Here is a 69,814-nt window from a genome sequence, read left to right as displayed (position 1 = left end):
TCTAAGGGGACAGTCTGCTGTGGTGCAGCTGTCATTGAGAAAGGTTTCAGCAAGGTAGGGGCACAAGGCCCAACTCAGGAGGACACATTTACAGCTGCTTTCATGCCTATAGCATATCCTTTACCCCGCCATGAATTCAGCCCTGTGGAATTTCAGGGTTTTCCTTATCCTGAGGTGAAGCTGATTATTCCACAGAAGCTGTCTGACTCTGCTGCTGTCGCAGCCACGCTTGTATCAGATTAACATTCCCTGTAAGCACCACGGAATGGAAGGCTGTGAACCCAGCCTGGTGTGAGTGATTGTACATTGGTGTTACCTAATTCTTACAGTATTAAGGTAATTAGGAAACATGAGACTTCACAAAAATAGAAAGCTCGTTGTACTGAGAGCATCAAAGGCGTTTCTACTCCCATGTCAATTTGAACAGTGCTCTTGGCTACTCCATTACAGTAATCAGCTTAGTGAAATTTGTTTTGCATGTCTGATGTTAATGAATGCCTGGTTTCTATTCTTTTAGGTTGAAATCCCCTGCATCTGCATAATTAGGGAAGTTAGCAGCCTGACTCCAGAAGTTGTGACGTAGAGGAGGAGCAAGGATTTGAAATCCTCAGAGTGTGGGGCTGCCAGGGAGCACACCAGTGAGTGTCACTTTGGGATAGTGCAGGAGCTGCATGTCTACCGCATCCAGGTCTGAAGATTTGCCCCAATGTGGATTATGGCCTCATGAAACCTTTGAAAATGTTCCTTTCAGTTCTGGGTAAATGCTGGAGATATAATGGAGGTATTATGGTGTCCAATCATTCTTCTCCCCTTTCTCTCTGCTCCAGGACGGGTCTTCTGTGTGTAGGACTTCTGCTGTCACCACTTCTGGGTCTTTTCCAAATGTGGTAAAAGGAAGAAACAATGGAAAAGTGAAGTCTCTGGTTAGAAACCCACTTCATCTGGATTGTGACTGTTCATACAAGATGGAACTGTAGGCAGGCCTTTTTTTCAGATGCTTTTCTAGTTGATCCAATTTATAATCTGTCCCTGCAAACATGCCATTTCTAATGGGTTCCATATGCCTCTAAGCCTTCCTGTTATTTCCTACTTCAAGGATTGCTCTGTTCAGCAAGAAGTCTGCCACTCTGCATCTTGTCTAAGGGTGTGTTTTTTTTTTTTTAAACCCAAACAAAAACTGGAAGTGGGCCTAGGGTTGGATGCCACGCTTGCAGACATTCTTCACAGCTACCCTTGACCTTTGTTCTGATGCTGCTGATGGCAACAGAGTCTGTTTAAGACACATATGCTAGTGCAAACAAGGGAGTTTGAGGTGTTTTGGCAGTCAAAAGTAGCCACAGTAACAGAGACAGTACAAGAAGTTCAAGGTGCCTACTTGCTGGTACTACTATACTGCTTATAATTTTCCTCATCTATAATTAATTTTTTTTCCTTACACAGAGTCTCTAAACTGCTGTCATACTGAATTATTTCACCCTGGTTCCAGAGAATGGTTCTGTAAATACTCCTTTCAGCCACTTTTTATGGTTTATGGGCATGGGAAGGCTTTGAAAGCTCATTGCTACTTTACTGCCCACATATTTCCTCATCTATTCCCTATTTTGCTGCTGCCTCCTCCTCCCTATATTAATTCTCCATTAGCATCATAAGGCACTGATGAAGGATGCCAAGGTCACTCCTGTGCCAGTAAGCTTTTGCAGCTACAGATAGCCACATTTTAATGTTAACTTAGATGCCAGTTTTGGTTTTCCTTAAGAGGAGATTACCATGAAAAAAATCAAATCATTGGCAGCTGAGTTCCTGGAATCCCTATAAACTACTGAAATGAGAGAATTCTGTAAAGCCAAACACCCTGGCCAAGACTAAAGTCCTCTCCCTTCTGTGACATTTTCAGTGTCTAACAAAAAGTCTTTCTCTAGCGAACAAGCTGCTGAACTCCATATTAATGCAACTAGAGTTATATGTAGCTTAATAAGATAGGAGAAGTGGAAGCTGAACTGCCTCCAGTAACATCTTTCTATCTTATGTGATCTTATTTCTTTCACCTGATACAGTTTAAAAGAAACACCTCTACTTAAGGCACCTATGTACTTATAATGGGAAAAAATCCGTATGTTGACATACGAATTACTATTTTAAATTTGTATTAAATGAGCTGTTACAGCTTTTAAAGTGCCATGCTAGGCATTTTACAAATTGCAAAAGGGAGTCCCTGCCAACGTAGAGTTTATGACCCAGACAGACAAGATAGACCAAACACAAAAGAAGGTAAAAGTCACCTCTACTTTTTGTCTGTGGAAATTGAAACCCTGAGAAAAAGTTTCTTCAAGGTCAAATGCAGCCTCAGGGAGAGCTGCATGGGTTGAATCCCCATCTCCTGAGTATTGGGACAGTCAGTATCTAGTTAATTAGACAAGCAACTCTCTTAAAATATTCTGAGTTGCTCAAATTTCCCACAGCAAGTAGAAGTTTGAAGAGGAGTTGACTTTTTTTTGAGTGACTTGCAAACTAAGAGCAGGAGACCTACTAAAGAGCTGTTAAGACAATTAAGTTAGTCTCCTGAGGAGAAGAGTTTTTAGTCAACATAGGAAAATCTTGATTGGTTTCTGTGGGCCCAATTCTTTACTGTATTTGCAGTTTGTACATTCTGAGATAACCAGGTTGTACAGGATTATTGCTGTCTAGAGCTGGGTAGACTTGCTCTCCATGAAATTCCAATGTCTAGCAGCTGGGACACTAATAAAAAATGCAAGAGATACAATTTTGCCCTTTTAAAGAAAGAATCCTTTCCCCTGCAAGCACAAGAATATTAGCATAAGATGTGATTTCATTTGGCTGAAACATGGCAAAGGGGAATCTAAGCTTCCATGAGCTACCTGCCAAAGCACTTATTCCCAAGCACATAGAATATGAGCCTGTCACTTTTCTTTGACTGATTTGTACTCAAAGGGGACAGTAAAAGGACTTAATTCTATATTTTGCTGCATTAACAGCAGTTAGCTTGTCCAGACCACAGAATTATCCAGCTGCTGTGAATCAGGTGGGAGGGGAACAATTCTTGTAAGAGGTCTCCAGAGATTCATATTGATAAATTCCCTCTAAAAGATACTTTATATCAGCAAGAATAGGTCAGGATCAACAAATGACAAATTAGTACTCGAATATAACATGTTAAATCTTGCGTAGCCATCACTGACTAATGAGGACTGACCTTTGCAGCAATATATACAGTCAGTTTATTAAAGCAGGGACAGAGCAATCTCTAGGCCTTTGGTCAATCTAGGTTGCTTGGGGCTGAGGAATTTCCATTTAAAATATCTCTTCAGGTGATAAAGACTGATTCAATAGAGATGGGCTAATAAAGAAAGTGCTGGAAGCTACTATTAAATTCTAGCTTCTGTCAGCTTAACAGTGAAAACTTTTAATGAGGAAACCATTAAAGTTGACCTAATGAATCAGAAATGCTTTTCCTTGCTGGCTAATTATAGAGTGCCTAGAATATCTTTTGACATATGTAATTTAGAAAATACAGATCTATTGAGTCCCCCTGCTCTCAAAGAAAACCTGTTGCATAGCAAAAACCTGGAAAATGCTCATCGGGGAGGAGGCAGGGCTTGACCTGGATTCACTGAGGAGATCTCTGGGGTCAGATGGGCTGGATGCAGAGGACATTATATTAAATTAGTAGTTGATATGTAAAAATATTGCTTTGTATAAAGCACTGTGGTCGTAGAGGAACACAATGGGACAAATGATGGATAAGAATTATTGCTGCATCCATCTGGTCTGTAAAAGAGCATTATGATAATGTCCTAGTCAGTAAAGTAGAAAATAAAAAAAGTTACTGTGTTTACAAGTACAATGTGATGTGAAACATCAAATGATGTCACTGGAAATGGTGTTTGCTGTTGGCTTAAAGGTTTTCTTCTATCAGCAATATTTTCTGGTCGCAGCATGATCTTTTTTTGGTGCCCTAGGGAAAATACATCAGAATTAGAGTAACATTCAGCAGTCCAAGCCTGGATGAGACTGGGCATTAAGAACCCAACTGAGAAACAGTTTCCACTTCTCAGCTTCCTTTCCTCAAAATCATTACATGTAAATAGGTTGGATAGATCAAAGAAAGGTTTAATTTTTGTTTGGCAGACATGAAGCAGAGAGAAATCAAATAATTTATCAAAAGTTGCAATGGAAATTTGCATTGAGCTAGGAACAGAGCTCATATTTTTTATGTCTTAATTTGGAAATTGAACTGCTGACAGAGCCTGCATGTGGTGGGTGATTTATCTATTTTTGTAATCCATTTTCATGTATAACTTTCTGCATTACTAGGTCCAGTCTGGGTTTTCCCCTCCAGTTCCTACTTTACAGAGCTCTGACACATATAAAACATATTTCTTTCCTGGATATTCAAGGTCTCAAAGAACCTTGATAGATAAACGTAAAATGTGGTTCATGGTAAAATCACAATCCAGTTTACAGAAGTTGGCAGTTTTAGAGAATACCCAGATGTGCAATATACTGTAAATAAAGACCCCTGTGTCTGTGACTCTCATAATCTAACTTTTTCCATCTGTGATTAGGAAGCAAAACCTTAGGTTAAAAAGTGAAAGGTGCAGAGGCTGGGGATATTAAATAAGTGAGATGAGGTGGAAAGGGCACTGTGGTTTTAAACTGTAGTTAAATACACAAACAGTTTGGAACAAAAGCTTCCTGTTTCCAAGGCATTGACATATTTGGATTTGAAGGGTTTGAAGCCTTTATTTAAGACAATAAAATATAAAGTAACTTCTTGCTTGGTTCCTCCTATCAAGCCAGCTAAACTGAGCAATGCTGCCATATGTTCCAATGAGTTTCTGAGGTGGTGACTGTGTCGGGGTGAGGGCTTAAGACTGGTGAGTTCTTTAGGGTAACCACATCTTCAGCAGGAGTGGTATCATACCATGCACTGATTGACTGCTGGCTGTACCAGGTTCGCTGGGGGCCTGCTGGCTTCCAGGCAGTGAACATTTGTGCATCTTTAGCCAGGCCCTGGCTGTCTTTGCAGGGCTGGCATTTCTATGCCAGATCCTCTTTCATAAGCCCAGCCTGCAAACACTTGGACTTGTTGCTGTTGATGCTAAACTGCCACAAGGGAGATGATGAACCTCATTAAGACCAGACCTTTTTTAAAGATATGCGTAAAGCCAGCAGCACTGCAGCCTCTCTCCCGCTCTGGCAGATGCTCAGATCCTAGGAACTCCAACTGACGTCATTTCTTGATATCTGTGGCCACCAGACTAGCGTGGCAGGCTGCTCTTCTGTGCAGGGCACACATGGAATATGGCCCAGGCTGCCAGAAGGGGTGGGAAGTGGGGCTGTCTGTCTGTCTTGCTTCCTGTATGCAAGACTTGAGAGGCCAGGCTCCATGCCAGCCTCCTGGAGACCCCTTGGCCAGCGCAGTCCAAGGGAGCACGATGCAGGGTGAAGAGGTTGTATCTTTATATTAAAGTAGGAGCCAGTGTCCACTCACTAAGGTGGCTGTTGTGTCTTTCACTTTTTGTCATTGCAGTGCTAAAGATCCATCTGTCCCTAATTTCTAAATGCTTTCTTCATGTTTAAAAATGCCACGTATCCCATACAAATACATTTCCTTTATCCACTTTAGAATTTGAATGATTCAGGCTTGGGACATTCTTCTTTTGTTGTCTGCATTTTGAATGTCGAGGATTATGTGTGCCCTGAGTTTCTTAAGAACTTTCCTAATTGCATAACTCTGTATTATTAGCTCTAAATGTCACAAGGATTCACAGTAGTTTCCCGGAATTTTTCATGTGGGGTTACACTCTGAGGCCAACCTGCAGTGCACTGTCTTGAAGCAACTTCTCCCTAGTCTTTCTGTGTGCTAGAATTTCTAGTGAATACATAATAGCACATAGAACTATTAGAAAGATTTATGTTTCTATGTATTTAACATCCCAGAATTTTGCACTGGGCCTTCTGGTACTGTTTATTTACTTAGGGCTGGTTTTAGGCTATAGGCATTAATAATTTTATGACTGAGTGTTCCTAACAGATGGCTTTATGGGCTGTAACAGCCACCAAAGAGCAGTGCCAGGGAGCAAAATGAAACCATATATAATACAAACAGTTGTGTGCAGGCTTGCTGTAGGTCACAGAAATCCCCCATTTATTCCGTATCTTTCTGTAAAGGAGGGTTAGAAACACCAGCTAAGAATAGAGCCAAAGGGACTCCCTCTGGATAATATTAGTGGCAGATTATTGTGACTTGGAGAAGTGTGTAACTGGTACCAGTCAGAGACCCTCTTTCCTGCCCTCCTCCCTTTTTGAATGTCTCACTAGAAAAGCCTGTAGAGTTATGGCTTGTTACAAGTTCCTGCGTGTGTTTGAGGACAATATATGGTTTGTCACTCCTGAAAACAGAGTCTGTTGTTGACTTTCTGGGGCCCGTGCAAAGAGGAATGGAGGATGTGCTGTGGAGAGAGGTCTGACCTATTCGTTGTGGAGTCACTGGGGAGAGTGGTACCAGCCTGTTGCTCTGTGAATCTGCAGGTCCTGCATTGGTACCTGGGAGGTAGTTATTCCTCATATCTGTTCCTTGCTAATACTCATCTGGATGCAGGGAAGGAATCCAAGTCTGTAGGCCAGTGAAGGCTGAGTGAGACATGGATTCACCAACCCCTTTGGATAATTATTTTAAAAGAAATCTCATGCATGTTGACATGAAAGAAATTTATGTATATCAGCATGAAAGAGGCACATTATAGACTTGTAATCTAGAAGCCCTTTTGGGTGCATGCCCAACTTCTCTGGTGGAACTCAAGGGTCTTGTGACTCATTGCCAGCCTCTGATACTCCACATCAGGGATTATCACTGATCTCACAGAAGTAGTGCCAAGGCTTACCTTATCTTGACAAGACTGCATTACATTCAGCTGCATCTCAATAACTTACAGAAACTACCAATGGCTCTCGCATAAATGGAGATGTAACAACTTGTAGCATGACTATGGGATCTCAGACTATAGCCCACCCTTTTAATTACTGCAGAGACCACAGGAGGAAGAAAAAAGAAACCACTGGGTCTCCTAGATACCTTTACTGGCTTAGTAATCTTGGAAGGAATTCATTATCTATTTGTGCTCCTCAAAATATAGGCAATACCACAGAGAGGAAGAGAAAGAAAGCAGAGAAAGAAAGCGTTGTGTGACTCCTTAAAGTTTTCCTTTTCTGAGTTGGTCTGTAAGCAATACAATGAAGATGAATTGCAGTAAAAGTGCACCAGCATCTTCATGACTTGTTGCATGATTAAGAAAAAAAATAAAGGCTGATTATGCCAATATTTTTGTGAAAAGGAATTCTTCTAATAAAACTGGTGGTAACATTTACAGTTTTCCAGCTATACAGCCTTTGAAAGAAAGAAATCATGGTTCTTTTTTAATCATTTGGGAACACCTTGGTCCAAAGGAGAGTCAGCTCACTGAGTAGTTCTTATGGGCCAGAGCACCTGTGTAAATTCGCTGAAAGTGAGTAAATTCACTCCCTTTCTTTCATATATGTGGCATGAGAGGGATAGAGAAGTCTGATGGTGTAGTTCAAAATGCTATATGTTTGTAATAACTTGACATGTTCTTATACTGTATGAGCAAATATTTGAAGAATAAAGGGAAAAATTCTTTCTTTTTTTTTTTTTTTTTTTTTTTTTTTTTTTTTTAAGGGCAGTAAAATAAATCTGAGCACTGAGATTAAGCCTTAGTAGTATATGTCACTATGTATATGAATGTACAAGTAAGAAAACCCTTCATAATCCGCCATCAATACAGGGGCTAAATTTAGCTTTTCTTTATTTCACTGTAAGCCATACTGGCACTGGGGTCTGATAGTTCTTCCTTTATCTGTCTCGACCTCTTCTGAACCATTATACCTCTCCTCTGCATTAACATGGTTTAAAAATGTCAGTCATTATATAGAATTGGGTTCAAAAATATTCCTGGATGGCAGATCTTCAGTGTTACCTCTGAAATGTTAAGGGATGGCAACATCAGAAGGCTGGAGAGTGATTTCTACGCAGATGTCAGCAGGAGCCCAGCCATAGCTGTTTGAAAGGCTGGTACACTTTACATCATCTGTTTTTATGCTTGCTCAGGACTAGAAGAATTGTTAGCAGTTCTGTTTTGTCTGTGCAAGTCATACTCTGCCCATATGTGGTCCCAGAGAAATAAATCCTCAAAATACTTATTTGGAGATCCTGAATGCAGAAAATGTAAGGAGATTCTTTATGGAGGTACGTAGGCACATGCAAGTTTGCAATGTGTAGAACAAATCTGTGGAAACCTGTATGTGGGAGTGTTATTGGTCCCTTGGGCTGACAAGGGAGGCCCATTACTGGTAAATCTATGCAGCAGTTTCTCCTAAAAAACATCCTCTGAGTGGTAGCCATCATGTGATCTTTGTGCAGAGTGGGATCCTGCACAGGCTGTTAGCAGATGATTCACCCCAAGAAGCAGAAAATCCTATGTCCTTCCCTTCATGTTAAATGAGCTGATGGGAGGACAACAGGCTCAGGTCTGCCTTTTTTTCCAGGAGCCCCCCAGTACTCTGGGGGTGTCCTAAAAATCCAGCTATTCCTTGAGAGGCTTCAGCATGTCCTGAAAGCAAACCATGGCAGTAGCAAGCTCTTAGTTTTAGGGTTGAAGTTTTCAGTGCTCTTCAGGGAAAACATTTAACATTTATAAATTAGGTACCTGTTAATTTGTAGAAGCTAATTTATAGTTGAACACTACTTGCTTTTGAATCCTCTCTGTTTTTTCTCTTGATAGCAAGTGATAAGAGAGTTGCTGAAGAAAGAACATTAGCAATCTTGATGTGTCAGCTTTTGTAGATGTTTTTTATCAAATAATGCTGTGATCATTTGGGATTAAAGCTAATAGGACCGCTTTCTCTGGGGGTCATTTCCACATTGCCTATTAGTTTCTGCAGATTCTGATGGACTCTGTCTGGGTCTCTGTGTTGTTTATCCTCCTTCCCTCCTGCCCTGTCTCTAATCCACATCTATCAAGGGCCTTTTCTTGCAGCTATTTGTGGTAGGTAATTTACTGCCTGATGTGGGTGTTGGATTATTGGATTATAAGGTTTTGTTTGTCTTCTCCCTAGGCTGGATACCCAGAAAGCCTTTTTATCTTTTTTTCAACCTGCTGCTGTGTGGTCCTTTGAATAACTTTATGTATGAATTAAAAAGAGGGAGGGAGGGAGAGGGGTATGCTTACAAGAAGGAAACGTTTTGCTGACATTTGCAGGATAGCTGTAAACACGAACAGTGCTGCTATGTGAACACCTTTCTAGTACAAACAGCTCAACTTGCTTTATGACAGTTAGCATGAATATAAAATATTCATACCCTATTCATATATGCAATGATGAGCTCAAAGAACACCACTCTTTCATAAGCCTGTCAGTGTATTATTCATACTCTGTACAGTTCGTATCTTTAGACAGTTTTTAATGTGCACATTATATACTCAGAAATATGTCTTATTTACACCTAAATTTTGTGAGACTTGCATCTGAAATGGTGCTGATCCTCACCCTTTATGCTGTGCAGGATAATTATAAAGTCCAACCCCTTCCTTTGAGATATTTTTGTCTTGATTAAGATTAAGCATTGTTTAAGTTGCTTCTTGCTAAGGTTTTTTTGTGTGACATTTATGCCAACTCATAATGAGGCGGCATAGGTGTTATTAGTATTGTTTATTGCTCTTGTTTCCATGTTCAAAAAAATGACCTGGATTTTTTTATGTGCAAATCAGTTCAGAGCCTGAGCAAGGCTGCACAGTCCAGTGAGCTGGTATTTCTCTAAAAATTTCTGTTTGGCCACTCGGGGAAAGTAAACCAATATTTATTCAGTTTAACTGTGGAAACGAGGTGTGGGAAATCACCCTGTTAATATAAATGCATGCTGCCCAATTCTCTCATAAATGTTTGATCCTATTGTATTACTTCAACAACAACAACAAAAAACAACAGAGAATAATAGGAAGCCGCAAAGTACTGAATCCTCATGAAAATCAAGCACAGTTTTTGACCTCCAAAAGCATTAGCTCATCCTCCAACTAAGAGATGGTAAATCATTTGCTCAGTCCACTCCCTAATTGCTGGTTTCCAGCTGACCACTGGGGAGGCACACAGTGCTCGGACTTCTGGTCAGAAGCGTGTGTATACCTTGGGGCAGACTGCAACTCAAACCACCTCTTGTCTGGGGGGAATTTAAATGGAAATAAGCTTCTGGTGGTAAAATGGAGGTCATGGGGATCTCATTTTGTTACTTTAGTTAAATTAATTTTAAAAAACCCAAATAAATCAGTCAGTCATGAGGAACAAATGAATTGAAAATAAAGCATAATAAATTCCATTGCTCATGGGACTGTTATCACCATCCATTTTGCCTTTTCTGCGTCCTGACTTTATCTTGCAATGACTTCTTCCATTTTGGTCTGGAATGAGTGTAATACTGAGCAACCTGATCCAGGTTAAATCAAATGCAGACCACACACTGATTTCTAAAATGCCGTGATTCCATCACCTGTCTTTCAGAATGTTTGCACAAGGCTTCACTCAATGGGTCTCTGATTTTTGACTCAAGCTTGTGCATACATGATTAATGCACGTTGCTGTGCATTATTTTTCACTACTGTCATATGGAAAAGAATTTCAAAGGGCAGGATTTAAAGTTAACTGCTCTGACTAAATATAATTACGAGAAATGGCTTAATTTTGGGGTATGATTGGTGTCCTCATGTTGTGGTGGTGCAAGCTATAAAAACACAAAAAATACTCAGGGGCTGGAAGACTGATTTTTTTGCTGAGCTGAGATTCCTTCAAGATGGGAGTCAAATTTAGTTCATGATTTTTTCTCCCAAGACTTTGCATAATAGGCAGGCAGAAATCAATGTCTGACTTTCACTACTTTTGAAGATGTATTTTTCTTCATATTCATTCTTAGTAATCTTTTTTTATCATTGGGAAATCCTTTTTACAGTTCAGATCCAACAACAAACAATAGTTATTAATGATCTTTCACATATGAACTGGAAGAGGACGTTACCATGATAAAGAAATTGTAATGTGCAATAGTGTAATTTAAACTGCTCTTTTTTAGTATCTCAAATAGAGCTTCTGTGTAAGGTGAGTTTATTGAAAAATAATGATTAGCACAAAAGACAAATTGAGTAATCTGTTTTGGCTGTCAGATTAAAACACTACAGATAAATTTGATGCCAAAGCAACCTTTGGCCTCAAAAGAACCCATGGTCTGAGATTGGGTTAATGTGACATATCACAGCTGGATTCCTTAACACTAGAAAAGTGTAAGGTCTGGTCTTCAAGGCACCTGGTAATAAGAAAGGAAGCTCTCTCTCTGCATTTATGGAACAAGAACTGGTAACTTCTAACTCACAGAGAACACAAAGTGTAGGTAAAGGAAGCACCTATGCAGTGGAAATGTTAAGAGAGGAAAGACTTAGAGATGGTCCTGGAATTAAATGTATACTTGACATCGTTATTTCAGGCAGGGTGACAGTGCTGACCATGGGCTCAGAGACAAGGGTTGCAAAAGTGGAAATGGTATGTGTGTTGAAGGCAGTTGCAGGTGTGCCATATGCTCAAGTTTGAGGACTCAAATAATCTCCACCTCAGCCTTTGAAAGAGATAGCTTCATAAACTGGAGATTTTGCAGCAAAGATTTCTGTTGAAGACATCTAACAGAAGATAAATACCAAATCTGATACATAACCTGAAGAAATGGTGACAGTATATATATACCATACTATGGAAGGAAGGCAAAAATATTTGAATACCTGAAGGTAAGTAGGAAATGTAATAAAATTTCTCAGTGGTTTATCAAAGAAAGATTTCTTACCAGACTAAGATAATAGTGTTTGTAATGGTTTTAATTTAATAAAACCAGGCAGAAACACCAATTAATGTAGGGGTTTTAGTATTAATTTTTCTGGGAGGGAGAGATTAGGAGAAAAACAAACAAAGCAGGCTTAATCTTAAAAATGAACTAAAATAGTTTTATTAGCATATATTAAAAGACTGAGAAAAGAAAAAAAAAGTTGAGAAACAAGAAAAAAACTTAAGCTAAAACAGAATGATAACTTAAAACACACTTCTTTCCTCTTACAAACTATTAACTTTCTCATTGAACAACATAGAAAGACATAGGATTTTCAGTCAGTTTCACCACTTAAACATTACTCATTACTCTAGGAGAAGAGTCCTTCTAATATCTTTTTATGAAGACATTTGCTACAAGACAGAACAGTCCAGCACTCTCAATGTTACACATCTGCTGCCGCCCAAAGTTTTCGCAGACTGTGATGTTCTATCAGCAGAGCTTCTCAGTGTATCTGGGGTACTATTTATGAATACTTCTTCTGATCTAAAATTATCTTTATCTCAAAGGTTGAGACCTCCTTTTGACCCAGGAGCGGGGGTTTCAGAGTTCCCAAATAAATCTCTATTACATCAGTCTTTAATTTTGATTAGAATAGCATTCTACCCAAATAATACTAAGATGCCGCAAAGAACAGTTAATTTCTTCATAATTTACCTTAGAAAAGTCCGGTTAAAAATGTCCACTTCTTCAATCCTATTCCAATATTATTCTTTCACTTCTCATTTAACTGACTATCTGTGGTGTCTGTTCCATGTACCCTCTGTTTTTCCTTTCTTCTTTCTCTCAAGGAAGAATTGTGCTTTAGAAGTTCTGTGTTGCTAAGAAAGAGTTACGTCTGCCAGGGCTTGCAAAGGCCACGTGCACGCGCCGGGCTGCAGGGCTGCTGAAAAAATGCAAGGCTGTGCGGATGGAGGAAGCTGGTAAAGGTCCTTTTTTCCACCCCTCGGTCTTATCCGGGGCGGTCCAGCTCAGAGCTACTACAAAGCTGAAAAAGGGCTTCACTCAGGCTGCTCTTGTGCAGGTAGCAGCTCTCGGAGGCTCGGCCGGGCCCGGCCCAGCCGCCCACAGGGCAGAGGATCCCGACCTGATCTTCCCCCGCGCTGCATGCGGGCAGCAGCTCTCAGAGGCCTGGCTGGGCCCGGCCCAGCCGGCAACGGGGGACCCGACCTGGGCTCCCCCCGCTCTCCACGCAGGCAGCAGCTTCTGGGGGCCCGGCTGGGCCTGGCCCGGCCGCCCACGATGGGACTCATGGCTGATTCTAAAGTGAGAGAGCAAGGCGGTCCCAGCAGATTAGTTTTAAATGATCCTTCCAAAGTCACACTGACAGTTCTCATTGGTCAACTTTGCTGCCAATATCCCAGCCAGCTTTTTGATAGGTCCTTGTCCTCCCCCCCAACCCGCATCGGTCAGGGCAGGGTAAAAACATTTTACATTTCTCTGTATCTAGAAAACAAGATTGTGCCAACCCATGATATGTTTCTTGCCTAAACAGTCAGTTTCTGGATAAAAACAACACAATATTTTTTGCTGTGACATTCAGTACAATGCCATTTGGATATATGTTGGGGTAAATTATTTTGAGAATAAACACAGGGGCAGAGAAGATAAACTCAATCTGAACCAGGTGTTGGGAAGGGCCCCTAGGTTGTCGAAAGGGGGAAGAAACTTATTTTACTGAATGAACATAATTTAACCTGCTAACAGGAATCTGGGTTAGTAGATCTGTGCTCCCTACAATAACATCAGGACACAGCACCTGGAAAGAAGAAGAATATTTTTTGGATCCCTAGTGATCTCTAACAACCAAAACCAGTGTGTTTCCACATCAATCTGTTCAACAAAGTATCAAGACTTTTATCCTTTTATGATGGAGGAGAATGAGATTATTTCCATGTTTATAAGATATTTTCTCTTAGTGGAGTTGTACTGTCCTGCTTGCAGCCCAGAAGAGGCAGAGGATATGTTCCAGGACTCTTGTTCAGTCACGTCAGAATGTTCATAAGGCATTTCTTTTGGATTGTGGGATGACTTGCTTCATCATGGTAGTTTCTTGAATCTAGACTGGCTTGTAGTGTGAAGAGAAATGGAAAAATCTTTCAAAAGAATAATAAGCATGAGGTATTTTCATGAGCTGGTTTGCCATCTTGAGCCTGGGCAGGCAGGTCTAGATATTTTTAAATAATAAAACAACAGATTAAATATTGTTTCTCATTATGTGAAGCCACATTTGAAAATATTTTGTTGTTTAATTTTTTTCCAACTCTTTAAAAAAAGGCTATAAATGTTAAATGGTGTTGTTTAACTTAATACTTTTACACTCCTACACAGTGTTATGTACTGTGATGATATTTTGTGAATTTATTCTCTTGTTGATACTTCAATTGACCGGTTTTGTAAGAATATTATTATTTTTTAAAACTTAAGTACTGCTGATTCCAGTGAAATTTCAGTTTTTTTGTGATCCAGAAGGAAATTCAGCTCAGACTAGTCTGGCCACCTCAAATGAAATATATGTTGTAGTGGATAGCAACTGAATCACCCTTCTTTGCTCACCTGGATCTCATCCATGGTGACCATTTAGTAGACTTGAGAGATGGTAGAAATTTTGGTGTTATCTTGGTGTCACATAAAAGGAAAAGCTGCATGTCACTAAAGCAAAGCTGAGTAGTTGTACAATACACATCTCTGTCCAGGACACTAGGATGCATGACAGGTGTGACATATTCTGTACATGGGCCTGTTTACCAGTGATTAAAATATGAGAGTATATATTTTATTGGTGCTGTACTTGATCTGATTTACTCTATTTAATTTACTTCAAAAGGAGGGAATTTTATTTTTTCCTCCTAGTCTATGATCTATTGCTACAAACGAGATCCTTGACATACACTGAAATTTGTGGTATGCTCTCAATCAGATGGGAACGTTAGAATTATGATAAATCTGTGAGGCGTTACTATTATTTTGATTTCTGGCTCATTTTACCAGTGAAAGCGGGTAACAGAGTAAAAAAATGAACAGGGACTCCTAAATGAGATAAAAATCTGATTACAAGTGATTTCCTTTATTTTATTTTCTTATACTAATTTCCCCATTCCTCTTGGTTCTTTTGTCCTTGTGATGACACCAGTGTCCCTGCAGTACTGTCCTTCCTTTGCTGTGCTATTTCCCCCACTGAAGAAGGTCATTCCATCTTGGCACACTGGGGCTGAGTTAGGAACAGAGAAAACAGGCTTTGTTGTTTGCTGCTAGATTTGCTTTTACTGTTCCAAATTTTTCTGCATCTGGTTATTTACGACAAATTCCAGCCTTTTGAGAACTTCCTCTAACCTGTTTTACAATGGTTTTATGTCTTGTGTGAAACCTGCTTCACTTTCCCATTCCTTGGGAATACTGGAAGTATTTGGTTTTATCCTGGCTCTTACGTGACTCCTTACTTTTTGCTCTGCCACTAAACCCAGTTCTGGGATCACAAGTTTTGGTCCAAAGATATAAAATTGTCAAAGCTATCCTTGAAGAGAGAGAGTGGCCCAAAAAGTAACTTATCCTCTTCTTCCTTCTGTTAGTGATATGGATTAAAAAAAAAAAAAAAAAAAGCTTTTTGCACTGGAACTATCAGTTCTGCCTTTAGGAAGATAGTGAAAGGACAAAATCCCAGCATTCAAGGGACTGAAAGTGAATTTTGACTAAGAAGCTTGGGGCTTCATCATCAATATCAGGAGTGGGGAAAGCAGGAACACCTCCTTCCTCAGCCAGCTTTTCACTAGCATGACTAACTAGCTCAATGTCTTTGGGAGGCTACATTTAATACTGTGTCACCATCTTGTGTGGCACCTTGGGCAAGACATGTGAGAATGGTGGGAATTCACTGCTGGTATGACCTAAGCGTGGTATGTTCTTCTACCATGCTACAGGAGTTGTGTCCTGATGTGACATACCTCAGTCTTGGTAAGATAAAGCTCTCATTGCACATCCAGCAGGTATTTTGGGAAACATCAAATTCCATGTTTGGGCAAAATCTGAATATTTTTTGACTTTCTCCCTATTAAAACTTTTATTACATTTTACATCAACCAAGAAGAGTATATAGACAGAGCTTATGTAGCCTTTTAATAACATCTTTCAAAAGAATTTTTCCTCCACTAAATCTTTAGTGTTCCAAGCTTATTAAATCATTAAGTATCTTTAGTCATCCTTGAAATATACTTTGAGTTTTGGGAATGAATTCACCTTTCTTTGGGGGAAGATTGGTACATCAGAGGTGTGGAAGGAACCCATGGCTTTCATTTGATTGCTCAGAAATGATTTTTTTAAGTTGGAGACAACCTCTGTGCAGGAGCTGAGACGTGACCCTACACGTCAGCTCAGCCCAAAGAAGAATGGAGCAAAGAAACCACGCAGGAGGGCTGTCTAATCTCCTGAGAGCCCTGGAGAGATGTTATCCATTTCAAGGATGCACCTTAAAGCTGCCCAGCTGATGGGACCAGTTTTGATGGGGCTGGAGTGAAGTCTGAGAAGCAGAGGTGCAAGATCTCATGTTTTTAATTTCTGTGCTCTGAGACTGTAGCACAGTGAAATGCTTTGTGTTCAGAGGTAAAGAGCACATTTCATACGAACAGAACACATAAAGCTTTCTCTGTGTTGTGCTATTAAAACAACTCAATGCTTTTGCCTAAGAAGTAGATCTCCCATATACACACAGAATTCAGATCACTCGGGGAGATATGTCAGCCCTAAATCCCACATAGATGGACAGACATGTCTTTCTGAAGTGCTCCCTCAAAGTGAAATAAATAAGGACAATACAGCATTGAAAACCTCCTATGGTTTCAAGAAAATAGATACCCATATTCTATTTGGTAAAATACTACAGATAAGCATTACAAAGTATAGCAAAACCAACCTAATTATATTACCTTCCAATTCTAGTCTGATCTTTTTCACTAATATTGATTTCACTTTGTATTCCATTTGAGCTTACAATGGCAACTGAATTAAGCCAATGTACTTAATTTTGATGTCTATCTGTGCAGAGAAAAAAGAATATGTGCCTGGTGGAGATCATTACAGGGAAAAAATCCTCCAGTAGATTTTTCTTGCGCTATGGTGCAGCATAAGTCAACCATTGCATGTGTCTATACAATTTAGGAAAGAAAAATTAGAGATGATTTGCAATTTAAAAAAAGAGCTCAACATAGGCTATTGAAAAGCTCATTAATTTTACAGCAACATCCATATATTGATTTTACTCTCTGTAGGTAGAATTTTGATAAAGATGGTATTTTGAAATTGGTCAGAAATTACACTCTTCATTTCTCAGGATTATCTGTTACTGTTATTATTATTTTAAACAAGACCATATACATGGGTATAATCTATACACATCCACTGTAATTTGTTTAACGATCTTGTCTCCTGGCAGCAGTGTTCACTCTGCCCTAAGTGGAACAGAATAATGAGAAGTTGATTTGATAGACAGACAAAAAGAAAAAAAAAAAAAAAAAGTGTTTTGTAGGTAGTAGGAACTTTGAGAAGTTGATTTTGCTGAAACAAAAAAGAAAAGATATTGTAGTAACCATGTGAACTTGGAAGATTAAATATCATGGAGTTGAGAATCTTTTAGGATTAGAGATAGGCAAAACAGATTTCGAAGAGCAAATTCACTGAGAACAGTTTGGCAGCTCAAACTCAGGGCAAATCTAAACATATTGCTTCAGCTACAAGGAAAAAAGGAGGAGAATCACAATAGCTGGTTTCAATACTATCAAAAGGAAATATTTTGGTTCTGTTTTGAAGATGTGCTAGCATGGACTTCTTCAAGGTTAGTAAGTGAAATTTAGGGCTATATAAATTTTTTTAAAATAAGCCAAGATAAAATAAAAGGCTTAAAGTCACCTTGAAGCATTGGGCTTTTTTTTTCCCTTTAAGTTCTTGTGCTGAGCAAAAATCCATTATTCACACAGTGGCAGCAAGACTTTCAGCTGATTGGATATTTATGGGTAACAAGAACATTCAGTGTTTTAACCCTCGGGCTCCGGGACATCTTCTGTAACTTCTGGCAATGGAGATGTTAAAGGGGACTACTCCTGGGAAGGGAGTACGAGATTTCTGACTCTGAAGCTTTCAGCTCTGGTCTGAGGTAGTTACTAGATTTTGTACCACAAAGCAGGGGCCACATCTCCCTCAGACAATTCTAGTTTTCACAGGAATGTTGGACTCTGGTCCAGAGCCCTAGACATGACTGCTGCAGGTAAGCTGTGAAGGATGCTAATGAGGGCAGGATGCTGACAGGCACAAAGTGCACCTTCTTGATAAGTTCTACATAGACATTATTTGTCATCCAAAACCACAGAGATGTTGTGAAATATACTCCCTCTAGCCACCCCCCAGGCTCTAGCTAGTTCAGTTGTTCAGGGGTTTTAGGGAAATATATTTCATAGAGACAGAATAAGGATTTCAAAAGAGTGGCTCTCACCCCAGCTCCAGTCCAAGCTTTATTCTCAAAGTGATGAAGAGAGAGGAGAGAGAGCGAACAGAAAGAGACGGCGTTTATCTAGTTTTTTGGGCCAAGAAAAGATATTGGCCCTGAGCCAATAGGGTCAGGAGTAGGTGAGATAGGGAAGAAGGGTTAAACTACATGACACAGGCTTCAGGGGGACTCTGAGGGGAAAACCCATTCCTCAGAGGAACACAACACCTTTGTGCCTTTTACTTGTGGAAACCCAGGTCTATTTGTGCAGCATTGAACTGAAGGGAAAGTAAAAGAATCCACTGTGATGTTTAGAATTTGCATATTCATGAAACCTAATTAACTAATCACAGGACAGCTAAAGAATTGGTAGGCACAGCTTTTGCACAGGCCATTTTTTTATTGTTAGAAAGCAATAAACAGTAACACCCCAAGGCTTCATATTTTGCACTCACCTCTATAGAATGTAATAAAATATTGAGCATTGTAAAACAGGTGGGTGACTAATTGAGAAGAGTTGTGTGAGGGGTGGGCAGGCAACCTGGAGACCACCCAGAGTTGTTTGACTTTGCCTCTACTGTTGACAGCCACAGCTCTGACTAATTAGAGGTTACTGTCAAATGCTCAGCTTTGGTAGCATAGGTGGAGCTGTGAACATCTGTATACCCACAGTATACATGTTACATACCACCTCAGTGATATAGATTTAATCCCACCCTTTTATCTTTCTTTTTCTTTATTATTTATTCTTTTTTATTTTTAATACAGATAAGGAACACTTTGGATGCCATTGTCCTCATTTTGAATTGAGTTTGTACTTCAGTCTGATGGATTTTATTCTCTACCTTGTATCTTGCCGGCTGTGCATACACAACTTTTTTGATAGGGACCTTATCCTTTTGTGTTAATTTGATATCTGACATTCAGAAAATGACCCTACTGCAACAAAGATGATGATTGCTTTTTAGCAATTAAAATATACCCTGACATGGAGTATTAGGCCAGCTATTTATGTTAGCATTTTAAAAGTATCTGTCAGTCAATGCAAATTGTGGGACTGGAAAAGGCAGGAATTGAATAAACTGGTATGTGAATCCAGGCAATTAATTTTCAATTTTTCAGAGAGAAAATAGGCAGAGAGTCTTTGATCTTTGTCATTTTCCAAGAGGGAGACCCCGAGGAGCGTGCACTCGTTTATTTTATGGTATCCTTACCCCATGAAAGTATTAACTTGTGTAAATTAAAAAATGCACCTGGATTCCCTTAAAAATCTCTTAACTATTTTACTTCGTCTGCTCATGGGGTTCCTTAATTTCCTAATTTCACACTGCCTGTCCTTCTCTGAACATGCACCTCCTCACTCAGCGGTTGCCCTGCGTTCCTCACTGCCGCGAGCGCCGTCCCTGCGCGCAGTTGTTCCCTGGGATGCGAGCAGTACCTCGGGTGATGAATATGTAAGATGAGACACCCAGCCTTGCTGTCTGGAGCTGTCAGCTTCCTCCCTGACAGGTTTCCTATGTGGTGGTCTCAAGCTAATTTAGGCCAGTCAAGGATTACCGTTTCTGCTCACCCCAACGAGCAAGTTGAGGCTGTTACTTAGGAATTTCTGAGCATGGTGATTATATTTGGCGAGGAGCAAGTGCCTCTGCATTCCTGCCCTTTCTTATCATTACCATGACAGATAGAGATGGACACACACAATATGTTGCCCTAGAATTCGCACTGTTCCAAAGTCTCTCATGTCACTTTGAAACAAAAATCCTTCACGTGACATCTGGTATATAATAAACACTTTGAATTGTTGAGAGATGGCAGTCACAAAACCACCTGTATTATGATTTTTAAAAGTTTACTAAAGAGGGCAAAGCTTGATATCTAAGTTTTCATGTGTACCGGTGCTATCAGGTTCATGGTCTTGTATGCCTTGTGGTAGTCAATTGGACACACTTTTAGTTGGAAGCACTGGGACAGACCCTATTTTTTTTTTTTTTTTTTTTTTTTTTCCCTTCTTTCTTTCTTTTAAATGCCTAACCAGAGAAGCAAGTTGAAAACACAGAAGGTAAACTTTGCCTTCTGTCTCCATGTCACCCACCAGAATTTTTTAGTTTTGGAGAGAATATGCAGAGTCTACATCTTAACAGAGCTTCCATTAACTGAAGTCCCTTCTTCTTCCCATTGCTGGGTCAGATTATTCCTTCTTTGTGCACAGACATGACATCCTCTGGGCTTGCTGCTGGACTGCCTTTGCTTCTTTTTACATCCATTTGTGGTTCAAGAAGATTTAAGCTTTCGTAATATAGTTTCTAGACATCAGCTAAATTTCAAATTCTTGCTTTTCAGTGTTTCTTTTAATAATATATTTAATGAAAAAGGGATTATCTTTGTGATGGTCATTGTAAGTAAACGGACACTGCAATGGGTTTAATGTACTATAAATATAAAGTTAGACTAGAGTCTGTGATTAACAGGTAATATTGACAAAGGATTTTAAATAACAGTATTTTTATCCAGGATGGCACTTCTATTTTGTGGTGTTGGATTGCAATACAAATTCTAAAATGGATGATCTCTTTCTTGGAGATTACTTTCACTGGAAATGCTTTTTGCATGGACCTGTGACAGATTTGGCTCAGCCCAGTCACAAAGAGAATTTTCTGCAGGTTTCCGTGCTGGGTAGTAAGTTGGTGTTAAAGTCAAAGACATGGGAAAATACACATTAGCTTTGCTTTGTGCACCATGCTATAAATGCAAAAAAAAAAAAAAAAAAAAAAAAAAAAAAAAAAATATATATATATATATATATATATATATATATATATATATATATATATATATATATATAAACAAGGCTCTGTTAATGGCCTGCCAAACAGTACCATCACCATGAGAAAATTTCTGCAATGAGAGAAAAATGTGTAGCCCTTTGCTGGCTGAATGCCAGGAACACATAACTAAGTGGCATTTTGCAGTGAAGTGCACACATGCCACTGAGTTCCCAAAGCAGGTGAGTAGGCTTGAGTACTTGTTATCATTACGAGATTTTAATTTTTTTTTCTTTTTGAAAAGACTGGCTAGTCAAGGCAGTAGCATCTACCATCTCTTTTGAAGAGAAGGAGAGGGGAAGGACCTTGCTCCCTGAATTTATTCACCCTAGGTTCAAGAGGGATTATTTCCTCACAACAGCAATTCCTTGAGTGGGAGATATGCATATTCCAAATCCTTCACTGCGTGGTCATTATTTTTAAAATAAGTTTGTCTTCTTTATTTCTCTGCACAAGCCTCCTAGTGCTTATAGACTGCAAAATGCTTTTCAAAGGAGAAAATAATAATGAAAATATCCCTGGGATAATAATTCCATGGTAAATTCTAATCTTTCTTTAATTCCTTCAAGAAATTACGGAGAGCAAATATAAAAGCAGGTAATCAGAAGAGGAATTTACCTGTCAGTGGGATTCATAATTTGCTAATGGAAGGTTTCTTTTGACTCACTCAGCTGTGTGTTCCTCCATCAACAAAGTCCTGACTTTTTCTTGGATTGGTGGTTTTGTAGCAGTTTTTTTTAAACTTTTGATAAATGGCAGGGATATTGCTGGAATTGTTCTCTGTTATCACCATTTTGTAAGCTCCTGATTTTCTTAGCCTTGATGATTAATAGTAGATGATTTATCATATTTATATAGGTGGCAGGGGAGAACAGGCACCCTAATAGAGTTTTGTTCTTGTTACAGTGGCTACTGTAGAATTATTTGTTGAGATCCCCACATACCTCCCCCTGCAACCTGAATTCTGAGTAGATGAATCAGACAAAGAATATGATAAAAATACCATTAACCTCATTTTACATTCAAGCAGTTGAGTCAAAGAAGAAAGAAATGTTTTCTCTAAGGTCTGTGATGGAGGTGTGAACAGAAATCAAAGATCCCGGGCCCTTGACTCAGTTTATTTATTAGTATTGCAGCAAGTAGACACATGTCCCTCCAAGACCTTCCCTTCTTGATAAAGTGTATGCTTGTGCAGTAAAAATCTTCCCATTTCCTCTCCAGAGACTCTGTGGTCCACACACATTAAAATGTCTCTGCCACAAGAGCATCTCACCAAGCCTGCCTTGGGAGATGCTGCTGCCACAGTTTTATAATAAGGATGTGTGTGAACTCTCCTAATCAGAGGGGATAGTTTTATTTTGTGTGTTGGAGCAAAGGGCACAATATGGTCTCCTTTAGTGTGAGGAAATCTGCCTTACAAATCAATGGTTTATATAGAAAAAAGAGGGCATCTCCTTCTCTCCAACGACAAGGAAAGGCGTCCCCTGAAAAGAGAGCAAGCTGGAGTTTTCTGGGATTTAACCTGCCTTTTGAATGCTGCATGTTCCAGTGAAATGTGAGGAGCTCTGAAGATGTTCAGCAGCACTGTTGCAGTGGGGTCACTTGCTTGGGAACCACTTTTTGCAGAAGGTGATGTGCTTCATAAGCAGGAATGTAAATCTGAAAAACAGTTGAGAGGTGGCTATTCTGTAATTAATTTTCTCCCTCAGGCAATTAAGTGATTCTTTGATATTTATACAGCACTCTTTGTTCATTACCTTGCCTTTGAAGAGGATGGACTCCCCGGGATTGGCCAGTGCTGAGATGGACCCAATGAACGTTCAAGGTCAGGAGTGTATTGCATTAGGAGTAGCCCTGGTTGGACAGAAACATACGTTCCTCATTAAAGCAGCCATCGTAGCAAATGAAATTAGAGTCCTATAAATCTGATTGTGTCTGGGCTAGAGTGAGGTAGTGTCTCAGTGCTCAATTTCCCAGTGTACAAAATGCCATACGCCACAGGAATTCAGGAACTTTCTCTGTGCAAAGAGAAAGGAAGAGCCCAGGGCAGCAGACGTGACACTGAATGCGAAAACCGTGAATATGTTGAAGGGTGACAGAGGAATTTCTTTTGGTGACAAATCTACTTTTCTAGCCTATTTCTTTGAAAGAAATTGAACAGGGAGTGTCTGCCACCTTTTGCTGTCTATCAGCCTGACTGTAACATTAATTTAGAAGTCATCTCAGCAGCAGGTTTGGCTACGAAAGGAAATGAAAGGCTGTATCCACTCTTTATCTGCCCACGGTATCTCAGCAGTTAAAGAATTTCAGTGATGTTTCATCATCTCTCCCTTCATTAATGCATTTTTCAGAGAGACAACAAGAAGGATAGTTTAGAAAGATAAATGCAATTGATGATGTAATGAAAAAAAATCAGGAAACAATTATAAAACCTTTTTTATGAAATGTTTTATGAGCCTGTATTTGCATCTGGGGAATATTAGAGTAAATATTGTGCAGGGAAATTAGTTTTAATTTCATGCTAACGGAAAAATCAATTCAGTTCTAATTAGGTTATGATTTTTAAAATACAATCAGGCAGTCATTTCAGTGTTTTGATTAGATTGTCCTATCATTTGTTTCGGTTTTGATAAATGTTACTTCAGAAAATGCCTTTCAACACAAAAGCCTATCTGCAGCAGAATAAGTTTGATTTGGGAGAGTTATTCTAAAGGCAGTAGTGTAAAAAATCTTAAAGTGGGTCATTGGCTGCGAGCAGTGTGAGAAGAGTGAATAGAACTATGGCACTTCAGTCTACAGTACAATGTAATGCAGGTGTGGATTGGATGAGTGAGAATTGTTGTTGATTTTTTAATTTCTATCTGTTCAATAAGGTCTTGTAACTTCCCTGACAGAAAAAAAAAAAAAAAAAATATATATATATATATATATAAAATTAATTACCACTTGCAGGGAAATGAACGGAGGGCAGTACTGCTTCCCACACTTGTATGCTTAATTGTTTCTTGACCTTGCATCATGTGAGTTGGTAAGGCTTTCCGTGACTTTTTATATAAAATATACCCAGCGAGGACCAAAAAGTAAATTACAGCAGTGTATTAAGATTGTGATCTTCAGGCTGCTTTTGAAAATCTCAGTCAAGATCATCATATGAAGTTATCTCAAAACAGAAAATTGACAAATATGTGGATGGTATGTGTGTGTAATATAGACTGTATATAGTTTATACTATATAAAGTCTATACAGTGTTAAATTTACTTAATAAAACATTGCAGCTTGCTTAAATTGCTATTAATGAAAAAAACCTCCAAGACTTAAAGAAAAAGGGCTGGGGGGTCTTGTCACCACTATGGTCCTGCACAGTTATCTTCTTTTGCCTTTGTTTTTGTATGAGTACATAGACATTGTTGTTCTCTGAATGGCACTGCAGTTGTTTTGCCAGCTCAGCTCCACAGCTTGGCTTCTGTGGTGATCCATACTGGGAGATGAAATAGTGGTGCTTTCTTTTCACTTCTCTGTATTCTCTGTGTGCCTACTCCATCTTCTTGTGTGTGTTTTTCTGTCCCTTTGAGTGACAAGTGCCTTTACTCAACAGTATATTATAATCAAAATGTCTCGTGCAAGAGCTAAAACTGAAAATACTGGCATTAAAAATTAATATGGTTGTCAATCAGATGTCCACTTTTGCATGTGGCATTGCTTGAGGTGAAGTGTGGCATTACTCTTACAAGATCTATGATTTAGACTATTTCTTGAGACATGCCAAGACTTTTTTCTAGGTTAGTTGGAAGGAATATTTTATGAAATTGATAAAACAAAACAAAATAAAAAAAAGGAGAAAAAAAAGGCAGTGTACCCTTCTATCATCAATTAGGAATATTAAACCATTTTTAAAATCACCACGAAGGAGAAAAATTGGGGGAAGAGTGAGGTTATGCCATTTCCTTAAAAAATTTCTTAGTAAGAAATCTATGCAAACTTTAATGTAAAAATTAGAAATTATACACTGAATAAGCTTTGATGTTTAATAGAAAACATCAGTGATTTGCAAGAGTTTTATTTGTACTATAAACTATCTCCTGAGGCTTTTTCTGAGGGTTTTTTTTCCCCTGGATATTTGAATTTTAAAAGCTGTTTATGATGTATTTTTCATGTTGCACAATTTATACTGTGGCCAGTGATTGGAATGTGAGCTTAAATAATAAATTCAGGTTGTATCATATACTCAGAATTTTTAATTGTACTTCCTGCAACTTCTGGATTAATGGGCATAAATTCATCATGGGTTATTAATAAGATTATTAAAATCATACCAGTTAAATCCTTTTGAGACTCCAGGTTTGCAGACTTAAGCAGATCAGAATTTGTAGACCCATTTCAGATTGCTTGGAGGACTTCCAAACAGGGTGGTAAGTTAATTAATAGTGGCACACCAAGCCAGTACCAAAATGTGTGTTGGACAACAGATTGAAAAATTTTGTTTTGGACATATTTCTAAAACTATGTGGGTAATAATGGAGATTTCAGATATCCTGCGTCTGTGGAATTGACAATGTACTTGTAAAAGTCAATGTTGTCTAGGACTTCCTGTCTTAGGTTTTCTTCTATGGTCAATACAATAAAAGAGAAATGCTTATTGGAGGATTCTTTCCATAAAGAAACTCAACTACAGCCTGTAAGATTCTTCCTTGGCTTGAATAAGTGTTTTTGAATATCTGCATTGAGATCTAATTTTTCTGATCACAACAGGAAATTCTGACTTTGGTATGAATTAAGAACTTCTTTTACTCTTCAGTCTCCTGGAAGGTTGCAATGGGATATGGTGAAGTACAGCTTCCAGTAGAGGAAGACTGAGCTGAAAACCTGCTTATGAAACTTATACATTGTTTATAATCCATGACCTCCTGTTAAAATACTGTACACTTCATGATCAGCATTGTCGTTGTGCAACAAGATAGAGAAACACACAGTTCTTTGACTCCCTTGCAGGAGAAGCTATCTTTTGTGCTAATTGTGGCAAAGTGAGCCTTGTCTCATCTCAGTTGCTAAGGAAAAGATAAACTGAAAAAACATTTTGTTTTCTAGATTTATTCTCAAAGTAAAATTATAAATATATTTTGGTGGTTTTTTTTCCTTTTCTTTCTTAGGAAGAACAGAGAGTTTCTAATCTCTTTTCATTAGCTAAGAAACCTGGATATTTGTGTGATTGGCACATGTACTGGGGTGATTGGCATGGATGAAACATGTTATATGCTCAGAGTGATTGCAGGTATGCACGTATGAGAGCAGTTAGATGTGTTTAATGCCATAAGGAGGTTCACTACAGCTGAAATTTTAGCTCTGCTCATTTCTCTAACAATAAATTCAGGCTCAACATGTTCACAGCTTTCAGACTTGTATTTTGCTGGTACAAAATCTTGAGAAGCGATCTTTTTTCCCGCCATGTGATTTGTGTTTTGGGCTTTGCAAGCCAGCCCAAGGCAGGGCATTCAGCAGGTGAATGCTCTGCCCTGTCTGACCTGTACCTGGCTCTGGACTGGTGATGAATGGGTTACACAGCTCTCAAGCATCCCAGGCCAGAAAATGGCCTTGGTATAAGTTTACTTCAGGTAATTATTTTAGAGCATATACCTAAATTTTGCAGTGCTGTATCACAAAGTATCAAAGGGTAAACTCAGAGACAGGTATCTCAAGCCCTAATGAGAAAGCACATTGCTTTCTGAGCTTGTTTACTTTTCTGCTCATGGCTGTACTCAATGCTAGGTATTTCAGGCAGCCTGAATATTTCCAGGACAGAGGAATGACTAAATTTTATGTTTCAAATGAATAAAATTGTGTGGCTCTGCTTGTGCCACTCAGAGGTGAAGCATTACAAATCTGTGAGATCAATATTCTGCTGCCTTGGGATTCTTCTGGAGGAAAATTATTCAAGACAGACCTTTTTAATATTTTTTTAGAGTGGCATTAAAATTGGTGTAACTGTCTTTAATGACAAAATATTTACAGAGGTTGTTAAAATCATGAAGGAGCAAGGAAATTACCTAGGTAGGTTTCTTCAGGCTGTTCGACCCAGCTGATATTTCCTACTTATTTTTTTTGTAAGAGAACAAAGTTGAAGTGCTGTGTGAGTAGGGGCACAGCTCTGCTCCTGACTCCCCACAGGCTTGGACCTGTGGAAGGAGAACTCCACATTGTAAGGCTCTAGGTAAGATGTACGTCAGGCAGATGAGAGGGGAGGCAGAGGATCCTCTGAATTTGCTGAGCTTTGATCTTTCCAAAATAAGCATAAATGCTAGAATGTTTACAGTTCCAAAATACACTCCTTCCCTCCACACTTCAGGATTATTCTGTGCTGGTTAGATGATGCAATCAGCTTTATATAAAGATAAAAAAATAAAAGAAGTATTCTGGTGCCCTGACTTGGGCTAAATCAGGCAAATAGTAATGCATCTATTGCCTACCCCTTTATTCTGTTCAATGCCATTAAAAAGGAATGGACTTTGGATCTGGCCTGAATAAAGAAGTATAAATCCAGGGATGAATTTTAGCCACATTTTTCCCTCACTTTATTTTTCTCACTTCTTGATGTGACTCTATGGTGAGTAACAGAGGTGTGAATTGATTTTTGTGGAGTGGCTTGGAGCATAAGCTCATGCAAATGAGTGCATGCTTTGGCTGATGGAATTACCTTGCCAGGGGTTTGCGCCTTTCCTCAACCAGTGGCCTGCAGAGAAACTGTTCAGCACGAGAAAAAGCTGCTTTGAATAGAGTGACCCTGCTCACAGCTAGGAGGATGCTAGGAATAAACAAAGAAAATTAACAGGGGACAAAATACAGGGTTTATCCCAGCTGTTACCTGTGTCATTTGCCTGCATAGTAAGACCTGTGCCTGAATGATTTACACTTCTAAATGTTGTGGTACCTGCATTAATCCCACATTGGATCATTCGACAAATGGCAAGGAAATCTGAGCTGAGAAATGAACGCTGAAAGGAATCGTATGTTAAAAGTAAATGTTGAAAGCAGATGATATCCATAAGGCGCAGAGCGTGGAACAGAGGATTCACAAGCCTTGCAGGAAGTTGCTTTATTATTCTAACTTATAATCCCTGCTGTGAGGAATGCTGCCTTTCAAGCCCACGTATGGGATGTTTCTCTGTGATAAGAGGAAACTTCAACAGGCTGACTGTAGACATTTCCAAAGTACATTAAATAGCAGTTTCTAACATAAACTCTGCTGCAAAGACAGCAATACGCCCCCCCAACTTAATTTCTAAGTGTAGGGTTTCCATCTTTTGTTATCTCCCAGTATTTTTACATTCCATAATCTGTTCCACAAATTGATGTTGATATGACATTTTGGAAAATGTAGTCAGGGCTTTCAACCTGAACCAAAGATGTAATGGAAAAAAAGAAAAGAATCAGTGACTTGTTGAATCCGTAGGTCAAGCAAATTGTTATTTTGCTGGAATGCTGTTGAAGGATGTCTGTTTTCTTCATGATAGCCTCTAGCCCTGGATCCAATGGAATGGAATGCCATGAGTCTAATGAATATCAATGGCACGTGACCCTTGAAATTACACACACACATAGGATCTGCCAAGCAGTGTTGGCTGCTATAAAAAAAAAAGCAAAAAGGCAACTTCTGTAAATTCAGTAAGCCAATCACGGTTGGAATTCAATTCTGTTTGAACATGGTGTTACCTTCTTAGAGGTCTTCTTTCCACCAGCTGCCAGTCTGAGTTGTTTTTTGTCACTGTTTCATGAGTGTAGAGGTGTGTGTTGCTTGTGGTGCCACATGAGAATCTCTCTCCCCTTCAGGCAACAGCTGGGTCCTCAGTTTCTGCCCAGCACCTCTGTCTCTTTCAAAAAGAAATAGAAAAGACTTACATCGCCAATAGGGATTAATTAGGCATTTTTCTACTTTTTGAAGGTACTTGTGTACTTGCTCACCATGATGAGCCCTTAATTCACACAAACTACAAACTGTGCAGGTGAATCCATGTAGGTGCAGAAGTTCTGTGCAGTGCCAGTGGGAGAGGGGGTTTCCCAACATACTGGGAGAAGGGGACTGAGTGTGACTCCAGGCAGTGTCTTCTTGGAAGCTCCAGTGATAAAAAGTGTTCATTAGAAAAATCTGAGATTTTTTTGTTTAGTGTCTTGTTGAGGGGTAAATATTTTACACAGCAAAAATAAGGATATACACATACATTCACATACATTCTCATCAATTCAATCATGTGTTCTTTTAAAACAAACCCATAAATAAAAAAAAATCATGGCTAGTGTTTCACAGTATGGTTGCTCCTCAAACAGATTTTACAGGTTGCTTTTATAGCACAACAATAACAGCTGCAAGTCCATGTACAAGGTTGTGTAAAAATTTGATTTACAATTTTATTTTTTCATGAAGTATGTACCTTTTTTTTATTCATTCTCTCTCTAGCCAGCATAGCTGTTGACGGCAAAGTGGAAAATATTCTTCTAGTGTAAAGAGAACAGGAAAAATGAGGAATGTGTTATTTCACTCAGAAAAGTAAGATGTTTGCTGTAAAAACCCTTGATTAAATACATTTCAAGAATGTTTTAAGGATCCCTTGTCAAATTGAAAAAAAGAATTTTAAAACCCAAACATTCATTACTAAATTATTTTTTATGAGATCAGAAGGATCTCTGGATAATAAGCATTTGTTCAAAAACAAAACAGTTATTTGTTCAGGGTATGGAAGTTATTAATTATTTACACCTATTCCTACCTCAGTTCTACCTCTAGTTAAAATTCATGGCCTAGGCACTCATCAAATATTGATTTTTACCAAAGTTGATGCTTTCCCTTTAACATTATTATAATGAAGGATAAAAATCAAATTGCTTTCACTGAAACTCAATCATTCTCACAAGCCATCTGCATTGATCTTTTTTCTAGGTTTTACCATAAATTATTCTATTCAATTAAGTAAACCCCACACATAATGACATTTTGTGAACTAAATAATTTATTGACTGTTTTCAGCTAAACTTACCAGGCTCTGATGCACAGTTATTTTCATAACATTAATAGTAATATATATAACTCCCTTGCAACAAAATGCATGTCAGATTCTTTGTTTGGAAAGAGGAATCACCTGGGAGGTAGAAATCTTCTCGTTTAGAAAAGAGACAAATTCTGCCGTCATCACATTTGGAGTGACTCAGTCCCTTCTCTTTAGCAAAAGAAGGGGGATATATGCAAGGCTTTATGGTGACAAAATAATTGCAAAACGATTTGCAGCTAAAAGTGGTTCTATTAGCAACAAGGATTGTAAGCAAATTGATAACAATTGGTCTGTTTTACACTTCACTGGTGAGATCTGATGAATATAGTAACTCCTTGGAGGGGTTCAGAGAGTTTTGCTCCTCTGCAGAGTGGAGGTTGTACTTCTGTGTCACACACATTCTTGTCACCTCCTGACAGTTCATCTGGAAATCTGCCCATTTTCTAAATGAGTTTTGTTTCACATTTGAAAAGTCATTCAGCTCCGGTTGAATGAATTTTCAAGTGGAAAGCACAGTTTGTAACGGTGAAATCTACTCCTTCAAGCAAGGAGGAGACATGCTGCCACACATGAGAAGGTTGTGCTGTATGGGTAGTTGATTTGGGTGGAAACTGAGTTACAAACTTTAGATACTGATCACAAAACAAGTTTTTCAAAAATGTACAGATTTTAGGAGAACCTGGTCATAGCTGTGAAGGTGTAGTTGGTGTAGTTAATCATATATGACAAGTTTCTCTTGGGTGTGTCTAGGGCATGCCTGCTGTGAGCTGAACTTAGCAAACAGACTGGATTCAAACAAATGGTCTTTTGGAAAAAGAAGAGCAAATTATTCTTAGGTATTGTGGAGTATATATGGGTACATTTCATTGTTGAAGATGACACTGAATACAGAAATGCTTGTAAATAAGCAGTACCAACACTACGGCATAGAAGAGAGTTTGGAATATGTGTTGTCACTTTAATTTTAGTATGAATTGTGCACTATGAGATTTTGTTTCCTTTGCAAATTGTGATGATCATTTTTGAGAACTATGGTTCTGCTAAATTGAGAGAAAGTAAATATATGGTATTAGTATTGCTTGAAAGCTAGAAAAGCCCTAATAAAAACCAAACAAAACCCTGTGTAAATGCATGGAACGTTTAACTCACCTTAGAGAGCTTAGAATTTTTTATCTTAATTTTCTTCTTTTATTTACATAATTGCAGTGGTTCCATAACACAAATCACTGTGGAGAGGGAGTAAGCACCCATAAAACTGTGCTGTATTTATGTATTCTGGTGCCTGCATAGGAAAGGCTAATTGTTCTTCATTCTTTCTTTTGACACAATCTGTTTTATATGCTGAAACAAGGAATCAAAGATTTCAGCCCATCTAGGATGGGAGTTTCTCTTTATTTCTTTCATTCCATTTCAGGCTTTGAATTCTTTGGTGCCATCATTTTGAAAGGTTGCTACCGCTGCTCTCACTGTGTCTTGCAATGTCTGAGCAAATAATGAATTTGCAGGTAAATAGTAAACTTATAAGTTTAAATGCAAAAGGTTGTATTGATTTAATTCCCCATTCAATCAGGTAATTTTGTGGTTCAGTACCCATGCACTAAAACATGTAGCCCAAACACAAAATATCACTTTGCCTTGCTCAGTACTTGGAGCTACTCGGAAGAAAATAGAGCTCACTGTTGTTCTGTCTGTGTGTGCTTATCTGTGCTACTCTCTTTATGTTTGGATACTGCTTAGGAATATAAAGCATCCCAGTCTGCTGCCCTGACTGCTTGCAAATTCAGATTTTCTTGCTGTGCTTTGCTGGTGAGATGATCATAAAATTGGACCCTGATTGTGCTACAATTTTGAGACTGCTGAATGAGAATTCTGGTTTTAGTCTTCATTGTGCTTGCTGAGTAGTTGTGTCACACCTTTCACAATGAAAAAGATAAACAGAGTGCAGGATAAGCTCTCTCTTACATCCACCCACTGCTTTCATTCATAAGAGATGAGGGTCAAAGCTTTGCTGGAGTCCTCCTCTGTCTTTGGTAGCATGGTTTGCTCTTTCCAGAGATTTAAGCAATAGGGAATTCACCTGAGCGTGAGTTGATTTGTACAATGAGCATCTGAGTTTCTGCTGATTTCCAGTCCTTATTTAGCTGTGAAGGTAAGGTAAGCAAACATCCAATAGAATGGTTGTGAACAGGGACGTAAGGTTTTGGATCAAGCTTTTGTTCCTTGAACTTCTTTCACTCCGTGATGATGGTTGGCCGTATAGGTAATGCAAACTTTGCTTCTTTGTGCTTTGGCTTTATTAGTACCAGTGGGACCTAAAGCTTTTTACTTATCATTCCATGTGAGATTCTTTTCTCTGAATTAATGGATATTTTGAATAAATCATTTTGAGACAGGGCAATGCATGCTGTAGGGAAAAAAAATCATTGAGCCAACATATCTGAACAGGTTTCATGTCTATTACTCACATACTTTGTGAGGCCATTACATGTGTAATTTAATGAGGATTTTTCTACTTTGAACCACAAAAGTCATGTATACCTGACTCACATGCCCAAGTACTAGACAAAGAGAATGCAACTCAAACACACTAAGCTTTTCTTTGTAGAAATATTATCCATAAAGCACATAATGTTGGTGCTGCCAGTGTACCACTGAAATGCCCTGAATGGATCAATTTATTCTTGTATCTGGAAAAATTATCAGCAAAGAAACAGGTGTCACTGCTGCCTGTATGTGAAGTGTGTTACAGTTAACACTGAAAAAGAATAACTCATGCTGGGACATATTGTAAAATGTTAATTATAAGAAAAAAACAGCATTGGATTGACTGCCGCTGCTTCTGATTCATGATAAGGAATTCCCATAGGGAAAGGAACAAAAATACCAACTGTGCTCTCCCTTTGCTGTTTTTCTGGGGAATCACTGCAAAGGTAATATAGTTTTGGGTATTCCTACCCTTTCCTATCCAAGTTTTGTGGGTCCAAACTGATCCACACTTGTCTAATTTACCTGCCAAGATGAAGGCACCACCAGAGGATGTCATATTCCTTCTCTTTTGGGATTTGACTTTTGTGACTAATGCAGAAGCAATTCCCAAGCCCCAGGCACATCTTGACCCACGCTGAGATAGAACCTGAGCAAGCACCAGCCCTTTCCTGATTCCCCCTGAGGGATTGTGAACACCTGTGCCCAGCAGGAGCTTTTGTGTGCTCTGAGCAGACACAGATCTGAGGGGATGGAGGGCTGAGGAATAAATGAAAGCCCTGAACTTATTTCAGGATGGAATGAATCACTACAGGAATAAACTCTCATCTCTTAGAGAATCAACTGCCTTTCAGGTGTCTAAATTGGAACAGATGAGCTCCTCCCTTCCAGGTGAATCTGGAGAGGGGTGACTGAAGGCATGAAAAGGGTTGCAATGTGCCAGGTGATCAGGATAGGTGTATCTGCCTCTTCTTACATCAAGGCATGGGGAGTTGCTTTCATTTCACCTGTCTGGGGTACGTTGTTGCGCCCATGGCTGGTCAGTGCAAATGCTCCTGGCGCTGTGCACTTTCCAGCCTAACTTTGGGAGCAGCACAGAAACTTAGAATGGTTTGGGTTGGAAGAGATTTTAAAGATACTCTCATTTCAACCCCCCTGTCACAGTAGGGATGCCGCCCATTTGACCAGGTTGCCCAGGGCCCCATCCAACCCTGCCTTGAACTCCTACTTGAAACCAGGCCAGGAACAGACACTGCGCAGGAGTGAGCAGCTGTGATGTGGAAAGGCTTCAGCTGTGCTAATTGCACAGGTTTCAATTTGCACAGGTGCTGACACACCAAAGCCTGTGTGGCTGGGTCACTTTTATCTCCCCACAGATCAGTACCAGCATCCTGCAAGCCACATGCCTGGATTTCACCAACCAGTGTTTAGACTCAGCTGACTCTATTGTTACTGTCAAGATGGAATTGAGTGGGAAACAAAAAGCAGTCCCTGTGAATTTGCAGCCACTGGGAACACCGTAGATTGTTACAGGAAAACAGCAGATGATTCTGCAAATAAAAACAAGTTTAGATTTGTTCCATCTTTAGTCACTCATTTCAGTTTGAAGTATTGGGGATAAAGTCTAAGTCTATAGGCTCACTGGCATGAACTCTAGCCAGCTCTAGACCAAATTCCCTGGAGAAGATGAACTCTTGTACAGTTCATTGTCTTAATTTTCAAGTGGGCAGAGTCTGATGTAAGTAGTCATCAGCTGAGAAACCCTACCTGCAAATTTTGTGTTGGGCTTTAGTAGCCAAAGAAATGGCTTGTTTTTTAGATTTTGATTTTAGAAATCTTCTGCTTCATCTTCTGCTCAATTTTTAAATTTTACTATGTAAATTAGAAGTGAGAGCTTCCCTTTCTAATGCCTCTCTGTTTAAAAAAGAAAAATTCTACTTCATTCTTTAACTGTCCTCAAGCAGACAGCTGAGCTAAAATTAAAGCTATTTAAGTGGAAGACAGATGCCAGGGAGTTGGTGAGAATGTCTGGATTAAGGTTAGTCTCATTGCTTCCTGACATTTGTAGCAATTCTATGAGCAGTAAACTTCCAGTGGTAACAAGACTTGTTCAGAAAGTACTTGATTCATGTGCTCTGCTCCTTTCTTCTTAATTTCCAGAAGAGTCTTCTGATCTTGCATGAGCGGGGATGAATGTGCAAGGGTTCAAATACTGACCTTGCCTCTATCCTTGGGGAGGAGGAAGGGAAACAACCTGCAGCTCCAAGTTCATAAATGCAACCCTTATACATGTGTGGGATAGTTTTTGTTAAAAAGAGGCATACCTTTCTATTACATTGCTGCCCATTAAACTCTGCAGGAAAGAGAAGCAGAAACCTTGGCTCTAGGTTTTAATCATTAGCTCTTCTTTTACACACATGTTTTGTCTCAGAAATGTCTTGCCTTAACCAAAGGCTAGTAATAAAAGTGGGAGTGATAAGAAGGGAACCTGTTTGCTACTATAAACTAAAGATTTACTACTTGTGTTACTCCATGCACTTCAAAGTAGCCATTTTCCCTTTGCAGCCGTAAGATCTCCAAAAGTTGTGCTTCTGGGCACCTACTATCTCAGGGAGAGATAACAGCATTATACACACTCCTACATATTGCATCAAGGTAAGTTACATGACATGACATACTATTCCAGAGCTGTCAAAAAGTTGGACTCTGCTGTCCTTTATAATTTTGTTTGCATCGGAGTGACTGCAGGTGTCATTCCACTGAAAATCAGACAGCTGAGCCAGCAATGAAATGTTAGTCCTGGAGAATAAGATTGCTGTAACCTTCTAGAAAGGGGCATAAAATTGTCTTTTTGAAAGCCACCATGCTGCAGGTTAACCTGTTGATGACTCTGCTTTGACTCTGCATGTACCAGAGCTTTGGACTGGCAGGCAAAGAGCAAAAGAAAAAGTTCTGTTATACCATGAATGTCAGTGAAAACTTTGAATGCCTCCATGCTGGTGCTGACAGCATCCTTTATTTTCTTCTCCCTATGGTGTAACATTATGTACTGTAGATGTCACAGGAAATGCCAAAAAGCACATCTTTTCATCTGGGCCTTCTTTCAGTCCTTCTTATATGAAAACCCATATGTCGCTGTCCATGTAAGTGTCATATTTCATCCTGGTGATCCAATTTATCCAGTCTGAACATTTGTCCTAATTCTTTTTTACAAATACATTTTCTCTGCCCAGATTCTTGTTTGTGTCACGGTCTGTTCCTGTTCTAGATGAATGTAGATTTGTCAACAAAAAATCCACCCAAAAAATTAGAATCTAATCCAAAGCCTCATTGACGTCAGCAGTAATACTCTTACTGACTTCAATGCCTTTTTCATACTTCCCTAATTTCTGTAAATATATCTGGTTTTGAGTGAAAATATTTTTTCCCCACAGTATTTTTTTTAAGTCTAAGCTTAAGTGTAATGATAGGGAAATATTGAGCAAACAAAATTAGAATTGTGTCATTTAGAGGCAATTTGGCAGATGGGTGCTCTCTCTGAAAAGCAGCCGCGTGCCTGTCCTTGTGGATACCTGTGGGTTTGGCTTTAAATTCCCTGAAATCAGGCGAGCTGGACTTTAACAAGCCCCCTTGTCCTGGCGAGGTTGCAGCTCTGCACTTTGCTCTCCATGCGTGGAGGCAGAGCTGGGCTCCTTGCCCGCAGGCAGACGGATCCACCCGCGATCCGGCTGGGAATGCCGGAGCTGGGGAGCTGCAGGAGGCTGGATGTGGGGGTGAGTGTTTAAAAACAGACCAGCCCGTTTTTTCCTTCCCAGAACACAGCTATCTCTGGTGGCTCCTGTGGATCTGTGTCAGCAAAGTGGTGCTCATGGCGTTCCCTCAAGAGAAAGTTTGTCTTTTAGAGAATTAAATAATAAAGATGGCGGGAAAACAAAGGTTGGAAGTGGTATGGTTCAGCAAAATAAGATAGCAAGCAAATTCTGGCGTGTAATTTCAGGATTTGATCTCATTAACATTAAGTGGTCTGCCTTGAAACGGAGGGAAAATCTCAGACAACAGGTAATTTTTAATAGAGAAGAAGTTTGACTTGGAGCAGGATCTATGTGAACCAAGAGACTGAGCACTGGGAGATGCACCCTCAGTGCAAGTGTAAAATTAATGTTATGGGAGGAATAGCTAACACAGGAAAAGCTAAGGAAATCTTACTGTCAGAACTGCACAGATGGTGACGGGAAAAGAAATCTTTTTGAGAAAAACAGAGAGAGAATTTGAAAATTCCACACAACTCTGGTGAGACTGGAACTGATGGGGTTGATCACTGTCTTTTATCTTTGCAAGGTGATAGAGCTGATGAACATCCCCCTCTCCTCAGATGTATTGCTCTTGAAGTCGCTTCTTTTTAGAAAAATTCAAGCAGCAGGGGGAAACCTCATGTCCTAAAAGTCTGATATTGTTTAATAAAGGTTATAAGGAAGTTAGCACAACAATTTGAGCCTGTAGCAATTTAGGACCCAGTACAAAGCAGCACATTCACTGCTCCAAAATCTCTTACACACTTTTGTTGCCTTTTCCTGAACAATCATTGAACATTATTGTCTCACAAGAAGAGATTCAATGTAAATATCATATTTAGGACACATCTTTGACTACTGAAGAGAATGCATGGTTCTTTAGATGTGCATGGGTTTAAAGCAAGTTATAATAGGTAGGAATGAGGCCATGAACTTATTTTTTTTGTACATACATAAGTAAGAAGCAATTTATAAAAATTAGAGCTTTGATTTTGCTAAGCTTTAATGTTCTTTTTTGGGTTTTTATTTATTTGGTTTTGAGTCCATGACTGCTTCCTCACCCTGAAATGCAGCATTTTCTCACTGCTCATTGTATTTATAGAAGAGGACTGTTTTATTAATAAGTAGGTGTACACCCTCTTATGAGACAATGATTTTAAATAGGAAGCATTAAGAAATGAATGTGAGGAAAAGCTCAATTAAGATTAAGAAAAAAGACAAAATCATCAAATTATGCTTTCCCTCTCCTAGGGAAAGCGATAGACCCATCAAGCAAATAACTTTTCAGCAAATGATGAGACTGATATTTGCTCTTCCTACCACTGTTTTAAATGTCACTGTTGGTTTTTTCCCCTTCTTTTCCCATATTAACCCAGAAGTGCTGATACATCAGCATGCCTCATTATGACAGGGTAAGATATTTCTCTTTGCTGAAGTGGATTCAGAAGAAAACAAATCCTGAGGGCAGTGCACATCAGCTATAGAGAAAAACATGGTCTAAGGCGGCTGTTGGAGGCTGCCCGTGGCAATTTGTGGGTTTCTGGGCAGACAGGCAGAGCTGATGAGAGCACCTGAGCTGCTGGTGGGAACTGGCACTGACAGCTAAATCTGGTTATTCTCAGGGAAGAAAAGAGAAAAAAATTAAGGGAGTGAAGATACAAGGAAGCACACTACTGCTATTTAAAACAAATACCCTGCAGCCACAGCATGAAGCCTGCCACTGCTGACTGGTTTATTACTGCAAAATTAGGATGACTGAGATGCAGGGCAGAGGTAAACCAGACAAGGTGCAACAGTGAATACAAGCTTCAGAAAATTCAGATTTCATCATTTATCAATGTCCGCTGTCCTCCCTTCCCTGCTTGGAAGAGAGTTGGTCAGACCCTTTAATTCAGGAGAAGAATTCAGGTCCCATTGGCCTCAACTGATAAAACAGGTCTCATTGGAGGTTAAAATGTACATTGCATGTCTACTGTATAACACCATTCACACAGATGAGTTCATGCTTGGGATCATTAATATCCAGTGAAAATACTGGGAAGGGAGGCAGAAGTACTGGCAAAAAGAGGTCTGCAAAAATGTCACATTTCTGACACTCTTCTCAGGTATGTTCTGTCTCTAACGGGAGGCAAAATGAACTGGCTACAAAGATGCCCCTACAATAATACAAAAGTCACCCCTGGAAAATATCTGAACTAATTAAAAGGTGGGAATGAAACGAGCTGGAGACCCCAGAGCTGCTTCTGTTACAGAGGAGAAGCAGAGGTGGCTGCAGGAGTGATATTGCCACACACTGGTTGACGAGGAATTTCATGTGTCCCACACGGTGCCAGTAATTGCCCAGTGCGGAGCAATGTCACAAAGAGAGGAGCGGGGGATGAGCAGGAACAGAGCCTGAAATCTCACAGCGCGAGGGGATTTTATTGGCCCTGCCAAAATGAAAACTCGGAGCGCGCTCCTGTCAGGTTGAGTGAGGAGTTGAAAGAAAAACAAGTCACAGCCTCCCAAGGTGTCAGGCACTTTGCAAACCTCCACTGCACAGGTGTCAGCTCCGGGCTGGCGTTTGCCCGTCACCCGCCCGTGATTCTGCAAAGCCACCGAGGGCTCTGCAGCGCTCAAAGGGGTTGCTCAAGCGTGCCAAGGGCTGCAAATCCACCTGCACAGAGCTGGTGCCTCATCCTTGAGCTGGCACGAGGGCCAGGCAGCTTGGAAATGGGGCATCTCACAGACATGAGTACGGGGGTAATCACCCCACAACTCCTCAGTCTTTTTGTTATTCCTGTGATGTTCTGGATTACTGTGATTTATAATGGTGCAGCCCATAGCTTCACACTTCAGAATGGAGCTGTGTGTTTTGTTGTATGTGAAAATGTAAGGCAAAGGAAGGATTAGCATCTACAGATGGGCTGAACACTGAAAATTTTGTGGTTCCAACATTATCTACAGGATGCTGAGGAGCTGGGGATTGTGTGAATGCAGTGGGCTAGCTTGGTTGTGCATTTTAGATGACAGGCTCAACTTTGGCTGAGAGTATCAAGGACAGATATGGAAAGTCTGAGTAGGAGACATGTTTTGATAAGCATAGAAAGAGTTCATTCTGGTTCCAAATGGACCTTATTGAGGTCAGGAAGGATAGGGTTGTTGCTGGATTCCTCTGGAGAACATTTGTGTCTGGTTCCAAAGTACTGTTAGGGTCGTTTACAGTCTTTCAGTGTCAAGTCTGGCTCTCAAGTCACCACCACGCCCACGTCGCTCTAATTGATACCCAGCAAATCCATGCACCATGTCCTGACTGGTTAGGGAGTTATTGTGTGCATAGTGACCATGGCACTGGGGATTGTCCCTCACCTGGGCAATTTGGACAAATTACTCCATTAGGACTAAGTCCAGGTCACATTGAAATACAGCAAAAACCACAAGCTTCTGCAGGTGCTAAAAAAGCAGAACATTTTGTTGCCTGTGCTTGAAATGTAAAGGCACTTGGTTGGTTTTAAAGCAGTGACAGTTTCATTAAGAAAAAATGTGTTTTCAATAGAGATTTTGATTGCATTTGTGGTTAATTTCTATAGTTTATGAACTGGACTTTTAAATATAAGTCTTGAGAGTTTTCCATGTGTTTGTTATTTGGTCATTGCCTACACACAGAAAACTGCTTTTCTCACTCAGAAGATGGATTTGGGGCAGGGAGAAAAGTTTGTGTACTGGATTTGCATTATCAAATGAAGCCAGTGGAGTTCCTAGTTTAAGCACAGGTAGCAGACAGCCTGCCCTTCTACAGAGGCAAATAACAGGTGAACAAAGAAGAAATCTTAACTCTAAAACAGAATTAGACAGCTGGTTTTAGAGGCAGTCAAGTGTCCTTAGCATTTGAATGTCTGTATCTTACCTCAGGAGGTATAAATTAAGGAGCTTTCTTTGGTGTGAAGCAGCAAGCCTACACAAAGCCTTAAGGATAAGTTAATTTTCTTCACTATGAGGCAAAAATAAAAGGGTTTTAAGAGCAAGAGCTGGGAGAGTCTGCCTCCAGAAAGCTTTCTGCTGCTTGAGATGGCAGAATCTGCAGTTGATAGAGGGAAGTGGCTGGGAGTTTCATAAATAATAAATTGCTGTAATCCCATGAGGTCATTATAAAAATATGCATAAGAATCATAGAAAGACTATAACAGGTCACAACCCCAATAGATTTTAGAGCTGATAAAAAGCAGTGAGCTTGATAAAAATGTATTACAGAGAGAAACCTTGGTCAGAGATACTTCAAAATTATATTATTCAAAATTATTACTTTGGGAAAGAGATAAATGTTATTAACAAAAAAGCACGAACTGAGTACATGTGGAAAACATTAATTCATGCAGAAATGGAAAAAATCAACACTGTTGATTTTTTGATTTAGAAGGATCCAGGGTCTCTAAAATCTGTCTTGCATGGAAACATTCTAATAGACTAAAAGTTGTTATTGATGTTCTTCAGGCAACAGCTAGTAGTTTGTTATTATATTTCCTCTTAAAAAAACCCCTAGGTCTGAGTTATAAAAAACTCTGATAGATGCTATAGCTGGAGGCAAACACTAAAATATGAAGATCCAGAATAACACCTGGCTTGCCAGAAAAATAAGAAGATGGATTATTTTGAGTCCTCCATTGATTTAAAGAAGCATCATCAATAATAAAAAGACCATTTGAACATATGGTACAGACTAAAGGAAAATGGGTTGACATACACCTGCAGGGATATATATGGCACCTGAAAGCCAAAACCCTATACGAAGCTTGATTGAAATGTACCACATAAGCTGCAAACTGGAAATTTCATACAGTGTGACAATTTCACTCTACAATTACTTTTGGTAGAAGTGGAAACTGAGGTCTTTACAAGAACAGAAGTATCTCCACTGTCAGAACGTTGCTTTGAGAAAGAGAGAAGTTAATGGTGCTGCTGATAGCTAGAAGTAGCACACATTAAGTAGTTTCATAGACTCAGAAAAGTGCCTCTTTCATTTAAGGCTTATAGAAATTCCCACTGGAAGTAATGGGACTGTTTGAAGCAAAAGGAAATCTGAGAGGCTGACAGTCCAATACATAAGGTATGGTGGCCAAAACAACATCTTGTAACAAAATAGGAATCCCCAATAGAGAAGGAATGGGACACATGTGGCTCTATTACTACATCGGGTTGCAAAACCTTGGTTTTGGAGAAGGATCCTGCAGTGCCAGGATTGATACAAGGATAACTGACTGATTTCTGTTTCTACATCAGCTGAGCTTTAGAAGGGCTAGCTGGGATCCCCAGAGAAGCCCAGCTGCCAAGGCTTGGAACTCCCAACATGTTAATGGAGCTGAAACTGAGAAGCATCCCTGAGCTCCAGCTAAGAAGGCTGCTTTTCTTGGTTTCAGGTGTCTCTGCTTTGTCCTGGGTTGGAGATTTACTTTCTCTAAATCACCTGGAGCACAGGTGAGGTCCTGGTCTTCCTGACAGATAAATGCTGCAGAACAGCAAGAAAATAATATGTTGCAAAGAGCTTAATTCCCTAAAGTCTTGCCTCTGGGAGCTTTTTGGTTGAATCACTGACTGAGAGCCCTGATGAAATTGAGGTGGTTTTGCTTATTCTTTGTTTTTCCGTGGGGCATTGAAGGCAAGATGAAACTGTGGTGGTAGGAGGGTGGTTTAACAAACACATAATTGTGTAGAGTGCATAGATAGTTTTCAGTTTATGTATTTGATCTTTCTAAACAAATCACAGAGCATAAACAAGCACCAAAATAGACTCGGTTAGCTGCAGTTTCCACCACTGTGCTCTCTAGCCGTTTTCAGCAATAGCCCCTAGGCAATATATAGAAATGGGTCAGTGTATACGTGCTTTCTCTCGTCTATTAGTATTGCAGTGAATTCTGTGCTTCATCTGCCCACAATTTCAGGAGCAGCTTTCCTGGCTGCTCCAGCCTTTCTGCTCTGCCTGCGGTAGCTTGGGATCTATTGTTCAGCAAAGATTGAGCTGAATGGAGACTATCACTGGAGAGAACAAAGCTGCTGTGGCTGCAGGCTGGGGAAAAGAGGATGTCAGATGGGAAGCAAGCATTGGGGGTGGGGAGGACAGGCAGAGTAAAAGCAGGGGAGATTCTGCTTGTATTGGCATGTGGCAGGCATCTTGCATGCTTGTGTGATATTAACTTCCTTCTTTGTGCAGCGTGGAAGCCTCTGGCATCCTGACCCTCACAAATAGATGTCCCCAGGCAGGCCAAACTCTCTGCTGCTCTCTACAGCATCAGCATCTTTTACACACAGGTTCTTTATCACAAATGGCTTTTTTATCATTTATGTATTTCAATTATCTTAAACTCGCTTTCTCCTGCTTCAACTCAGTCTCAGAGGAAGAGAGCAAATGGATTTAATGCACTTACCAGTTGAGATAAGTGCTGTAGATAACCACCTAAAGGCCAAGTTTTGCAGATTTTGTTTACAGCTTTGCAATAATTGGAATGATATACTGAAATACGGAGCATTCAGCAGCTGCCTTTGGAGACAATGGTAGCTGTTCAGGTGCTTCTGGATTTTGGAAAGCAAAGCAATTATTCGGGTAACCACATATGGATTTAGGAAGTGTAACTCTTGGCTGCAGGTTCTGAAATGGTTGGCCCTAATTCCCCAAACCAATACAAGTATGGCAGTGTATGGCCACACTAACAGTGTTGAGGAAAAATAGGCAATCATAGCATCAGTAATGAAAAGGGAGTTTAAAAGCCCTCAGCTATTTAGAAGCCTTAGTCAAAAATGACACCAGATTTTTGGTGTCTGAATCAAACAGGAAACTTGTAAGAATCAGGCTCTTTTGCCAATGTTGTACAGTAATCTCCGAGTTAGGAAAAATTCTTACCAGTTTTCCACCACTGTGTTTAATGAAGAATATTACAATGCTTGTCCAGCTCATTCAACAAATAACTTTCTAACCTATAGACATATTTGACTGATGGTTACCAGCTCTGACTTGGAAAAGAGGAGCCAGATCACAGAGAATTTCTTTTGGCAAGTGACAGTGTCACCAGAAAATGTTGTTCGAGAAAATCCAAAATTTGGCTCAAATTCACAAACCCTTTTAACTGTTAGAAAAGATTCTTGTTTTTCTATAAAAGTCTACCTTTAAAAAAAATAAATTCCAGGAACCATACATAAATTAAAAAAACAAAACAAAAACCCCATACCAAACCCCAAATACCAAAATACAGGATTCTTTCTGTTTCACCACCTTGTTAAAATAAAGAGGAAGAGACTAGTAAGCCTTGAGGAACTGAGTTGCCTTACAAAGTCTCTTGTGGACTGAGAACACATTTCTTCAAGTTCCAGGAATGATCCTTGGAAGCTGCAATGGTCTGAAAACAAGACATTCTTCATTCCAAGTATTTGAAGGGAAAAGAGCAGGCATTGACTGAGGGGGAAATGGGAGAGGTGGTATTCCTGTTGAGAAATCCAGTGATACACCCTTTCCTCACAGTTCCTTCCTACTTGGGTGAGATAAGTAACATTGGAAGTTAGTGACTAAGACCAACAAAATAGGGTGGTGTCTTTATCTAAGAGAGGTGGGTGTCCCAATTTTAAGATTAATTAATGTTTAATCTGCTTGGAACATTTGTATATTTTGTCAGGGCATGTTCCAGAGCATATTTGTGGACCTTTTGGAACTTAGAAATAAAGTGATTTCCATAGTCAGTCAGCTAGCAGCATGTGATCAGCCTTCTTACTTGGAGAGGAGCAGGCAGATGGGCACTTGTGGCATTCCCATGGGTCTTTTTCTACTGAGCGGAGAACTGGAGATTATTTTTTCAGAGTGCCTTGCTGAGCAGTAACATCCAGCTTCTAAGTCCTGGTTTTCTATGTGATACAGTAACTGTGTTTTGACAGTGGAGGTTTCATTTGCAGAGACTTAAAGCAGTTATGGTGTTTGGTACCTGTATTCTTCTATGTTGCCTTTTTTTTTGTTTGTTTGTTTGTTTTTGTTTTTGTTTTTGAAATATTTTAAAGAAAATATTTTTTCTGACTCGTTTTAACCAGTATCTAATTTTCTTCCAAGGAAAATTCGGTATTTTCCTGTGTCTGGGTAAGCTTAGCACCAGTTTGAACTCACTTTCTCTAGGCTCTTCTCAAAAGACTTCTTAAAAATAGCCCACAGGCTAGTTCCCAAAGGCCCACAGAGAAGAGGCTAAAAATCAATTTATTAGCAGTATCTCATTTTGCATGGAGCACAATGTGAGTGCCGGGAGGAGGGGCTGGTCATTAATATACATTAGTATCCAGGAAAATGAGTATTTTACAGTTTCTGTACATTGGAAAATACTTAATTCAGCTGGTGTTACCTACACAATTAGGATGAATAAAATAGAGGGATCACTTAGGAATAAGAAAAGCAGGTTTTAGTCAAGTCAAGGTTAATCAGTATATTTATACATGGAGATGAAAGGATTTTTATCCTTTTATTAAACAGCTTTGACAAATTAACATTTAACTTGTTGCATGCTGCAAGGATAACATTAATAGTGAGAGAAAGCAGCAGATTTTTGATCTATCATTATCATTTTTCAATAGAAAAAAATTTTGTGCTAGTGTAAGTGATTTTCCTAAAAACTTACTGTCAAGCCCTGATAAACAGATACACTCACTGTAATGTTTTATTGCACATGCTATTAACTCTTAGAAGTCTCCTTAACCACATTCTTATTAATACAGCTTGCTCTGCTCTTGTTCCAAGAAAACCGCTCTTAGAGATGACTGGAAACCAGGAAAAGTGCATCTTTTATGTTGTAAGAATAATCACAAAAAACGTTTCTCTTTTGACCCAGGTTTGGAAAATTCCTTAAGGACTCTAAAGAAATCTATGAGCAATAAGCAGTCCATCAGTGGTGAAAGTGGCGGGGTGAAGGTCAGTCCTCCATCGTCTGCCAGATCTTTGAAGGACCAGATTTATTCCCTCACTGTGATTGTGGTGTGATTGCACATGTCATGAAATACCACTTAGGGCTGCAAGATTTCGTGAGAACTGAGCCAGAGCTGAGCCTGGCCTCTCCTTGTTGTGGAATGGCTGTTACGAAATCCCCTCCCTCCCGAGCCGTTCCCGAACTTCAGGCGATGGCGCGGTCCATGGTTAATGTCGCATACCTCCATAAGCAGACTGAAAGAATTTTAATAACTCTCTGGATCTAGATGATCATTCTTTCCACATTCTTTGTGGCTTCTTAGTGTTTATGATAATTTTTGCTGGGGATCCAATCTATGTAGTTTATCCAGCTGCGCCTTTGATGTCTGTGCTGCGGTCTGCAGGGACAGAAGTCGTGAACGAGCGGTTAGTGAGCGACACCCGAGGGGTTATGACATCTTTAACATAAACTCATCAGCATAAGGTTTTTCCTCTGAAATGGATTAAGCAATTTATTTAGCTATAAAACCCAGAAAACTAGTTAAGTGAATTTTACTGGGAAATCAATAAAGTAATAATTATGTGGCAATATAACTGGGACTGAGGTAACTAGCTTTGGTCTTCTTTTCTTTGTTAATCCATTCTCTCTATCCTCTTTATCCCTGTATTTTTTGAATAGCCACAAGTTATTCTGATGAGAGAACCGAAAATGCATATTGAGAAATCTTTGAGCATATTAACTTTTGTACTGTGAAATCTTTCTTTCTTGGCTTTGCAAGAGATGCAGAAAAGAACCCATCCAGAACTCATTAATGAAAACATTATCTCAGACTCATATTTTTGGATTCTGTTAAATTTTCTCCATTTATATTTCATAGAAGTCTTCCTAATCCTATCTGAGGCATGCCTGTAAGCTAAAGATAAATATGTAAAACTTACCTTTGAATTGAATGGAGTCCAGATATTGCTGCTTTAAAAAATAATACCAAGCCCCTTGACACTATCTTCAGCAGAGCTTCAGAATTTGCATGTAGGCTGCAGTTACAGTTACATAGCAAGCTTTTCCTTCTGATAATTAGACACAAATTAATTTAGAATAAACTTCATTTTTTAGGCTGTTATAAATATTAGGAGATGATAAATTGCTAGAAAAGAACAGACCTTCATATATCAGTTATTTCACACTTGCGTTTTAGAGCAGATTAGTTAGATATAGCAGTATGCACATTTGAAGGTTTAAATGGTTTACAAAGTTCTTTTTTTTTTTTTCTAAAAAATGATGGGGAAAAAACCCCCCAAACTCATCAGTTATATGCTGCATATTTTTTCTCACAGAAGAATCCTCTTGAAAGCCAGATCATATTATACATATTACCAGTGTATTTGCATTTAGGAGTCTCATTCCTATGTGTGAACAGAACACACACATCTGAATTCCAGGGAAATTAAAAAGGGTAGGACTGAAGGTCTTTTAAAGATAATTTCCTTTCTTTTCCTGCAGCCTGAAAATGTCTCCAGGAATCAAGTCTGTAGTCAGCAGGAATGAGACTGAAATCATACACTGAATAATAAAAATGACCCCGGCAGCAGTAACATGAAGTCAATCCTTTGTGAACAGTAAACTAGCTGGCAATATGCAGGAGGAACAAGCAGATAGTGGCAAACATTAATACTGGGCTAGTAGTTCTAAATGGATCTGCTTATTTTGAGTGTGATCTGCGCTTCACACCAAGGTACATTTTGGCCACAGGGGGAAAACAGAAAGCAGCGTACATCCTGAAGAAACTGGTCATATGGGAAAATTAGAGCTGGTCTGAAATAAGGGATGTGTTATTCCATTAAAGTATCAATTACAAAATATAACTAACTTTTTCTGTGAAGAATTTCAAATTGCTGTCAGAAAGTTTAAAAAAGCCAAACTCAAGTACAACCACCCTACCTCTTCTCAATAACTTTTATGAAATATTCCAGCTGAAACAGAATATCTGTCCAGAAAATCAGTTTCACTGTTTTGTGGTGGCTTTAGCTTTTAGCTTATTGAATTTTTCTCTATTAATGTCTGTGGATTCTGTGAGGCTTTTAGGAGCTGCATGGTGGGGTCATTTGAGGATTGGAGGAGTCCCTTCCCTCTCAGAGCTTTTGGCTGGAGATGGACCCTTGTAATACCAAACTGAATCCAATTTTTAGAAAAGATCAGGAGATAGGAAGCGCTGGGGTTTTTGTTTTGTACATGTTAGGAAATTTTTCATTTTCAAATAAGTCCTTGTCTATGGAAGTTTGTGTGGCATATTTCTGTGACAGTAGAGACAGGGACTTTGGATAGAATCACCTTGATTCTTTAGCCTTCTGCATGTGAAAGAAACCTTTATTTACAGGACCAACCAGCAGCATAATAACATATATAACCAGGTAAAGCCTCAGGAGATACAACCGTGTATTTCTTTCTTGCTCAAAACTTTAAGACACTGCTTAGAGCTCAATGCCAAATAATTTATTTAATTGTTTACTTATTTGCTAATCTTTGGTATCCATTGGAGAATTGCAGAGAGGAGGTAGAAGTAGTTTTGTGAGTCTCAAAGCAAGGCAGTGAACTCCAGACCCAGGAAATGATAGCACCAGCGTCAGCAAGTTGCCATCTGGAGCCTTGTGATGGAGTGCGGTCCCGGGGAAACACTGCCCACCTTTTGTGCCCTGAGCCCTTGTGTATGTAAAGACTTCAGGGCTCAGTTCTACATCCATTTACCCTTAAAAAGGGAGCAGCTTGTGCAGAGCTCCATCAGTTCTGAAAATCACAGCTGGATCCACAGGGCTAACATTTCTGTTGTTCCTGTAAGCTGAAAGGGCTAGGTTTCCCTGAAGGTGGAACCTTTCTGTCCTGCATCTCAGGGGTGTGCAGAAGTGCCACTGCAGAGGAGTGTTGCTGTCACCTGTTTTATGAGTGCAAGGTGCTCCACACCCGTGTTGGAATCAGCAAGGCAGAGGAGTCTCCTCAGAGGTGTGGTCCCTTGGGAGCAGGCTGCCTGGCTGTGGCTTTACACATTAAGCCAGCCCAGACATCTGAATGTAAAATTCCACACACAGGGGTGAGATGTAGTTGTTGTGGTCTTCTCTGGGGATTTCCAGGTCTATAAAACAATGAATGGGTTACATAGTACTCATCCATGTGTGTAGTTTTTCATCTGTGACAAATGCGATATTGATAATATTCTCCATTCAATAAGTCCTCCAAGTATAATTTTGTGCCAGGTTAAATCTCTGATTTAACTGTTTAAGAGCTCACTGTGTGAAAGGCTGGCAGTAGAACAGATTGGGGAGCAAGACCATGCTCAGACACAAGGCTGGGTTTACACATAGCTCTGCTGCAGACTTTGGGCCTTATTCTTCCCACACACCTCTTATCTGAGTGTAAACCCAGTAGTTCTCATTTCCCAGCTAATCCCTTGCCTTTTTTACGTGGCTGGTTTGCTCAGAGACCTCACATCCTGTCCCCCCACAGGGATACTGCATGGATTTTGTGCTGTTATCTGAGTCTGAAAAATGATGAGCTGAAAGGCAGCTTAAACTCTTTGTGTACAACTGTGGAAGCTTTGTTTCACCTCCCATTTCTCTTGTATACTGTGAAAGCTGTGCTTTCCCTTGAAGGTTCATTGGTCTGAGAAACCCACCCTAGATTGGACTAATCTCTCTATTAAAAAAAAAAAAAAAAAAAAAAAAAAAAAAAAAAAAAAAAAAAAAAAAAAGCTGTGAGGGCACAGGATATGAACGATCTCAGGCATAACCTTGTGACCCTGATGTGACAGATGGGGGAAGGAGAGAGGCCTGTGATAGAGAGCAAACGAGAGTCCTGTCTCTCCTGTCTCTCAGTGAACAAGAGTCCTGTCCCTTGCTCAGAGGTGTGTTGATGATTCTTAATATGTAATTACAAACACACGGGAGGAAAAGAGAGGGGAATGTTGGGTTTGCAAATGCTGATATGTGTTTCAAAGTTGCTCCTCATGTGACTTTAACTGGCGAGCAGGTCAAGAGTGGTCCAAGGAGGGAAGAATCCAAACTGAGGGGAAAACACTACTGCTCCTTGAATGCTCACTGGTGTGGTTTCACCGATGTCAGCAGGAATGTGCTGATAGCGCTTCTGCGTTGTACCAGCCGAAAATCCAGCACCTGGTATCCTTGTGAGCTCATTCCCAGGGCCACTTTTTTCAAACAGCTGTTACAGCAATGGATAGAAAACTGCCTGAGGAATTTTAGATTGTCCTTCTTTGCCTTATTTCCATAGAATAGAATCTCATTTTTCCGTGTCAAAAATGAGATTGTAAAATATGCCTGTATTGATTCAAGACATGTAAGAGGCTTGAGTAGAAACAACCTCACGTGAAACATTCCTTTTTCTGATTTGCTTTTTATATCCCTATGGCTTTAGGTTTTCTAAATCTCTTAGTCTAAGAGACTCTATAGTCTCTTACCATAATTTCTTTATTTTAAAGTAGTCTGAAACTTTAAGTCACGTATCCATATATCGTGCACCTAACTTGGGGAAGGAGAGCAGGTGGGAAATGCTCATTCTTTTATAGGCTGGAGGATGCTCAAATGAGATGGCAGCAGAACTTAGTCTGTCAAAACAATAAAAAGAAGTGCTAACATTGATAATTACATTATTCAAGCAAATTGATATCCTTGGTGGGTGCATTTTTAGTGATGCACTGTAAAGCAAATTGTGTTTCATAGATTGAGGGAGTCATAAAACAATAAACTAATTAAGGCACCTTTTGTCTGTTTGCTTCTCTTTGTCTATGTGTGTGGTCAGGGAAGATTTGTCAGTATTAGTGAAGTGTGTTTACATCCTGTTTTTAGTAATGGTTGCCAGTCTCAGTGTGTTTTAAAGCCTGAATATTCCTAATTTAAAATAAAAAAAACCCCAACAAACAAAAGACTCCCCTCATCAACCTGAACTAGAGTGTAATTGTGTTCCAACAGCTTGGTAGACCTCATCCCTTCAGATTTCTGTCCCCAAAAATGTAGTTGCACCATTATCTTAGGTTGGGCTGCAGCTGGATTTGAGACTTTTGCTGGGGGAGTGTCCCAGACAGTGTAATTTTGGCTCCAGGTTTGAATACATTTTGTCTCTGTGCATAGAATCAACTAAAAGCAAGAACTGTAGGTAATAACTGATTCCATTATTACTCTTCCAGTTGTCTACTCAATTTTGCTTCAGTATGAAATACTGGACTGGGCTAAGAGGTGATTACTTTGTGCACAAGAAGCATTAGAAGCCTGTGTCTCTCTACAGCGAGGCTTTTGGACTAGCGCTTAGATGTTTTGCTTCAAAAAGCGGATTTGAATTTTTTTAATACTAAATAGGGTTTTGTTCCTGAGGGCTGGATCCTATCCTCTTTTCCACAGCAGTTTTTCCCCTCTCCTTGCTGTGCCTTTGGCTCGTTCAGTGGGATTGCTCCCATGTGAGCGCAGTGCAAAACTGAGTCTTGAGTTAAACCTGACCAATGTGAGGGAGAAGGAGGTTGCATTTCTAGAATAACTGGAAATGGTACAAGCAGATAACACCAGGGAATAAATCCTGGCAAACATCCTCGTGTACAGTGGATCTGTTTAGGAGAATACATAGTGAGTAGAATAAGGTCTCAAATTATAGCAGTATGTGGCTGCTGATACTGAGAGAGCATCATTTCAGCCTTCAGACAAAATCCCATTTTCTGAAATTAACCTTATAGCTACTCTTTGAGCCAAATAACCTCTATCTTTTTCCCACTGGAAAAGTGGGAAAGAGGTCATTTTCCTACCATGTTGCTGTGTTTGTCTGCAGTCTGTCTGGGTCTTATCAATTAAAGCTTCTTTAAAAGATGGGGACCTTCACTTTTTATGAGCACCTGTGTACCAGCTAGGGACAAAACTGTATGGATTAGGGTTTTGGGAATCTCTAGGAACGTATCTTTGTTCTGGGATCAGCCAGTAATAGGGTTTTATGTAGAAGGAATAGCAAAAAATCCTAGGGGATTCATTCCAATTATATCCCCAATTAGGACAAAAGAGTTTTAGTTTAGTTTGATAGGGTTTCTGCATCCTTAGAAGGTATAAACATTTGTTCCTTTATATGGTGGTGTTAATTAACATTATTCAAATTTACCAGACATTTTCATGTTCCCAGACCAACAAAGAAAAATCATTAGCCACTTGCAATTAACAAAGGGGGGAAAAAGTATTTTTCTAAAGTTTTTTTTATGTTTTAAGAATCAATCTTAATATTGATATTGAATAAAAAGATGGGTATTGATTTCTAACAATTTACTTTTTATAAAATCATTTATCATTTATAGCAATACATTTTGAATTTACATTAAATATTTTGTGTCCCTTCTCTCTTTATATTGATGTAAACACATTGCTGAGTTTGCTATTGAGATATAACATGGTTCTTTATTAACTCTTCACTCAAGAGGAGTCTGATATTGCTGCTCAAAGCTAAGATATTCTCTCATAAATCCCCAACATCTTTTCTTTTTTTATCACTGTTCAAAATAATGTGGTGCTCTGTTGCCCTTGTAACTTTGACAGATGATTAATTATAAATTTGGGGTACTGTGGTTCAGACAGAAACCTAATTGGATATTTGTAAACCAAATGTGAAAATGTTGAATGCAGGTCCATGCTTCAGCGACGCTGTGATATCTCTTTTCAGAGGTTAAATCCTCTGTTTTGAAATATATGAATACACACCGTCTGTTTCTCTCTGGTGGATGTATATGTTTCCAGGCAAAATCATAATTCAGCTTTGCATGAGGTGATAAAGCTTTATCAGTAACTGCAGGGTAAAGAATATTTTGAAGAATATCTGCATTCTCTTTATGAAAAAGCTGTACCCTAAAAATCTCGGATACTTGGGGAAGAGCATTCTAAAACTTTAGACAATATGGAGATTCACAGGTAGAATGCCCTAAACGATAACTGTGCTTTCCATCTCTGACCTTCCCTTCTGTGCTGATTAGAATAACACATCGGTGGAAGAGAGGATGTCTGAGGCACTTTGTTGCTAAGTGTCTTGAGGGTTTGGCAGCCTGGTACCAGCTCTCTGGTTGCAGATTTCTTGAGCCACCTCTGGTCCTCATTTCATCATGTCAGAACAAATGGATGAATCTGGTAGCTTTGTTGTATTAATTTGATTTTTTTGTTGTTTTTTTTGGTAGAATTTTCTCACAGACCAAAAAATTAAGTGCTTGTTAAAATGTTTTGTTAAGGTAGACCCTGACTTGTGGAGCCATGGAGGTGTTCGTGTAAATCTTGGTGTGGGTTTTGACACCAAATTGTTCACTTCAAACTATGTTTTAGTGACAGGGACTCCTGTGTAAGAGAAATCTTGAAACCTACCTGGGTGAGGTTGAAACGGAAGGGATAGTAAATCATCTGTTAGAAACCCAGAACCGAAAATAATTCTGTGTAGAGGAAATAAATAACTTAATTTTTGGATAAGGAATTGTAGGATATTGAAAGCCAAGAAACTTTGGGACTTTTAGAGGCTGAAATTGAACAATTAAGGTATTTTCTGCTTTAATTGCTGTCTTCAGCTTCGTGTGAAGCACGACTCTGGGTCAAGGTCTGACGGCTGAGATGGGTATGAGATGGGTATTTTGTGTAAGATTCCTCTACATTTCACCAAAGATCAAGTCTGACAACACTGTTTAATGCCAGGGACTTAAATTGTGGGCCTTTGGGATCTCCCCCAGAGAAATGGATCATCTAATTCCAATCAGTTGTTCTTGTTTCTGTCATATCTTCCCTCTTTTCTTTTCTTTGTACATAGCTCAGAGCATCATGAGTTCTGAGTGGGGCAACGGACATGAACCTCTATCACAGTCCTATTTATTTCTATCACATCATCACCCCCAAATCCATTTTTCCCTGGCTTTTGGTGGCAGTGAAAATCTCAGGAGTGGGATGCCTCTGTCCTTAAAGGAGTATCATGGCCTAAAAAACTATATAAAACATATAATGCAATTTTCAGTTCCTTGTATGCACATGATTCCAGTATTTAGAGGATGATAGGCTGAAACTTGCTGTGAAATGGTGTTCTGTGATTCACTCGCTTGCAGTTTTTAAAGTCCCGTTGTAAGGAGAGAATATCAGAGCCAAATCTGAAGCAAACTACCTTCAGCCATTGATGTCCCTGAGCATGTCAGTCATGCACTGAAGCTGCTGGCACAGCTGGTACTCCACACACAACAGGGAGTATTTTTAACACTAAAAATGTGAGTGTGACAGGTGCACATTTTATTAGAACTTTTTTTTATTGTGCACTAGTGGAGAGTAGAGAGCTAGCAGCACTTTAACAAGTCTTCAAGTAAGGGAGAAAACAAATGAAGGTCTATTGGATATATTCGTGTTTGTTAGCCAAGTATGGGTAGTTCACAGCAGCCTCATATTTCACGGTTTCAGAAAAAAACCTAGATGAATTTTGAGCAGCTTGCACAGCCAGAGCCACTCATTCTTTTTTATGAGCTTCATTTGTATTTGTACTCTTCCCTGCTGTTGTTGAGTACGCCCCTTTCACTTGTCCTAAATCTACAATTGCACTGGCTGCACTTAAGTAGCTGTTTCCTACTGATATATTGATTATCACACTAATTACATCCGGGGTCTATAGATAAGCTAAGAGAACTAATTTATTTGAATTTTTAATAGGGGTGAAAACTCTCCACAGCTAATTAATTCTACAGGGATGTGTCAAACTCTTCTCTCTTGTTTCTTTCTTTTTTTCTTTCTCCATCGAAGTTTTTTTGTAAGGATTGTGCTAAACCAATAAAATGTATGGGGACAAAATGCACCATACTTTTGTCTGGTAAACTTTCATACCCTTCTGTTTTGATAGACTGGTTTTGTTTCTGCTTTCTGCTTGATTGGGTGATTATTTTTATTTTTTCTGATGTGGTATCATACAGTGGACCCCGGTTCTGCAATCAGCTATGTGTATACAACCTGCTGTGCCTGTTGAGGTCAGGGAGGGTGGCTGCTTAGCTGGAACACACTGCAGAAATGGGCCATGGATATTAACTCATCAGTTTATAGCTGGAGAAAAATATTTTTTTTTTTATCACCACCTTGGTGGGTTTATATGCCTGTGTTTCATTCAATTTGACATAGAATTGGATGCCTTCAACAATTTTATGAACCTTTCAATGGGGCTTTCTCTAAACTGTGAAAATTTCCAGATGTTTTTCTAACTTTACATGAAATCACCCAGTCTCAAATCCCAGGCACTCTCTGATGTGCTTCCTTTGACAGGCACTTCACTAAATTTTTACAGTGGATTAAAAGACGTTTTAAAATGTCAGTGAAATTGAGGTTTGAGTACCAGCCATCATAGGAAGCTGGATAGTGCCTGGTGATGGATTTGCAGTGTAATGGGACTTTTGGCATCTTACATCTAGACCTTCCCTTTGAATTTAGGGTGTGGAGAATGTGAAAGCTATTACCACTGGTTGGTGATTCTTTTGTGGCTTCTCTAAATCGATCTCTTGATCTCAGGTCTTGTGAAAATGTCCATTGCCAATGGATTTCGATACGTCTGCAATGATAACTGCAGTACAAGAGTCAAAGGACTGCGTATTACCATCATAGCCTTAATGAGGACCATTCCTCTCACACTTTGATATGTCCTAGGAGGGGTATTGATCCTGGGAATGTCCATTTTCTGGTGGTTTTAATAGCGTGCCTGTGCCAGGATGCTGACTTTCCCTTTTTTTAAGACTGTTATTTCACTGAACACAGAATTTGACTAAAAAAAAATAGGTGCAGCTATACTCATTTACCTTGAAGTTTTTTCTTCAGTATTGTCTTGGAACAAACTTGTTTGAGAAAACATTTAGCAGTGCAAACCCAGAGGCTTCCTCCACCTCTAAATCAGTTTTTTTGGGAAAATGAAAATTATAAAGGTGTTTAGATATCACAAACAGAACTCTCAAATGGACACAAAAATGAGTGCAATGCAAGAAAAACCACTTAGTCAGCTCGATGTGAGCTCAGTGAGAGGTTTTGCAGCAACATTCTGGGCACTATAATAATTTAAAGTTGGACGTTTTAGAAAGAATTTCATTTAGTTTAGACTGAAAGGCATTAGAGTATAAATCAGAGAGCCTCTACCTCAGAGAAGCTTAAACAGCTCAAAAGGTTAAGTAGAAGATATAAAACTGTTATGATATGTTTGTTATGGGCCTTTGAAGTAAGTGTGAAGCCAGCAGGATGGCAAGTTTACTTCAATATTGTGAGAAAAGTTCCACATGGTTTGGGAACAATTCATGGGATTTGGGGCTGGGCAGCATGGATGTGATCATCCCAGAAGCATCTGGAAAATTACCCAGAGGTTTATGCATGGAAGCAAAGCAGTTTTAAAGCTCTCAGTTCAGTGCATGCCTATTACTGATCTAGAGAAGAAAGACAGGAATCTTGGAAAACTCTGCAAAGGAAAGAACTCGAGAGACTGATTTTAACTTGGTGTGGTGGTTGGTTGTGATGTCAGAAAGGGACAAACATGGTGGCTCTTGGCTTTTGTAAAGAAAAATCCAGTAAGTCTAGTACACACAGACTGGGAATGCAGTGTTTTTGAGGAGACTGCCGCAGTCAGGCAGTGAAGGGAGGAATTTTTGTAGGCTCCTTTGAAAATCCCCCCTTTAATATCTTTGTACATCATCTCTCACAGGCAGAGAATTTCTGTCCTCTCTCTCTGTCTCTCTGAGGGCTGTGAGCTCCTTGGAGCATGACCCAGCTCACTTCATGGCTGTGGACAATACATTGTAAAGGAGCCCAGGGATGAGCTGGAAGCAATAACATATGTGATGGCTAGTTAAAATTGTCACTGATAAGGACCTCTTATCTTTGCAGTGATGACACCATATCCCTCTCTGTGACACCGTATCCCTCTCTGTCCTCAGTACAAACTGCACCATCTACACCTGAGGCAAGTTGGAAGAATCCAGAATTATGGAATAGTGTGTATTGTGGATGGACAGGGATGCAGTCACAGAAGTTTTACTGAGGTCTTGTGATCAAGTGTTGAAGTCTGATCACTGAAAGTTAAACAATCTGTGCAAGTTCCTCATTTATGGACAGATTCTCTCATCTCTCACTAAACTAAGGTTTAAGAGATTTACAACAACTCTCTGTGTCTGATCCTGAACGCATTTTAGGGGGCTCTTTTACTCCAAGCTATGTTTTATTCTTCCTGCATAGTTCCAGTGTTTCTCAATTTAGAAGCACTGACAGTTCTTCTCAAATACCTCTCCCAGCACTAGCTCCCTTTTGCTCCTGGGGCTGAAACAGGCTTTTTGAAAACATTCATCTCTTTTGGAGTACAAAATTACACTCTGAGGAGCAATCCTATGAGGAAGGAGAGAAACAGGAACAGTCAGCAAATATATGGTCAGAAAAGTCAAAGCTGGGGAGAAGGGGGTGGTGATTTATGATGTTACCAAAGTAGAACTGGAGAGAGAAAAAAAGATAGTCAAGAAAGATGTTGAAGAGAGAAAAAAGAGAATATGGGATGGATGGAAGCATAGATGTGAAGGAAGAAGCTATAAAATTTATTTTTAAGAAATAAAGAATGCAAAAACTTTTTGTTCTTATGTATTGAGATAATGATTTCTGTGGTTCCTTGAGGGTAGTTTGAGGACTCTGTTACACTGAGCATTGGTTAAAAACAATGACCTGTTAGGTCATGGACTTTGTAACTGGAGATTATTCTTGTAAATATTGAAGTGCCCTTCTTTAGTTGTAGGAACTGTCATGACCACAGATAATGGCAAAATGGGAACTTGCTTTGTAGTGGGCTTCAAAATGGTTAAACCCACTTTTGTGATTAATAGTGAAAATCAAAATTAATCAATATTTTCTACAGTAGATCATTTGGGAGTAGTGAAGAATGCTTCTCTCTGATTTGGACAGATAACTTTTCTTTCACAGGCTTACCACTTTATTCCATTTCCAATATATAAAAAGATGCATTGGGTTTAAAGTATAAATAATATATAACGCATCCTTCCATAAGAAGATAATGACTAAAAACATTGAATGTGTTTGTTTTTTCCAATGCTTTCTGCCTTGTTTTTTACCTGGGTTGGAATAATTTTCTGTCCTTCCTTCAGTGTGAAACTCGTATTTAATTTTTGCTGGAGATGTGTAGTCTGAGTAACACAGAGTTGTCTAACCAGTTCCCTCTGGGATGACGTGACCACTGCAGTTTATAGAGTATGGAATAAAAAGTACTCCACTCATAAAATCTGAGGGACAGAGAAAAAACATTAATTATTTATGTTGGCTGAGATTTTGACCCAGAAGCTTTGAACATGTAATAGGTGCTATTTACTCTGTGTCACCATCAATGCCAGGCAGGAAACACTAAGAGACTTTTCTTTCAGGGCTGGCATTCTTTCACACAGTTCCCACTGCCCTGTCTTTCCTCCCTGCCTTAGGTGCTTTAACCAGAAATGTTATTCTGTGCTGAAATAGACGTCCTGTGCATCAGGGCTTTTAAAAATTTCTTGAGTGCATATAGAATCTGGGAAATTTCTATTTTATGAGGTAGGTCATACTGCAGTTTTATGACAAGATGAGTTAAACAGTAAAATATTCTTTGGAACACCTTTTCACATCACTGTTTTTTACTGTAATGGCTTAACAGGTTTCTGATATATATTGCTTTTTCTACAGCCTGAGAAACTGGTGTTCAATAGCTGTCTGTGCTGGCTGGTTCATGAGAGAGGCTTCCCTGACAAGCTCCACACTCAGGGAGTTTTGCTGGCATCTGATTTTTGAGGGAACGAAAACATCTTTGGATAAATTTGTGGAGCTGTTACTGTGCTGGTCTTGCTCATGTTACACATCTGCAGCAGTGGCTGGTGGTTGCTGTGGGAGGCGAGGGCTGTTTCCATCCTGCAGGTGCCTGGAAGGACTCCTGCGTGGAGGGGTTCTTATGTCCAGGATTCCCAGGGACTGGTGCTACAGTGAGTGGATGGAGCTGAACTGAGTGTCAAAATTTCCTTGCCTTCTGCCCCCTTGTAAGAAATGCCTGGCTGGTAGTGCCAGGGGTAGTGAGGTTTGGCAAGGCAGCATGAGGCATAGCTGCGGTTGGAATGGTTGATTTGTGATCTGTGCATTTTATGCTGAAACCTTAGGCTTTCACACCTTGACATTTGCTGAAAGGAAGTGGCTCTTGTCCAGCCAAAGAGAACAGAAACTGCTTTTTATCTCAGGCAAATTCTTCCCTGTTAAATTTCACAGGTTAAGGAAATAAGACCTGTGCGTTTTAGGGAAACAGTCTTTCCATTTGTTTTTATGATGATTGAGTACCCTGTCTGGAGAGCAAATTGAGTTCTGAAACATTTGTTACAATGTATAATGAATATTGTTTCAACTAGAAAAGACATAAATCTTATAAAAGGAGCATTCCCAGATTACACAGAAGAAACAAACACAGGACTTCTGCTATATTTTTCTTGGCATTTTTACGCATTCATGAAGGAATTTTATGTTTAAATAGGGACCTTCTCCTCAGACTATTATAGACAGCTCAATCCTCGTTCAGAGAGCATCAGCACTGAAAACACGGGCTGAGCTTTGTCATTCAATAAAGGGAAAGAAAATTTCATTTTCATTTTGGAAATGACAGTACAATGAATACACTTAGTTTTCCTGCAAAACCACTTTTTATTTATTTATTTATTTTTTTTATTTTGACAACACAAGTGATGTCTCAACGCTGAAGGCTACTGAAAGACAAAGACATCTGCCTGCACTTAAAACCTAGGTACAGCTGTTGCTATAAAATTAGAACTGTAACTTCTTAGGGATTCACTGAACTCTGGAGATTCCTTTGCTGATCAGAGACAAAGAAGATGCAGGGTGTCATTATTAGCACTTCAACTATCATTGGGCATTCAGTTCCTTGTGATTTCATAGAAGGGATGTGCTGCCAGCAGAAATCATCGAATAAAAGCATGAGATCAACTGCTGTTTAGTACCGAGGGGTTGTTGAAAAATTAGCAATGAACTGAAAGTGGGAATGGGTTTTATGACCCTAATTGTTTCCCTGAGAGAGTGTTTTTTTTTTTTTTCTTTTTTTTTTTTTTTTTTTTTTTTTTTAAAATCTTGTATGCCTAAATTGACAGCAACTTTGGATCTCCTCAGTGAGAAAGAAGTGGATGCTGTCATTTATGGCTGCACAGAGAGGCCCAAAGCAGAGAAATCTGCCATAGCTCTGTGCTTATTCACCAAGAAAAACTGTTTGTTTTGAGCCTGCTCTAGATAGTTCACCTAACATCTCCCCATGATTTCAGTGGAGGACTTCTTGGGAATGATGGTTACAAATGAACAGTCTGTCCTGAGCAGTTTTCCCATGCAGTGCTACAAAGGAGGACATTGCTTGCCCTTAACGTGTAACCTGCTAGAAATGTATCCTGCTAGAGATCGTCATCTTTGCTTCAATGGCCCTTCAAACAGCAGATCATATTTCAGCACAGAAGTCAGTATTGATTTTCCCCTGTTTTTCAGTAGCATGTAAAGGCCATAAATACAGTACAGATTAGCAGAGAGGAAAAAAAAAAAAAAAAAAAAAAAAAAGAAAAAAAAAAAGAGAGAGAGGGATGCAAAATATTGTACACAGGAAATAGCATAATTTCAGTATTTAGGGTTTCCTTCTGTAGAGAAAGCATGAATGGGACTGGAAGGCTGAGGGTGAATGCAGTTACAGGGGGAGAAATAGTCACCTTCCCTGAAATGAGAACCAGTCCCATTTGTGAAAATAATTTTTGCTTTTCTTATTTTGTTGTATACTGCTTGGGAACTGAAAACTATGTTTTCTCCTAGCAGCTGGGTGATGTGTATTTTCTGATGCTCTATCCTAGCTTTATGATGAGCTTGAAAGGAGTCCATGGTGTTGTTACAGTATTGGAGTCAAATTCATTTGCTGGTAAAATCCCTGTGCAAATCACAGGCCAGGAGTCACTGGGCACTGCATGCAATAGGGCATTGGAAATAGTGTTTATTATCATAATACAAATGCTCACTGTCATGAGAAATCTTTTGCAAAACTGCAAAAATTAAGTAAAAGTAAGAAATTATATTTCATGCATTTTCCTGGAGGATAAAATCTTGAAAATATGCTTGTGAAATTACCTAATTCTTCTTGAGACATAAGTTTGGAGACTACTGATGTGGCAGGTTACAACGCATTCTTCTGGAGTCACATTTCTCTTAACTACAAATCAGAGATTATAAGTGTATGTGTTTGGAAATAAATATTTGTATGACTGTACACAGATTCCCATCTCTCTAACTGGAGGCAAATGTGTATCTGCCTGCATGTATTTGGAAATAAATATTTTTATGACTGTACCCAGGCTGATGAAAACTTTATAACTGGCTTCAGTGGATTAAACCAGGTTTGGAGACATATATCTCTACTTTGATAATCTTTCAGGCTTTAGGCAGCATCTCAGGTAGAGATAGTAAAAAAATGTGAATTTTTTTTGTTGTTGTTGCTGTTTTTGTAGTTAGTAGTTGATACTTTTTATTAACATTTCAAATTAGCACAGATGGAATGAGGAACGTGGACAAACCATGAAACCCGTGAAGTATTTACAACTTGTTTGGTGAGTGGTGATGAACACCCTAGGCTGAGATGCAGGAGATTGCACTGTTTGCTTTGTTTCCTGTATCCAGTCTGGTCTCAATTCAGAGGACCACAGTCAGGAGCTTAAGGCTCTGGTTAAATATTAAGCAGCCGTGCTGTGTAAGCTGGTTTCAGCAGACCCTGCCTAGTGCCTCTCCACTCCATTGTGCCAGCACAGCCAATGCATGTCTGTGCAGCAAAATGCATCAGCTGGAAGACAGCTTTGAAAAAAATAAAAGGGGAAAGGATGAACGAATCAGTTATATATCAGGTGGACCAGGTCCTGATGCAGTTCACAGTGCTACCTTGAAGGAAGCTGAGCTGACACAGCCTCGAGAGCCACGTAGGGACAGGAGAGCTGCTATTGCTGTGGGTGCTGAGCTCTCAGCATGGTCTCTGCAAGGGATGTGTGCAGAGAGGGCCAGCCAGTGAACCTCAGGGAGGGTTTATTGGGATACCCCTCCTCCTCTGAGGGTGCTAAGCCAGGAGTGTGTGCCACTCTCTTTGGGACGTGAAGCACAATTTATAGTTTTCATTTCTGATCTCAGATGTAGGAATGTCTGATGTGCCGCAAAGGGCAGAGGATGTATGCCTGCTTTGGTGAGATTTCCAGCCCATTTTCACAGATTCAGATTGTTTAGATAGTTTTGGTAAGATTCTGTAAAACTCTTGAGGATTTCAGTCCTTCTGACCTAGGTGAATCAAACCCTTTTGGTCTGTGTGGGGAAGGAAGAAAATAACTTGGAGTAGGCATAAGGGCATTGTTGAAAAGTGGGAAGGGAGTGTGATGTGAAGAAAAGAATAAAGTGTTCTTGTAATATATTTTCATATTTGAGAATCTGTACAGGATCTCTCTATGTTTGTTTCTGGAATTAAATTTAAGTGTTCTTAAATATTGACAAATATTCAATGTAAATTTGTGACATTAATGAGAAATTTAAGAGCAGATCTTTGAAAATTAGAAGTGTCATTTATATTTTCTTAGTTCGTCCCGAATGGCTTGGATGATTTTACCCTGGGTTTCCTGTTGTGCACAGAATTATTGTCCCAGATGGTGACAGCACTTCCGACCCTCACCGGGGCATCTTGGGGAGAAATGTATTTAAGCTGTGAGGCTCTAAAATGCTGTGGTAGTGGGAACCGTGGAAACACAATAGACAGAGCTCGATCCTTGCACACATCCGTCCCCTGCTGCCTCCTTCAGAGAGGGGAATGTTTGCTCTCATTAAGAGGTGCCTGTCTCAGAGGAAGGGCTGCTTTGTGTTTGCAGCAGGGCTCGCTGACTCCCAGACTTGGAACAGTTTGAGTTTCTCTAGGAGAGAGCTCAGAAAAAGTTTTTAGGTTTGTTATGCATCAGGGGCCCGGTGAATGACTGTGTGAATGGCATCTTTATAGACTCCTTTATAGCAGGAGTTTCCTGGGTGGATGGCAGTCCGGTTGTAAGTTTCCCAGAGCTCAGACTTCTGTATGGCTTAGATCTGGCCATTAAATCACAGATGTTTCTTTGAAAAAGCTGAGTGTGCACGAAGTCCCTCCTTTCAACATAGCGTGTCTAACGACTTGTGGAAAGCACAGACTGACTGGAGCTGCTATTTGATTTAAGTGTGTGTTTGGTCATTCAACGTACAAAAGACCTGGCATGTGGCTGTGCTCCTGAAGACAAAGAGAATGATGCATGGTGTTTGCAGATATTTATGTAAATATTTTTGCGTTTGCATCTCTACCTTTAATAAATATCTGCTGAATTCACAGTGTTCCTAATAATAAATGTGTGCTGGGCTAACTAATAAGTATAGATCTGAACATCAAAACAATTACAAGTGCTAAATTTACAAAAAAATGCCATATGTATGTCTTTGTATGTGCATCTGTGTGTACGTAAAGATCGCTATATTGTGAAAATGGGCACACAGTGCAGTCTGCCCAATCTCGAACTGGGGATGAGAATGAACAATCTGCTCTCAATCAAAATAAAATGCTTTATGTACAAGCAATGTATACAGAAGATTTTTTAATATGTCCAGGAATATTTTTACGCATGCTTCCCTCCCTACACCACAAGTTTTAAATACTTAAATGCCTAATCTAGACATTTAAAACTAGCTGAGAAGAGGATGAGAAACTGTATTCATGATGGCTGCAAATAGGAAATAAAAACATTTCCCTGTCACCCAAAATATATAAAATTATATTTGAGGTAAAATCTTCACCAAAGTAATGTGAACTTCTCCTTGGTTCTCTCCTTTCTTCCTCCTCTGTTACAGTAAAAACTAAACTGCCCTCTTGTGTAGGCTATCATTTCCAGACCTGAACAATGCTTATCAAGCTGAGCAGCCGGACAAATAACACAGCACTCAGCAGGATGAGGTCTGTATTTTAATCTGGTGAAGGCAGTCATTCAGAAGAAGAGCAAAGTCAAATAATTTTTAACCATAGAAACAGCTTGTGGATCATTGAAAAGCAACACATTTGGAACACAGATGGCTGGTTTTTCTCCCCAAAAATAACAAATGAAGAAAAAAATCCTCTCTTTGTTACTTTTATTTTTTATGCAGTATTTATACTGACTAGCTATTCAAAGCTCCTTCTGGACAAGCCAAATGAGGTCTTTGCATTGATGAACACCCGGTCTTAATTATTTTTAACAGAAAAAGGGATGTTGGTTGGAAAACTTTTCAAAAGGAGTTATGTTTTCCTTTCTTCTACTCTGATGAAGATTTTTCTTTTTAATAGAAATAACTCCCTTAGATTTGGAAATATGAATAAAGGTGTGTGGCCCAGTTAGGGGCTGATAACCTCTGGTATCAGCTAGTGCTGAGAGCAAGAGGCTGCCTTCCTAATTAAGACAGTGGCCAGCCGGGATTTGCAACAGCACGTGCTTGGATAAGAGCAATCATTTTTCAAGGCTTGTGTCAGCCTCTGAGTACATCAGGTCTGTGGCGTTCCTGAAGCCTGGTGTCAATCCAAGCCCAGGGCTTGGGCAGACCTCTGCCTCTGAAAAGATGAAAACACATCAGAGTGTGGGTTACATCTCAGCCATGGGGCTTTGCCTGGGTTCATGTCTTGGCAGAGACTACAGCATGAGCCTGTCAGTGTGGAGTGAGACCTCTGTGGATGTGGGGCACTTTTAGGAGGTAGATGCTCAGTTGGGAATGATTTAATTCAGGAGACTAGTCTCTGCCTTCATAAATCTTCCCAGGAACGAGGTCGTGCTGCTGCCCTGCAAATGGCCCTTGTCCTGGGCTTGGCGTGTGGATTAGCAGTGTGGGATTGAAGCTGGATGAGGGCTAGTGGTTGTGTCCTCACCTTATACACACTTCAAGAGGTCAAGTAATAATTTCTGCAGCCTTCTCCTGCTGCGCACAACAGCCTATAACAGACCCCTGATATTTTGCTCCTTTAAAACACTGAAGCATTTTAAATTGTTAGATGCAGGGTGCCTGAGACAACCAACATTAAAGAATCTCCAGGAAGCAAGTTATTTTATAAATAAGGAAACAATTAAGTCTGCATAATTTTGTCTGCCCCAAAATCAAATAAGGTTGTAAAATGTCCAATCCCACTCCAGCCCATCCCAAACAGAATCAGCAAAAGAATATCCACAGTGGCTGCTTTGGCTGCTGGGCTTGTTTTGTCATTGTCTCTGATGGCCATGTGTGTGCTGTGGGAGACTGTTAGCAGTCATCACTTCTGCAGATGATGGAAAACAAAAATTGAACTCTTTTGCTCTTCCTTTCTTTCCTTTATACCAGAGTGGCTGCTTTAACAAGGGTTTAAAAGAGGAGTAAAAAAGGTGAGATAAGGAATGGTAGAAAATTAGTTATTCTTGGCATTCTCACATTCCAGTGTATATCCTATTGTGCTATAATGAAGGATTTTATTTTTCTAAATGGTATTTTTGGAGCCATACATCTAATCAGTACACATTCCACAATCTTCCCGTCTTGTACCTGGTGAAAAGGTCATGCAGAGCCCGACAGCAAACAGCATTTGCTCAGCAGATGCTTTTTTCCTTCCATCCTGCCTGAATTTCCTATAGCCTCATTTCCTGAATTCCTCTGGTGTGCAAAGCTATTTCAATGGCAGTTGTGTGTTCTTCCATTATTATACTTGGAATCCACAACCATGCAACCATGTCTTGGTTTTGTTTTGTTTTGTTTTCCCCCGCCCATTAAAAAAGCCTGCTTTCAGAAGTCTCATGGCCGGGCAGCTCAAGGTGAGTTGGAAGAGTAGTTAAGGAAGATGACCTGCTCATGAAAAACCCAACCAGTCTCCAGTGCCTGGGAAGCTTGGCATCTATTTGCATGCACAAGTTCTTTACATGTTCTCCCACGCAGAATCTGAGAGGGCTTGGAAGGGGGCTAGGCTGATTTGCAAACAGAGCCATGCAAATAGATGCCTGATGTTTGGCAGTGCTGCATAAAATGAAGGTGAGGAGAACATCAAACAGAAAACTATTAATGGCACAGTGTTAATTTGTGGGAATGAGTTTCCAGGTAAAGAGGCCAGAAGTAGGATGTGCAGTGATCTGGTAAAAGAGCTACGTGAGTTAGTGTGAAACAATCATGTCTTAAAGATGTATAAAGTACTTTTTTGAGATTGCTTAATCGGATAAAAAAATATATGGAGGGAGACCATAACACCATGGCTTCCAGCTCCTTTTAGAAGAGGCCTTTAATTATTTTTTATGTAGAGTTAAGTTTATGTGAAGCTATTATGAGTAAGACAAGTATTTCTTTCTTTGATTTGAACTTTTTTTATTAGTAGTTGTCAAGAGAGTCCCAAGCCAAACCCCTGCATCTGAGAACTTTGATCTTCAGAATAGTTCATACTGAACTTAAGTTTTGTCTTATCCTTCATCCATTTGGTAGGTCTAAAACTCCCAGTTTTATAGTACTAAAGGAAAAGAAAATATTAAGACTTTTTAAGACTTTTTTTTTTCCAGATAAAATAAGAGACTTCAGAAATCTTGAATCAAATCTGAGCACTTTTGCAGGTTGAAAAATTTGTTATTTTTACAAACTCATTATGAGGAAAGGTCGGGTTTGCCAACAACTTAGCACTTCCTCGCTTCGGCTGTAGTTGGAAGCACTGGGATATTGTGAAGAAGGATTTTTTTTTATGTTCTTCAAGAATAGAGGGTATGGTAAAATATATATATATAAATAAATATTTGAATTTTTCTGGTTTAGGTACTGTTTCTGCATATATGACTGATTCTGAAGTTTCTTATTCCTTCTTAAAGTTATTTTCTTCATAGACAATGTATAGAACATTTTTTTACTGTAGGATCTGTGGGAGCCTGGATGTGACCACTGAGGGAAATAATACTTAAGATCCAAATGGGCAGGGTTAAAGTGCTGCTTTTTCCAGTCCCACTGCAATCAGAGAAGTGACTAGTACCACTGTAATGATGAGATGAGTAGATGCTCCCAAAGATAGGAGAATATTAAAGGCTGAAAATCCTCAGGGAATTGCATGCCCTTGTTATGAACCGCTGGAAATATGCTTCATCATCAACTGTGTTCTGTGGGTGGATGCCAATTATATGAAAGCCCATCTCTCTGGATCTGTTAGTGTTGTTTCAGTGCTTGGGGGCTGGAGCTTAATACAATATGCTCTTTTCTTCTCTGACTAGTAAAGCAGCACAAAATAGAATTATTAGTATAAATACACGCTGCCTACAAAATGTAAATCCAGCAATTAGAGTTTTCCCTGGTGGTGCGCTCTAATGAGTGTTACCATATTCTTTGTGTTGCTGTAGGGGAGCAGTGGGTGTAGCAGTGGGGCTTGGCTAATTTACGAGGGAATCCTCAGGATACAAAATTTTTCCTTGATAAGAGGAGAAAGAGCTTGTATTCCAAGCAACATTTATCTCAGACAAGCTTGCCTCCCAAAAGTACAGCACTGGGAGCATCAACATTTATAGCTTATGATATGATTGCTGAGGCCTTCTGACATGTGTGAGCTGGTGAAAACCTTTATGGAAGGAGTTACTTAATCCTCTTCAATCTTGAGAAGCACTGTGGAGGTGTAGGAAAAGCTCTGACAAATGAGACATGGCCAGGGAGGGTTACTGGACACTTTGAAAAGTTTGATGTTTCCCATTTGGGTTGAAAAAGACATTTTTTCTTTCTCCTTGATGCACTGAGTTGGGTGTGTAAGACTGTTGATATTTTATGCCTTCATTTTTATGATTTGTGGTCCTGGGTTGTGTGCCTTGGTTTGTACGTGCTATAATGACCATGCCGTAATTACGGATGGTGAAACTTTGTGTAAAACTGAAGTGGAAAATGCTTCTAATTTGAAAGTAAAATGCTGGTATTGTCTTCTCAGACAGCACCTTATACCATTGTGTGACCTCTCTAGAAAAAACCTGACCCATGGTAATCTAATTATTGTCTGTTGTGATGGGCAGATAACAAAGTAAATATTGGAGCAGACTGATTGCCATCTCTACTTTAGGAGAGGGACCTTGACAGCATTATTTCACTGAGCCCAGCTGCTTCTATTTTTTTTTTTTTCTTCCCCTTCTGTGTGATGAGTTAGTACTTTGTGTAGTTGGGGGAACTCTAGGGCAACTGATAGGAACCCTGAATCATATCTTGGGAGTGCTGAATGATAACTGCTCCCTGTCTGCTTGAGCTTTCTTTCACTCTCAAATGCATCTCTATTGGTGGGATAACCCTGGTAAAATAGAAACTAATGGGGGATGTGAATGCTTAGTGTCCCTATAAATCAGGTTTGATACTGGAGGATTGAGATTTGGATCCACAAATGTAAGCAACCCCAAATACAAATGTAATTTATATGGTACTTAAGTAATGACAGAAGATGGAAATGACATCACGATGAACATATATGCTTGAATGCTTTGGTTTGTTATCAAATTTCTATGTGGTTTCCATTATCTGTTCTTGAGGGTGCATCCAAGGAGTTTTCTGCAGGCAGGCAAAAGCTCATTTTTCTTCTACTTTAAGCTGACCAAAAGTTGTGCAACCATATTAAATCTAACCCAAGCTTTAGAGAAGGGTGCAGGAGATTTTCTTTGTGTGTTGTGACACTGCCACGTAGGACAATGCATGGCTGCTGAGATAGATCCATTCATTATGACAGTTTAACAAAATTCAGCTCATCTTTCAGGAAAGAGCCGAGCAAGGGTGAATGAGTTTTAAGCAAGCTCATGTTGAGTTTTGAAGCAGCTCAAGCAGAGGTATTAAGTGAAGAATTCTTGGGATCCTAGGTCAAATGCTTGGCAAGCACGAGTCTAGGTTAGAGTGAAGTCAGGAGGTCTCAGGGAAAGGAAATATGAGAATTTTTTCTCAGGGTAATTTTGGAGTCTTTCAGAATTCATGCAGTGAGAGGACTGCAATGAGGTCTAGTTCTGCCTTGACCAAGTCAAGAGTAACTTTAATGGATACCTGGGGACATGATTGGCTTAGGACTAATATCTGAGGGGAAGCAGATGATAGCTTCTTCAGAAAATTGTTTTTCTGGTACACAAAAACCAAGGATGTGCTAAAATGGGACTTTCTTCTAACTGGAAAAAAATTGTCTTCCACGGGTGTATTTGCTCATTTGAGAAAATGTAGGGATCGTTTTTAACATTAAAAAAAACAACCCAAACAAAACATTTTTTTTTACTTAAAGAACTTTTTAATGTTGAATATCAGCTAATTACACACAACAGAAAAACAGGTTAAAATAAAAATTAAACTTGAAACATTAACAGAAGAAAATGCTATAATTGACCCAAATTGATTTTGTTTTCTCAGTCTGGACTTTTACGTATTAAAAAAACCTTAATTTTTGAATTTTTAAAATCATTTGAACAAAAATTATATCTCAAATATTTTTGCAAGTTAAAAAGAAATTTTCTGTCCATTTCAGCTTTATATATGACATCTTGTCTGAACTGCCAGATGAAAATGTTTGTTGAGACAAATTTAGTCAGTAACTCCAAGCAGTCCGAACTTTAAAGGAAGAGTTGTGCAGCCTGATTTTGGTACTTATTCTTATTCCAGAATTCCCTTTGAGATCTGAACCATGCAATCTTCTGTTCATTATAAAACTAGGAAGAAATTGAAATATCTTGTTCCATGGGATTTGTCTAGATTTTTGCTTGGACATTTCTGGGTCAAAACCCAAAGTGCACTTCTTTTAAAACTTCTCAACATTGTCCTAAATCATTTTATTTTCCAAGACTTTATCTCCAGGTTCCCACAGATACTCAAGTAATAGCAAAGTTTTCTTACATTTTTCAGTGTCTGAGTGATCAAGAACTGCAGATGCACAGGAGCTTTAACAGCATTCAAAGACTTAATTTGCAGGAGCTACAAAGGAATGGAAGAAAGACAACGTGAATAACAAACATTAATGAGGTAGGACAGAATGCAGCTGAGATGGCCCTGGTGCCCTGCTTTTTTGGGCTCTGATTTTGAACCAGAGTGTGTGCCTCAACTTTTCTGGATGGGAGGCAAATGCTGGAAGTGATACATTCCCCAATTAAAAATTGTGTTGTGCTCCTGACCTGTAAAGATAAAGTGTGAGGAGAATTTGGACCCTTTCTCTACATTTCCACCCTCTCGCTTGATTTCTGGAATCCAGCAAGGAGCAGGAGCACAGAAGGCAAATTAAAATAAATTCTTTGTTTTTAGAGAAAGGTACTCTGGTGGGAGCAGAAGCTG

The 69,814-nt window shown here is 39.4% G+C and overlaps 1 long non-coding RNA gene across 2 annotated transcripts; it reads right to left on the bottom strand.

Annotated features, from left to right (window-relative positions):
* Positions 1-28,348: 28,348 nt before the first annotated feature.
* On the bottom strand, positions 28,349-30,444 carry LOC120754550 (uncharacterized). 2 transcript variants are annotated; one of them, XR_005701469.2, is made up of 4 exons: positions 30,374-30,444; positions 29,669-29,732; positions 28,953-29,110; positions 28,349-28,864 (listed from the first exon to the last, which is right to left on the bottom strand). It is a non-coding gene; the product is annotated as an uncharacterized LOC120754550 (long non-coding RNA). The 2 variants fall into 2 exon arrangements; XR_005701470.2 differs by having other exon boundaries at positions 30,272-30,428.
* Positions 30,445-69,814: the final 39,370 nt, after the last annotated feature.

The sequence above is a fragment of the Hirundo rustica genome, chromosome 6 (assembly GCF_015227805.2).
Source record: "Hirundo rustica isolate bHirRus1 chromosome 6, bHirRus1.pri.v3, whole genome shotgun sequence".
NCBI classification, from domain to species: Eukaryota; Metazoa; Chordata; class Aves; order Passeriformes; family Hirundinidae; genus Hirundo; species Hirundo rustica.
Note: the sequence above shows the minus strand (reverse complement) of the source record. Positions and strands in the feature narration are given on the sequence as shown.